Raw genomic sequence first — 60,948 nt, 5'->3', positions numbered from 1 at the left:
CAAAATCTAAAGTTCGGTTTGAGCCTTAGTTTCTGCGCCGGCTGTCCAGGCTGCGGCGTCACGCCCGCGCGCTCCGAGCAGACCCCCGCCTCCGGCACTCGCGTACGCGGCCCCTTTAAGGACTTGCCGCGCCCTCCCGCCTCCTTTTTCTCGCGCGTCTCCCTCACAGGCTGCCCCGCCCCCTCCTTTGCCGGGAGCGCGCTCACGTCGCTGCGCGGAACTCGGCCCTCGTTTCGCGCCTGCGCTGCCCGGGCCAGGGTGAGCCATTGGCTGCTGAGCTCTGGAAACGTGACTGGAGGGGCGGTGCCCTTCGCCGGAAAAGGCGGGGCCGTGGCACGAGCGTCGCGTCGCGCTGACCTTCGCTTCCGCGCCGTCTCGGCCAAAGTCAGCCAATGGCTATAGAGTTCTCGGGAACGAAGTGGAAGGCCGTGGCCTCTGCCGGAAGAGGAGGGGCGAGGAGAGCGGCCTAGTGGTGCGGAGGGGGGCTGCGGCCTGACTGGGGCGGGCCTGGGTGGTGCCGCCGAGCTTCGGCCTTGAAGTCAGGCCGCGGACCTCTGCGGCCTCTGGGGGCTCCTTCTTCCAAGGAACTCTGGGCCAGTGGCCTCTCCCGCCCGCTCGGCACTGGGGCCGCCCCTGGGAGGCATTCTTGGCCCCGGGCGGGCTCCGGCGCACCTGTCACTGCTTCCCCGACGGCCCGGCCCTGCCGTTGCAGCCTCCCGCAGCTGCCCTGTGGCATGTGAGCGTGTGGGGACCGCGGACAGGGTGATACCCTCCCGTGCACCACCCCGGCCACAGGACCGTAGGGGCCCAGAGTGAAAGTTGCGTTCGTAAACCTGCGCACTCGCCACCAGAGGGCTTGTCTGACTGTCCGCACGTCACTCGAGCTGTTCCCCGTCCCGCCGGAGGCTGGGCTGCGCCGCGCCCGTGCGGGCTGTGAGGGGAGCACCTCCGGAGCGCGCCGCGGACATGGAGCAGAAGCTGTCCCAGCTGGTCGAAGAGCTCACGACTTCAGGGGAGCCCCAGCTGAACCCCGAGAAAGTGAAGGAACTAAAGAAAATTTGCAAGTATGTTTCAAGGGGTTGTAGTTCGAGTGGTCCTGTAAACCGGGGACACACCGGGAGGTTGGGGAGCTCCTGGGTGTGGTCTAGGCATCCCCGGAGGACACTGATCCAGGGCTTTGCATGCGGTCAGGTCCTGGGACATGGTACTAGGGTAGAGTGTGGCATTTCTGGTTATCGTATTTCCACCCCAACTGGAAATGAAGTGTTTACTTTTGGATGAAAAATCCCAGGTCAGGCCAGGTGTCGCAGTTCTCCCTGAAGACCCCTAACCAGCCTGGTTTGCACCAGACAGTAACTGTGAGGAAGAGCCCTGGGTCTCCCCTTCCTCCCTGCAGTGAGCCAGGGGCACAGACTTTCTGGACCAACTGCTGGTGACCTTCAGGCTTCACCATGGTCAGCTCTGGGAAAGTGGCTAGAGGCGCTGGAATGTCTACAGGCTGTTCCAGCTAAGCCTATTGACAGGCACTGACATTTGACTTTTCTACAGTCTTCACACTTTGTAAAGTATCCTTTCATTTGTTTCAACTATTTAAAAATGTAGAAAACACTCTGGGCCTGTTGAACTTTATAAAAACAGAGGCTGAAGGGGCCAGGTTTGGCCGTAGGCAGTGATTTGCAGACCTTGCTCTAGGAAAAGTGGAGAGTGAAGCTTGGGAGGCAGCTGTGGTCTTGGCCACACTGCACAAAGAGCCCTTGTTAACTGTCCTGCAAGTGTGGACTCTTGGGTCGGGCTGGCTTGTGTTCCTAGGTCTTCAGAGGAACAGCTGGGTCGTACCTACCACCTGCTGATGGCCCAGCTAAGCAGGGAGCATGCGCAGGTCCGCCTCTCCGCCTTCCAGGCTGTGGATGAGCTGTTCACCAGGTCTCACTACTTCAGGGCGCTGCTCATTTCCAACTTCCAGGAGTTCCTGGAGCTCACTCTGGGCACAGACCATGAGCAGCCCCTGCCGCCGCCCAGGGAGGTGGCCCAGAGGCTGAGGCAGGCAGCTCTGCGGGCAGTGGAAGCATGGAATGAGAAGTTCGGGGAGGCCTATAAGAAGCTTGCCTTGGGCTACCACTTCTTAAAGCACAACAAAAAGGTAGGTGGCTTTGCCCACTACTGGAGATTCCAAGTGTCTTCCATGCGAAGGGTGGGCCAGAGGAAGCCTGGATGCATGTCAACCTGGTATGCAGCCTGCCTGGTCTTTCCAGGGCATCTGGGCTGCTGGACCAGTTGTTGGGGTGTGGGGGTGATTGAGAGTGACCAGCAGCTGGGGTCAGGATGGCTCAGTGCTGAGAGGAAGAGCATGAGTTCGCCCATATGTGGACGTGGCAGAGCCTGCAGACCTGTGTGTGTAAGAGAAAGCAGAAGCAAGACCCACCTCTCAGGCACAGCCCTTCCCCATGACAGTGCTGGCCTGGGCCAGGTCTGCCCTAGCTGGAATGTCATTCTCCACCTGGATGCTGCTGTGGGCTCTGACTGGTGCTGGTCATGACAGAACCCGCTAGGAACTCAGACCCCCACCTGCCATGAGGCCCAGCCATCCTTCACTGTGGGGTCTGGGAACTACACCCTCCCCACGGGGGTTATGCTCAGGGGTCCCTAGGCCCAGCTACTCGGTAGCCCCTTATATCTGCACATCGAGTGAGCTCACTTTTTCTTGCTGAGATCATACTTAGGAGAGATTTTTTTTTTTTTTTTTTGTAGAGACAGAGTCTCACTTTATGGCCCTCGGTAGAGTGCCGTGGCCTCACACAGCTCACAGCAACCTCCAACTCCTGGGCTTAAGCAATTCTCTTGCCTCAGCCTCCCGAGTAGCTGGGACTACAGGCGTGCACCACAACGCCCGGCTATTTTTTTGGTTGCAGTTTGGCCGGGGCCGGGCCTGAACCTGCCACCCTCGGCATATGGGGCCGGCACCCCACTGACTGAGCCACAGGCGCCGCCCAGGAGAGATTTTTTTTTTACCTCTTTTAAGTTAGCACATGTACTGACTTTCTAGGAATTAGGCAGCAGAATTGGGGTATGGTTTCCTTTTATTTTAATACACTGTGAACTTAGAAACGTGTAGAGATCCTGGTTACGTACTGATGTTGGTATCTTTTCTTAGAGCTTCTTTTGATTTACTGTTTCTTTGCATTCCTTATAGATAGTCTTTATCTTCAACTTTTCAGGTGGATTTTCAAGATGTGAATGCTAGGACCTTAGCAGAAAGAAAGAGGGAAGAGGAGAAACAGAAGCATTTGGACAAAATCTACAGAGAAAGAGCCCAGCAGGCCGAGAGGGAGATGGAAGGCAAGTTCCCAGGACTGGGGGGCTGCCTTAGGCCTCTGTGCTAGGCAGTGCCCTTGGTGCAGCCTGTCCATCCTTCTGGTCTCAGGGTCCTAGGTTGCTGGGGACTTTGATATTCAAATAGGCTGGGCAGAGATGCTTCAGTTTGAGGGCTGGTGGGGGTGAGGCCTTCCCAGCCACAGACCCCACCTTATTCCCAATGGTCCTGGCTTGGAGGTCTTTGCGGCATCTGCTCCTCTCCTGAGCCCCTGCAGCCACATTCCACTGAGGTGTTTGCTGGGTAGATTCTCAGGCAGCCTTGGGGGCTCAGCGTGGGTCAGCAGTGGTCTGGTCTTTCCAGCATGGCTAAAGGCCCTCTTGGTATTCATCTTATGATCTCTATTTGCTCTTGCCAGTCTCCTCCCCAGAAAACCCCACCGTTTACTTCCCAGCAGCAGGTCCTTCTCATGAGGGGTGCAGTCCAGGTGTGAGGAGGAAGCCAGGCCCAGGGCTGCTGTTGCCTACAACAGGTGTCTCCTCTGAGGGACTGAGGTGGCCATTCTGCGTTCTCAGACCATGGATCTTAAGGGCTCCTCCTGTGCCCAGAGCTCCCTGTAGACCTCATTCCTAGGTGCAGGCCCTGTTAGAGGCCACTTCTGGGAAGCCAGGCCTTGGGAAGCCTATAAGGCAGGCAGCTGGGAGGGAGAGCTAGCCCGCCCAGGAAGGTGGGAGATGTCTACAGCATTTCTTTGCCCCGAGAGGAGGGGTAGCTTTGTACATGCTGTTGCCTGGAGGCATCTGAGAGTTGATCTGCAGCTCCAGCTGCCAAGCTGGGTGGTTCATCCAGCAGTTGAAGAGTTCCTGTGATGCCATCTGCTCCTGGGGCACTGGCTTTGGTCTTGGGAGAAGAGGCCCCTGGGCATGGTGTTGGGCAAGGTGGTGCACTTTCTCCCAGTGTGACTCAGGAAGCAGATGTCTTGGTCTTTTGGCAGAAATGTCTGCAGAAATTGAGTCCTGCCTGACGGAAGTGGAGAGCTGTTTCCAGCTGCTGGTGCCCCTTGACATAGGCCCGAGCCCAGAGGTGGGATTCCTTGGCGTGGCTTCCGGTGTGTCTGAGGAGGGTGCTTCTTGTCCTTCATGTCCAGGCCAGGCCCCCCACTGCCGGTCTGGCCCTCCTGACCCTCGGGATGGGGAGCGGCCCTGCTGCAGCAGGGACCTGCCTGCTTCTGTGCACTTCCCCGGGTTTGGCAGCGGAGTACTCTCAGAAGACAAGGATGAGGACAGTGACCAGGAGCAGTTTGTGCGCAACCATGGGCTTGGCTCGCACAAGTACACACTGAAGGTGGAGCTCTCCACAGGTGACTGGCACTTGGGCTCTGCTTGGCTCCTTCCTCTTCCTGCTCTGGGCTGGCTGGTCAGCAGGTTTGTCATGGGTGCCTGCCCGCGGTGTCTTGGGCCACAGAGCCTTGTTCCTGCGGTGGCTTCTCAGTGGGGCCTGGGTCCGTGGGCACTGCCGGTTCTTTCTCCCCTGTAACCCCTGCAATGGGCTGCCCTCCCTCCTGCCATGCCAGGCCTTTGTGGCTATAGGCCACCCTCAGGGGTCACTTCTAAGAGCTCACAGACTTCTCTGCCATCCCATCAGCCCCCACCTAGCAAGGCTACGAGTAGAGCAGGGATCCCCTAAAGCTGGGGTGGGGGATCCATGATGTGGTCCTTACAGCATGTGGTCTGAGTGCCCGGGGAGCCTGGGCAGGTTATACGCCTGTCACATATGGTCAAGCTAAGGGAGATGCCATGGTCCCTAGTGCTTCTTGGTCCCAGCTTCCTCACGAGTGGTTCTCACTGTGTACACGGGGGTGTGCTGGATCCACTCTTCAGATAGTGCATCCAGAATCATGACTGTGCGTCTCCTCTCATGGCATTGGGTGTGAGACCCTGATCACATGTGGCCGAGACAGAGCAGGCACCTGGAAGGTTCTTTGCAGGCAACAGTGGCTGTTGCTGCGTGGTCTGCTTCGCCAGGGCCTATGGGGATCTGAGCTTCAGGCACACTGGTGACTTCGTGTGTTTCACTGCAGATGGCCTGAAGGTGCAGGAGAACGAGGACAACCTTGCCATTGTCCATGCTGCCCGTGATGTGCTCAAACTCGTGCAGAACAAGTTCCTGCCAGCTGTGTGTTCCTGGGTGCAGGTGAGGCCAGGTGCCTGGTCAGAGCGAGGGTGTGAAGGTGGAGCCCATGGACGTAGGACACGTGGAAAGTACCTGGCGTGGAGGTGTCTCTTTGGGGCCTACCGGGGCTCTGTACCTTGCCTGCAGCCTCTATTCTCTGAGATACCCCACAGACCAGCCAGGTGACTCCCAGCAGGGTCGGGCTCCCTGGGGCCTGCCCGGGGGACCTTTGCAATTCAGCTTGTGTTTTTCAGCGGTTTACCCGTGCAGGGGTCCACGGGGAACACTTAAAGCGTGCCATTGACCTGAAGACGGATTTAGATCTCGTGCTGAAAAAATACCAAGAGCTGGACATCATACCCGAGGGGGAGCTGAGGCTCAGCGTGAGTTGGGGCAGCGGGTGCTCGTGCTGAGAAAATACCAAGAGCTGGACCTTGTGCCTGAGGGGGAGCCGAGGCTCAGCATGAGTGGGGGCAGTGGGTGCTGAGCATAGTTCTGAGCAAGCATGAGCTGCCGGGGCCTCAGGGTACTGCTTTCTTCCCCGCCGAGAGTCACACAGGGCCCCTTGTCCAAGGGGCAGTGAAGGTCTGGGGTGGCAAGTAGGGCTGTGGCTCTCTGTGGGGAGAAGGGGAACCTCTGGGGGTCCAGCTGCACCTGCCTCCTTGGCCAGGCTCGCTGCATGGCACGGTGGCATCTGGGCTGTCCACATGTTCTGGTCCTGTGTTCCAGCTGAGGGCCCCTCCAGGAAGCTTTAAGAGCCAGGAAGCTCGAGGGACTCGCCAACAGATCATACTTGTTGTTCAGGGGGCACCAAGGTCAGCCCAGGAAGAGACCCTGGGAAAGCTCTGGGTGGCTAAGAACAAAAGGCTAGTGGAAGGAGGAGCTGGGCCCCTGAGGCTCCAAGGTTGCAGGGAGATGCTGCTCCCCCTGAGCTGGGAGAAGAGTGGAAAGGGCCACAGGCCACCTGGCAGAGCTGGAGGGAAGTGTGGTGTCCATCCCTTGGGCCCCTGCTGAACGGGCAGGGCAAAGCTGTGCAATGACCCTGAAACCACAGAGACTGCTGCCCTGGGCAGGGGTGACCGGCTGCCACACGAGGATGGGGGCAGACGCACTCACAGGGCAGAGGTCGCGCACATGTGTCCTCAGAGACTGTGGGGCAGGGGCTGCCCTTAAGTGTAGCCGGCTGTGCCCAGTCATCCCGTCTCCTGGCTAGGCGGTCTCTCCTCTGTTCAGAACCAAGAAAACAGCGGGTACCATCCCTCACAGAACTCAAGCCCTGGACCGTAAACCCAGACCCCAGACCTAGGTGAGGGTGTTGCCAACCCTGGCCTGGGAGATGGTCAGATTTTATGCTCTCCCTGTTTCTAAACCTCGCCCTGACCCCAGCCTAGAACCATGAGCGGGCGGTCACCTGCCCTGGGGCCTTTGGAGAGGAGCATGCTGGTCCCTTCCCTGCTGGTCCTTGTCCCGGCTGTGCTTTGCCTAAGAGGCACAGCCATGGGGCCAGCAGAGGGCGCTTGCTGTGCCACTGAGCAGGCCACCAGGACTGCTGTGCGGTTGCTATTTGTGGGTGATTGTTAATACTGTGTGAGAGTTTAGTTAACTAAGAAATCACTTAGTTTTGTAAATTTTCACAAAGTGTATCTTTCACTATGAGGAAAATATTTTTCATTCTCATTTTTGTGGGAGGAAGGTGATCAACTCTGTCAGCGTATCAGCAGTCAGAAGTTCGTCACTGTGACTGTGCAGGGCCACAGTGTTGTCAGGGCAGGTGTGGGTGGCCAAGTGGCCTGCATGGGCAGGTCTGGGGCCATAGGGAACCCTGCCCATGATCCTGCTGAGCCCTTGGGGTTGCCGTGATGTGGCTGCCATGTGCTGCTGTGGCCCTATCTCATCAGAACATCCAGATCCTGCCTGGTCACACTAGGTCCCTCCTGTGGTCAACAGCCCTGGCTCCTGCAGTGGGTGGACAGTTAGGTTTGTTGATGGGATGATGCCTCTGGGGCAGTTTGGTGCTTGGGGGCCATCCAGTGAGCTAAGAAAGGCTGCTAGGCAGCGTGGTCTGGTCTCACCAGACCTAGGCACTGCTGGCCCTTACAGTCCTTTCAGGGAACATCATTGGCAGGGCTGGCAGGACCCTGAGCTTGGGTAACGGGGGCTGTGTAGCTTTCTGGGTCAGGGCTCTACACTAGGCATCTGAGACTCCTGCGGGTTGGTTGAGGAGACAGAGCAGCTTCTTTGGGGAGCCTCGGTCACTGTCTGCTTGGGCTCCTGCCACCACATCTCCCAGAAGCTGCTGGTCTGCTCTGGGTGCTGTGTCCAGGAACCCCAAGGCATGTGGGCTAGGCCATCCAAAGGGCACTGGGTGTGTGTGGCCGCCTGTTGGGCTCTGGTGTGTGCTCCTGTCCTATGAGGCCCTGCAAGCCCGTCTGTGTCTCCAGCTGTGTGCAAGCTTCCAGGACGCAGACACATGTGTCTGGGCATCTCTGGGTGTGTGACCCCTGCCTCCAGGTCAGCAGGACCACCGTCCTGGGGCTACAGCAGTCACCATTGTCCTGTGTGGCCCTGGCCTGGCTCCTCATGTCCTCCTGTGTCAGAGTGCTGGGCCTTCACAGCTTTGGCCTAGAAGCAGCTGCGAACGGTCCAGGGCCCTAGTCCCCATGGGACACACAGCAGGCACACTTGGTGGGTGGCTAGGGGTGGCTAGGCAGCAAGGCTGAGCTGGGCCCAGTAGATTGGGCGGAGTGGTCATAGCTCCAGTGGGAGGGGAGAAGCTGCTCTGCTGGTTTGTCAATTCAGTGGACATTTTCTTGATCCTTCTTTACAAACTGATTTTTTTTTAAAGGCACTATTCCAAAATCCTTGGAGATTTGCTCAGAGAGCGAGAGCTGGCAGATGTGGTGATTGGCGGGCATCTGGCTGTGACCCGCAGCGCCGGCTCAACTGAGCTCGCTTCCCAGAATAGACATGGTGCCCGTATCTGCCCATCGCCCCATGGCTTGCACTGCGCATGTGTAGGGCAGCTGGAGCTGGCTGATGAATGTCGCTGTTAATTAGTGCCCTTTTAATTAAAAATTATGAATGAGGTGCTCTGAGATAATTTTCAAATAAAATTTACAGAGGGCTGAAATATTTCCCCTCATGTTTCCCCGTTTAGCACAGAATCGGCATTAGCTCCACGTGTAGAGCAGCAGAGCTAAGAATGTTAATCCAGTAACACGTGGTTTAAATATTTTAGAAAATCTAACAAACACGCATGCCACCAAAACACGGCTGGTGCAGCTGGCTGGGGCGACAAACCACAGCTCAGACTCAGGAGGGGCGCTGAGTGGCTGCTCTGCACGCCTGTCGCAGTTGTTTCTACATAATATCGTTTTCCTTTGACGTAGATGTGCTGTCTTCAGAAAATACTTACTCCATTTTAAATAGGTTTAACTCTGTGTTTTATGGAGTGTCTCTGTGTCAGTTCTGTTTGGGAGCAGGCCAGGGATAAATTCCAGCCAGATCAATGCGGAAAGGCACTGGGCAGATTTACTTCCCAGCCTCACTGTAGCAGAGGTGTGATAACCCCTGGGTGCTTCATTCACTAAGCTGGTGAAAATCCTTCGAAAACTTAAAAATTGCTATTTAATTGCATAGCTAAGTCTGCCAATTATTTTGTATTATGTAATTAACAATACTAATTTCCCACCACAACTAGTAAGTCAGAAAATAGTTGTTGGCATCACTCTTTTCAGCACTATCAGCAGTGTTTTTTTTTTCTTTTTGTAAATTATTGGGTTATTTTTACACATAGTTGAAATACTGGCATGAATGTTTCATTTTTGCCTCTTATGAGTCTGATGGTGCAGACACATGGTTCTCACTGGGACACACTGCCACTGTCTGCGGACTTCAGAGTCCTCTGCCTGGCCGTGCTCTGGTTCTCTATCTGGGTATCTCTACCCACCTTCTAGACCAGCCTGGGGCTCCAGGGTGCAGCTGATAGGCCCCCTGGGACACTGTGGTCTGTTCGGGAAAGTTTTCTGTGATGCTGCCAGAGCTGCTTGGCTTCTTGGAGGTGAAAAGGACAGAAAGCAAAACCCAGGAAATGAAATGTTGACCCGTCAGGCGCAGCAGGGAGGGCAGGGGACTAAATCAGCTGCTGGGAAACCTTGTGTGGCAGCAGGGCCAGAAAACAACCTTCCTGGTGACGCAGCTCCCTCCATCATGCTTGAAGGCCAAGTGCTAATCTGCGGCAGGCTGAGAGTTGGGAGGGTGTAGATAGGACGACTCTCACTGGTCAACCTGGCCAGGCCAAGGCACGAGCCTCTCCCTCCAACCACCCCCTTCACCCCCAGTCCCCCACGTGTTGTCTGCTTTGTAGACAACACTTAGCAGATGAGCCTAGCTCCCTCTATACCCCCTCAGTGTTCTCTCTTTAATTCCAAAAGAGCTCTGTTGGGTAGACCATTACCCCCATCTTATAGATGAGAAAACTGAGTCTGGGAGAAGTTTTGTGAGCCCTGGCCACCTGGCAGGAAGAGCTGTGTATTGAATGTGCTATCAACTCCGTGGCCAGTCAGCGTGGCCTGCTTCTCTGCAGTGTCTGGTGGCCTGGAGCACTAGCCATGCACTCGCAGTTGAGGCCAGGCAGAATCACTTGGCCTACCTCAGTTCCTCCCAGGGTCTCTGGTGCCTGGACTGGCCTGAACAGACATTTCTGGTACCCACAGTGGCTTTGCCTTGTGGAACTTGTGGGTTAAGAGTGGTGGGAGCTGGACATGCCAGTTGTTTTTTTTTGTTTTGGGGGGTTTTTTGAGACAGAGTCTTATTTTGCTGCCCTCAGTAGAGTGCTGATGTCATTGTAGCTCACAGCAGCCTCAAACTCTTGAGCTCAAGAGATTCTCTTGTCTCAGCTTCCCGAGTAGGTGAGACTAGAGCCAGCCCAGCACCTGGCTATTTTTTTTTTTTTTTGAGGTGGGGGGAGGGGGGTTCTCTGGCTCAGGTTGGTCTTGAACCTGTGAGCTTAGGCAATCCACCCACCTTGGCCTCCCAGAGTGCTGGGATTACAGGTATGAGCCACTGCGCCCGGCCACCAGCTGGTTTCTGATGCGGTTTCACCTTCCCCTGGCTTTGATGCTGGTGTATGTGCTGCACGACCTGGCATGAGCCTAAGCCCCTGGGCTGTCCTGTTGTATGGGAACCCAGGCTGGCAGCCTTCTTTGAGAACATGTCCAGTTAGGCAGCCCCGGAGAATAGGCTTTTGAGGCTGGTCCATCTGAACAGAACAGACCCTCATTGGGTTGAAACATGGGGTACCAGCCTGGCTCCGCAGGTCTACCTCCTCTCATGCCTCCTGGCAGGCTGGACACCACTGTGGGGTCCTCAGATCAGGCCTCCTGTGGTGGGCAGCTTCTGCTGGGTTTGTCCACAGCCCTAGGCCTCTTACTGATGGGGGTCAGGTGAGAAGGGGAGAATGCTTACCACGCTGCTTTGTGATCTTACTGAAAAACCTGATGAGCGTGGATTTTATAAATAGGCAGTTATAGAACGTTGCCATTTGCTTCAGCACAGCTTCCGGTGCTCACCCAGGAATTGAGAGTGTGCTGTGCGGCGCTGGCCCTGCGTCCAAGTGCTCCCTGTGGCCAGCCCGGCCCACGGCCACCCTCTGTCCTCTAAAGGTGCATTCCGGCAGCCAGAGATGCACATGAGATATTGGCCTGGCTGGGCAATTTGCACGGCCTTCCAGGGAGGGCATTAGCATATAAATAGCAGATGCAATGACGACCATCACAGCTGAGCACGTTTAATTTTTAGTTTATAAGATAGAATGGGTTTTTAAATGCATAGCCATCAAGCCGCGGAAAGACAAATGCAGTTTGGAACTCACTTGTCTGACGAGGCCTTACATCATTTTTTTAAAAAAAGGAAACAGACACACATAAAACTGAACAAAAGTGATTTCTTGGGTGAAAAGTAATTGAGATCGCGTACCAAGTTAATTAGATGGTACAAAATTTATTTAATGGTCCCAGCTGTATCTGCTGGCCGTGCTTGGTGGGCAGGACTGCCCCTTCCCGCGGGCTCCACTTCCCCTTCTCAATAATTAGTAACCTCACTACCTACTCCTGTAAACTGATTGCATTGTATATTTTAGCCATTTTATTGCTTGTTTAATTATGATTATAGAGGCTCATTTTTCTAAATCCTTTTAAGTGTGAGTGAGAGTCACTTTGTATAAAACCAGCACAGCCAGAGAGTGCTCTCCATGCCTCCTGGTGGCGGCCGTGGGGTGGGGGGTGCTTTTCAGAGCTGGCTCTGCCATGGTGAAGGTCTGCAGCCCCTACAGTGGGGACCACCCAGGCCCACACCGGTTAGGGAAGGTGTGTGCAGGTGCCCAGTGCCCTGATTACAGCTCCCTTGGGAGGGGCCTGCGGGTTTCTTGGGTGTCTTCTGTCTTAAACCATTTTATCACAGTTGGAAAACTCAGCTCCAAGGTGAGCCAAAAGCAAATTGCTCTTTGAGAAGGTTTAACAAGTTTAACTGTGTTTGGAAGATGCCTCCAACTCTGCCTAGGAGTGTGATTTCCCTTCTAGGACCCTCAAGTGTTCAGATACCCTGTGATGTTGTTGCCTGGTGCTGGCCCTGAGCCCTGTCTGACCTCTAACGGGGGGGGGGGCAGATCCTCGTGCCTCAGGCCAATTGGTTATTTGATTTCTTGGCAATGAACTAGACACTTCCAAGTGCTCCGAGAGTCTCTTCCACTTGGGCCTTAATTCCTCTTTGGGCCTCCCTGCATTTATGAGGCCTTGGACTGTCCCTGGGGCTATAGTGTCTCTCCTCTGAGCAGGCCTCCGATGTGAGGCCCTGGCAGGTCACACAGAAACATCACTACCTGTCCCCAATGTGCAGCAGGCCTGGTGTTTGATGTTCAAGGTGACATCCAAGTTTCTTCTGTGTGAATTAAAACCTAAAAATGAGAAAATTTCAGCTTAATTTTTGTATGAGCAGTGAAGTCCCTAATTCTGAGTTGCCATGGTTTCAGTTACAAACTAAAGTGTGGAAACGTGTGCTGTGGTGGGCTCAGAGGCAGAGGTCGGTCTGCTGGCTTGGCCCAGCCTTCACAGGGGGGACACATGGGCCCCATGGCCTGTCGGCGCTAATGTAGAACAAAGAGGAACCAGGCTCCAAATTTAGTCATAGAAATAAATGATTTTATTTGGGGAGAAAGAAGATATAATTTCTAGTAGTTAGCTAAGCAGTTAAATATTTTTTTTAGGAAATGAAAATTTGATAAAAATCCCCGTTGAAATTCAAGGGTGTGGGCAATAAGCATAATATTTTCTGAAAATGACCCCCATATTTAACATCTGGCGTGTGTGTTATGCATTGTAGCACCCGGTCCACATCTACCTTTAGAAAATTAAAACACATAAATTCTGTTTAGTGTTTGATGCGCACTGCACTAGCTGAGAACCGTAATGCCCGAAAACCTTGGGCTGCTCTCCACCTTTCATAAATTCCTGGGCAGATTCTATACAAAAATAATTTTCAGGTCCGTGGCTCATTGTTATTCAAACGTGATGGATGGTCGTCATTTGCTCTGCGCGGGAGTTAAGTGCCCCTGTCATTTCCAAAGAGTATAATTGGGACGTTTCACAGGTCAGCGGTGGAGACAGGCTTCCCTTTTGATCAGTGTTAGACTGATAACAAAAATTGCAGTTTCCTGTGATGAATGTCTCCTGCACTTCGCAGAGGCACAGCCGAGGCTGCACCTAGACACTGCCTACCTGCCTCTGGGCCTGTGCCGGGAGCTCCTGTTCTGCAGGGGGTCAAGGCCTGGCAGGTGTGGCCAGATGTGGCTGCCCATGTCCCTGGCTCTGGGCCGCGAGCAGCCCAACTCTGCCTGATGCTTGCAGCTGACCCTGGGGCAACATCCATAGCCACCTGGAACCTCCCTTGGGCCCCTTCCTGGGGCATTAGCACCTGCCCCTGCTGTTTGTCCTCCCTTCCAGAAAAGGCCAGGCTGAAGCGTGACTCAGGTGTTGCTGTTGAGAATTGCACGTGTTGGAGTGATTGAGTTTTTCAAAGTTTTGCTCTTGTGACCATCTGAGGGTCTCATGGACTGGTGTTCATCAACAGGCTCTCTTTCCAGGGGCCCTACCTCGCCTGCTAGCCTGGCATGGCTGTGATGGGCCACTCTACAGGCTCCCTTGTTCAGGGTGCTCTAGCCAGGCCCTGTCTTGGAGCACAGGGGTGGCTCTGCAAAGGATTCTGGCTGGTGGGGAGTGAGGCAGGAAAGAGCCATCCACGGGTTGTTTCTGCATCAGGCTGTGGGCAGGTGCGGCCCCACTGTGTGTGGCACTGTTATGAGTGCAGCCCTGGCTATGGAGCACAGCTGTGCCTCCCCCCTTCACGCAGGAAGTGGGGAGAGCCAGTGTTTGTGCAGTTCTGCAGGTCCTGTGGTGTGGGTGGGGCACCTGGGCTCCCCTAGAACTTAGCAGGCAGCCCCAGGACACTGGACTTATCAGAAGGAAACACGATGTGGGTTTTAACAGGTCTTTAAGGATAGACTATTCCAGAAACTCTTGTCCCTTCTCAATTTGTGATTGCTGTGGTCACACCCACAACCTAGGAGAGGCCTCGAGTGGGGAGCTGGCCCTGCTGGCTGGGAACCAGTGCACCTGCTCCTCCTGGTGGGGTTTCCACAGTCACTGGGAGCTCTGTCTGCCACCTGGCCAGTGCTCTGTGCAGTGCAGCAAAGTCAGCACCTTCCAAAAGGCCTGGGTGGTTGACAGTTTGTTGTAACATCGACTCTAAATGGCCCAGTGTGGGGTGGTGTGGTTTAGGGAATAGGAACAGCTGCGTAGGCAACCTTAAGTGAAAGCCACCTGGAGAAAAAGCAGCAGAAACGAGCCTCTTAAGCTCTGTCCACTGAGAGTGGTTCTGGGAGTTTACCTGGGCTTGGGGTATTTTCACAGACAGATGCCCCAGAGGACGAGGACGAGGACGAGGACGAGGACTTTGTGGAGGTCCCAGAGAAGGAGGGGTTTGAGACCTGTGTTCCTGACCACCTGCTGGGTGAGTATAGGGGGCGGGGCTGCTGCTGTAGCACTGGCAGTGGGGCCTGGGGGCCACTCAGGATGCTGCCCTCGGCCCCATGCTCTGAGGTGTGGCCACCTCCAAGGGGCAGGAGGTTAGGCTTCAGCGGGACCTCCAGGCTGCCATGCAGGGTTTTGCTGACAGTAATTGCTGCTTTAATTTAAAAATCTTTCTCCGGTGCCCAGGCCTGGGCAGAGGGTGCCCCATGGTCCGTTCCTGTGTGTGGACCCACTGTGGGGGCAGCTCCTGGCCCCCATGCCTGGCAGCTTGCTTGGGGCCTGGAAGGTCTCCTTTCTGTGGCACATGCAAGGGTGAGGAAGGCGCCTCCTGGAGCAGACGGCTTCTCTGGTGAGAGGGTGATGAGGTGTGTGTGACCCGCCTTTTCTCAGGGCTGTCCCCAGGGAGGTGAACCCTTTCTTGCCATGGACACAGCTGTGGATGCAGGATAGGGCCCAGGATGATTTGCCCACCTCGCAGTTTGGAGCAACTTCTGACCACATGGGGGGCAGAGCTTAGCTACTGCAGCCCCTGCTGTTTAGAATTTCCCTCTCTTCCAACGATCCCCTAGAAGCCAAGTCTGCTCCCCAGGGCTGTAGCCCTCCACAGGTAAGGTACGGGTCAGCCTCTCCGGTACACAGGCATTGGGAGAAGCCCCAACCCCAGGTTCTGTGGTGGGACAGTGAAGTTGGTTTGAATTGGGGGTCTGAGAGAGGAAACACAGATGTGTTAAGAAAACTCAGATGACTGGACGGCCCATGAACGCAGGACCTATTGAGTGCTCCACGTGGCAGCTTCTGGGCCTTGCAGTGTGGACCAGTTCACGGGGTGGCTGAGCTCCTGGGGTCAGTGTGTGCTTGAGAGTCTGAAAGGGACCGGACACTGGGAGCCGGCTTGGGACTTTCTGTGGGCCATCGTGTGGCGCTCTTAGATCTGCCACTTCTACAGGGACCTGGCAGAGACCAGCCGAGCGGTCACTGTCTCCTCTCCTCCGGCCCTCAGCCATACCTCTCCCTAAACGGGCCTCCTCCTGTGTTCTCAGCTTTGAGCACCTAACATTGTGACTTCCCTTTTAAGGGCCAGGGAGGACCAGAACACAGGGCCCACCATGCCTGGACTATTGGGATGGGGGCGGTGGTAAGTTCTGCCTGGCTTTGCTTGGTGGGCAGGGACTCAGGGACTTTTATTGCCACTAATTCACCACTTTCATTTGAAAGGCTCAGGACGTTGTCTTCAGCCTTGAAGAGGACAATGGCTGGTGTGGGTCTGGTGCCTTCAAGTTGAATACAAGTGGATGGGGAACAGGGTGGGAGGCAAGGTGTGGCATCTGCCCCTCCAGTGGCCTGTCCCCCCCACCCCTACCTGGCCAGCGGGGCACAGAGAGAGCAGGGCTCCCAGGTCAGCCCCAGGTGGTGACCTCCTAGAGCTGTTGTGGGGTGCAGGACCACCTGTCGGGATGGGGCTCTTGTGTTCCCACTTGGTCTCTGTGGTGCTGGTGTGGAGGGAGTATAGTTCATAACACTAGTTTATATTCTGTTGCTGTGTTTTCAATTAAACCCAGGTGAATCTGAAGTATTTAGATTTAGTCCAAATCCACACAGCTGAGGAAATCGGTGCTCTTTCTCTTTCTCATTTCTCTCTGAATTTTCACTGAGGGGCTTTTATCTTCCCCTTAATCCTACCATTTCTGTCAGGACATAATCTCTTTCTCAAATTTACATTTTAATTACAAGGCCAGCTGAACTAGGTGAAATCAATAATGTCAGCCCAAGTTTGCGCTGAAGCCCCAGCCTCTCCATTTCCTGCTATCGATCTCTCCCTCCGCAGTGTCTGCTTTAGTGCTGCAGGCAAATAGGTGCCACTTGGGCAATTTAAACAAAAAAGGGGATTTGGACATTTTTATGATTTTTTTTTTTTTTTTTTTTTTTTTTTTTGTAAAAGCAACTGTGGGAGTGAATTTGAGCTGAGATACTGTGCTCGAGTTGGACGCCTTACGGGCAGAGCTTGCGGGGCACAGGTGCCCCTTCTTTTTCCCTGCAAACATGTACTCAGCGCCTGAGGAGTGCCGCCTGCTTTTGGGTTTTCACTTTGAAAGTATGTCAGTGAGATTGATTTTCTACAACAATGTGAAAATGGTAGTGTGTTTTTAGTGCCCTGAGTTTTTACCCTGCTTTAACATGGTTACCCATCATTTTAATGGTTTAAAACAACAAATCAATGAAAAGTATATTTCATTCTTGTAACTCTTAGGAATCCTCATATTGATCTTTGGCTGTGGCTGTATCTGGATGTCACAGTGCTCACGTGTCAGTCTGCCTCCCTCACCAGGCGCATGTGCTGGCATCAGTGATGACGAGTTGCCAAAATATAGACGCCCAGACAACCTCTCAGCTGAGCATGAGAAAGTGAGACTCTTAAAAAAACTAAAAAGGCTGGGCGCCCCCTAGCTTAGCGGTTAGGGCGCCGGCAACATACACTGGGGGAGGCGGGTTCGTACCCTGCCCTGGTCTGGTAAACAACAATGACAACTAAACAGCCAGGCGTTGTGGCGGGCTCCTGTAGTCCCAGCTACTTGGGAGGCTGAGGCAAGAGAATCGTTTAAGTCCAAGAGTTTTGAGGTTGCTGTGAGCTGTGACGCCACAGCACTCTACCAAGGGCAACATAGAGAGACTCTCTCAAAAACAAATAAATAAATGAATAAAAAAACAAACAGATGCCCAAGAGCTAAACCGAAATCGCTGTGTGGACAGCAGAGCTGAACAAGGGCTGCCCAGCGTCCCCAAGTGTGCATTGCAGTGAGCTTGGGGCCTCTGTGCACATGATGGCTTCCAGGGTTGGAAGGTCTGACCGTGACCCCCTGAGTGGCTGGCCATGTGTCCTCCACTCTCAGTCCATGGTGTGGGAGCACATACACAAGGCTTTGCTTCTGTGAACAGGCAGCACCCTCCGGGCAAAGGTGCATGGAGATTGCTCAGTGAACTAAAAGCAGACCCACCACTGCGTATTTACCCGAAGGAAAAAAGTCATTTTATCCAAAGACACCTGCACTGGGATGCTTATTGCAGCCCAGGTCACAATTGCAAAGATGTGGAGTCAACCCATCGACATGTGAGTGGATTAAGAGACTGTGGTGTGTGTCCACTGGGGAGTACTACTCAGACTTGAACAAAATGGTGAACTAATGCCTTTTGCACCAACCTGATTGGAGCTGGAGACCAAAGTTCTAAGTGAAGTTTGGCAAGAGTGGAGAGACAAACACGTGCTCACCGTTAAAAGGGAGCTGGTCAGCTGGGGAGTGCAACTCAACAGAAAGCACGCAGAGAGGGGAGGGCAAACTCACACCTGTCAGGCACAGGGCACACTAGCTGGGTAGGAGGTACAAAAAGGATCTGTGGAACCAAAGTGTTGGCATCCCATATCCCATGACACTGGAGCACACATAGGTGGACATGTCTCATGGCCGTGGCTGCCCAGCACATTGGGCAGTAGTACCTCTGTAAATGTGTGTTCAGTGTGTATGTAAGTACACGTACGTATGTGTGCACGTGACTTTCCAGATGTTAGCATTCTCTCTGGTTGCCCTGTGTCCTAGGGACAATTCAGCAGGGACTGAGGTCCTTTCATGATGTTGACATAGAGTTTGGTTTTCTCTCATCAGTTCTGTGTGTGTGACTTCGTGGGTGTGAAGCCACCACATCTCCTGGTCTGGTCTTGGTGCTGTACATGCCTTTGCGGTTTGGCCCCTTCCTTGTCTGATGGCTGCTTTCTGAGATGGTTCCCTGTGCTACCAGCACAGCTGTGGTGCCCAGTTCTTTTCATGTCCTCCCAGCATCGATTGTGTGTTTTGGAGTAACATTTGTAGGTTCTATGCACACGTTTGTTCATGTTTATTACACCTTCAAATATTTCTTCTTTCTTCCTTTTTTGACTTAAATCCAGTCTTTCTAATACAAACACGTTATCTCAGCTGTCTTTTGTTTCTTGTTTTCATAGTGAATATTTTTTCTTTTTTTTTTTTTTTTTGTGGTTTTTGGCTGGGGCTGAGTTTGAACCCACCACCTCTGGCATATGGGACTGGCGCCCTACTCCTTGAGCCACAGGTGCCACCCAATAGTGAATATTTTTTCATTGCTTTATTTTCAACTTCCATTAGCCATTTTTTTTGTTGTTGTGAGACAGAGTCTCACTTTGTCACCCTTGGTAGTGTGCCATGGCGTCACAGCTCATAGCAACCTCAAACTTTTGTGCTTAGGTGATTCTTTTGCTTCCCGAGTAGCTGGGACTACAGGTGCCTGCCACAACGCCTGGTTATTTTTAGCGGCAGTGTCTTGTTTTGGTCAGGCTGGTCTGAAACCCGTGAGCTCAGGCGGTCCACATGCCTTGGCTTACTGGAGTGCTAGGATTATAGGCGTGAGCCACCAGGCCCAGCCTAGCCATTTGTTTTAACAGGGTCTCATTTAGACAACATATTGCTAAATATATTTAAACCAATCAGTCTGTCATCAGTGCTAATTCATTTAATTGGCACCTGTCTTTCCAGACGTGTTTGGCCAGTTTATCACGTGTTCCTATGTGCTGTCTCCTGATTTGCTGCTGTCTCTTTTTTTTTCTTCTTCTTTTTTCTTTTTTTGTAGTATTTTTGGCTGGGGCTGGGTTTGAACCCGCCACCTCCAGCATATGGAGCCGGTGCCCTACTCTTTTGAGCTACAGGCGCCACCTGTTTTCTCATTTTTTTCTCACCTTTTGCCACCCTACCTTTTATTCTGCTGGTTTTAAAGATACTCTTCTGAGAATTGCCCCTATTTTTTAGATAATTCATTTACTCTTTATTCATATAGTATCTCCGTTTCTATACTGCTGCTTGCGCATGATAAGGAACCTCTCAGCCTCTCCCCTCTGAGGCCACCCCTTTAGTCACGTCAGTGTATCTAGACCCACTTAACTTGGGACCATGGTGTGCACGTAGGCCGTGGCCATCAGGAAATGCAGTGGTGCTTCCCATACCTTGCCCGCCCTCCTGAGCTAGCTCCTTTTCCTGCTGGATTTCGTGCTCTAGGGGTGTTCTCAGAGCAGACCTTCCTGTGCACACAGGGCCCCGTCTGCACCTGGCACTCGGGGATAATGGGCTGGCTGGGTATAAAATCCTGGGCTTGAGTGTCTTTTCCTCCAACACTTCTAAAACAATCTTCCATGGTCTTTTTTTTTTTTTTTTTTTTTTTTTTTTTTGGCCAGGGCTGGGTTTGAACCCGCCACCTCCGGCATATGGGACCGGCGCCCTACCCGCTGAGCCACAGGCGCCGCCCCCTTCCATGGTCTTGCATTCAGTGTTGCAAACTACTGGTATTGGTACTCACTTTCTTCTCTTGTTTTTTATTTAAGTTTCTGCCCTTTGTGACCAAAAGGGTTTTTATTTCTTTGAAAGTATCAAATCCTTTCTCTTTCTCTTTAATTTTTAAGTATAGCTATGTCATCCCGTGTCCTCTCTCTCCTTGGGTTCAGGGAGGCCTCTGATTCCAGGAAAATCCACTCATTTTCTCAACTCTTTCCCACACTCTTATTATCTTCTCTCTTCTTGAATTCCAACAATGAGTACTTGGCTGGTTGTCTTCTGCCCTGCACACCTGTGAAGGTTTCTCTGCTCCTTGTCTCTGAGTTCCCTGCAGCTCATAGGGGCTGCTGCCTCAGCTATCAGCGTCACACTGCTGTTCCTCTGCCCGGTCAGTGGAAAGCATCATCAGCACCCCCTCATTTAACTTCTTGCTGTCTCCACTGTACTCTTTGGGGTTAAGGATGCAGACTGCATGTTTCCTGTCCTGTCTGTCTCTTCTGTGGATTCTGAATGTCTGGATGCATCACTCTGTTTCCCTCTTTTGAGGCCATGTGTTCTCAGAATCTGGCTCCCTGCCAATCTGTGTCCCTCCAGGATCCTGAGCTGCCTATCAGCTGGCATACTGGGAGGAAGGGCTCCTGTCCAGGCTTGGCTCAAGCTGGCAGTGAGTTTGGGTGGCAGGTGGCACCTGGTGTCCTGGCCCACACCCTGCTCCAGGACCCCATCTTAGACCCAACTGGCGAAGGCAGGCATCTGCCTGGCTGTGAGAGCACCACAGGGGCAGCCTGAGAGCCAGGCTCTTGTCCTTGTCCTGTGCCAGGGCCAAGGAGATGGGCAGTTGGCTGCAGCGGCAAGGGGCCTGGTGGTTCATCCCTGTTGTCCCATGCAGGGGGTGGTGAAATGCAGCACCCTGGCCCGTAGAGCTGGGGGCAGGGTGAACATACTGGCAGTGTTAGCATTGCCTCTCACGGCTTTCAGATAAGTCACCAAAGCTTGGTGAGAAGGCTTTGGCCTGGGTGGGGAGTGCACTGTCTGGAGTTCTGGCTCTTCCTCTTCCCCTCTTCATGTCCTGGGGGATCCTTTCACATGGCTGTCCTTTCTGGACCATGCGTGCCAAGTTGTGGACACACGGGGCCCGGTCCTCTCTGCCCTAGGCCTGGGGGTTTGGGGAGGGGGCTGCAGGTTGCCCAGTCCTCTGTGGTCCCTCCGTGTCAGGGCAAGCTCTCCTGAGGTAGCCTGCTGGAGCTGCCTAATCCAACTGGTCTTTCATGGGTCTGGGCAGTGCAGTGAGTCAGCAGTCCTCCACATCAGGGCCCCCACAGTCCCTGACCACCTTTGTCACGTCCTGCCGAGCGCAGCAGGCTGCCGCCTTGTCCATGAGGTGGTGGTAACAGGACCCATTCATTAGCGATGGGCATGTCCTGCCTGCTCAGTCATGTGGGATGGTACGTGGTACCCCGCACGTATGTCCTGTGATGGGGGGACGTGATCAAAGTAGATATGTATCTATCTCAGGGCTGGGGCCAGAGGCCCCACTGCGGACCCCGGAGAAGGACCTGGCTGCACAGGGCTTGCAGACGAGGACGAGAATGAGAAGGGATGAGGAGGCGTCAGACCCCACCTCTGCAGCTGCCCAGCTACGGTTGTTCCAGAACCTCTTGCCCCCGCCGCCACCTTCATCCGAGAGGTGACCCCAGTATGCTGTCCCTGAGGCCTCTGCCTGGAGCCCTGGCCAGCTCCATGGACTGCTGAGGCATTCATGACTCCTTGGAAAGAAGCCTGGTCCTGTACCCCTGGCTGGGGGGTGGCTACTGACGTCCCCAACACAGTTGGGGACTGAGAGGCATGTTGGCCAGAGCCCCAGTGGGGGTGGGCAGCTGCCCTGAGGTTTGAGAGCGGATGTCAGGACCCCCAGAGGCAGAGTGAAGGACCACAGACCACAGGCCAGCTGTTGGTGGGGTTGGGCTTCTTACAGGACTTCAGCAGTGGCCTTGCTGCATAGGCCCAGCCTTATGCTCACCCAGGGCCCTGGCTCCCCTGCAGGAGGAAGGCAGGTGACTATGACTGGCTCCAAGTCGTGTGTGTGTATGGTCAGCATGTCCTGTTCTGTTATGATCCCTGCAGGGCACTGCTGGGGCTGGAGGAGGCCCACAATTTGGCAGCAGAGCGGGCCCGGGCGCCCATTGTGCCCTATGGGGTGGACCTGTGCTACTGGGGCCAGGAGCTGCCGGTGGCTGGGAAGATTGTCAGGTGAGGCCTGCGTGTCTGGCTCGCAAGAGTGTGTAGCCCAGCCCAAGGAGGGAGCGGCAGGCTCATGGGGCCTCCCTGGGTCTGGGACAGCTCTACCTACTTCTCCATGCCGAGCGGAGCGCAGGGGTGGGTGGCCTATAGAAGGGCTTAGGCAGTGCAAACAGTCACCTCAGCCAGTGGGTCTCATCTCTCTCAACTATCCTGTTTCTGCTCCTGTCTGTGAGGATCAGGGGTAAACCAGGTGGGAAGGAGTGGCCAGAACACAGGCCCTGCAGTCTTTCCTGAGCCCACTCAGAGCCTGGGCTGTTCCCAGCATGCTGCCTGCCCGAGGGACCACCCCTCAGTGTCCTAGCGGGCCGGGCCTGGGCCCTGGGGGACCTGCTGAGAAGCTCCCCCCCCTACCCCTCAGTGGCTTCTCCTTTCTCTGTGGAGCTGTACGGGGTTGGGGGGTGTTTAGACAGGGCTTGTCCTTTCTTAAACGCAGACCCTTGGACCCTGAGGGGCCACATTCCTTGTGCTGTGCTGGGAGCAAAGCTGGGACATTGCTTATGCAGCTAGGGAGGTCCAAGAAGACAGTAACAGGTCTCTGTCCTGGGGTAGAAGGTCCTGCCAGGAGAGTGTGTTCCTGCCCCCTGACCCCCTTGGGCCCTCCCCACTCCCACCCCCTGGGTCTCAGTCCCCCAGTGTCACCTGCATGTGCCTGGCAGCCAGCTCTGCACATGGCTGTGTTTGGATTCCCAGGGCAAGGCTACTCCTGCCTGGGCCCTCACCGAGTAGATGGGGTCATGCTGCCAGCCCACAGCCAGCATTTGGGGGCCTTAGGGAGCACAGCTCTCCCCTTCCATCCAGTGGGTTGAGATGATGAGGCTGGTAGGGGGCCCATCCAATCCCAGGCCTTGTGATCTGGGTGGGGCCCCTGGCTTGGAGACCAGCTCTGTCCACCGCAGCCTCTTTGGAAAAGACCCCCCCTGAGGCAGGTGCTTGGCAGCCTGGCAGGGTGCCAGGCCAGAGGGAAGGGGAAGGTGCCAAGGAGGGCAGCCTATGCTGTTGTCATGTGGGCTGCCCTCCCTTCCCCCCTCCCTCCCCCATCTCTCATGTGGGAGGCCAGTAGTGTGGGGCTGTCAGGCTCTGACTCCTGGGCCTCCCAACTGATCTCTGACCTGAGGCTTATTCTCATCTAGTTAGAGGCATCTGGCTGGGCAGCTGGGTGCCATCTGGGGAGCCCTTACCCCAGGCTGCAGGGCATGTGACTGGGTGCTCCTCAATCCCCTGCCCAGGCTCTGCCCAAGCTAACTCTCCCTGTGGTGGCTCTGGTGGGATGAGGCATGGGGGGCCCTGGTAGGGGCAGAACAGACATTGGGAGCAGACTCAATGGCAAGGCCTTCTCTGCACTCCTCTCTGGGGTGGACCAGACCTTGGTGCCCATGTGCCTGTCTGTAGGCCAGGGGTCAAGGCATGGGTGTCAGGGCCCTGCTCCTCTTGGGCCCTCTGGAGTAGGGGAGCTGTCAGCTTTGGGGCCCCAATGTCCCCCAAGATCACTGTGAGCTGCAGAATAGGGGCAAGGCTCACAAGAGCCTGGCCAGGGACACCAGGGGCCACTCTCCCCAACTAGGGCAGTGCAGGTAGCAGGGTCCTCGTCTTCTGGCACTGGTGCTCTTGGCCCTGTCCCTTCTCTGGCTAGCAGAAAAGGGTCATTAACAAGGGCTGGTGACAGTCATGACGTATTACAGGAAACTTGGGAAATGGGAGCAGATCTGCCGTTCCCACCCCTCAGCACTATGCATGGCTGGGTGGCGTTTTTCATGTGCTCCTTCATTGGGGTGCAGACACCACCTGTGTTTGCACTGCTGCAGTGGTAATGGTGACCCTCATGTGGACTGTTCTATTACCTTTGAGGTCATGCTCTGAGGGTGCAGTGGCCAGTATCCCCACTCTACTGGGAGAATCTGATCCTGGGTTGGGGTCAATCCCCAGTCTTGTGGCTGGTTCACATGGCCCCAGGCTGCAGTCCAGGCTGGAGCACTGTGGTCTTTGCCCACAGAGGTGCGAGGGGTCAGCTTGGGGTCTGTGCTCTCTCCACACTCCTGCTGGGCCCCGTGCAGCCTTAAGGGTTTGGTTCTCAGTGCAGACCTGACTCTCAGCACCGCTTCTGGAAGCCCAGCGAGGCAGTGGAGGAAGTGGAGAGTGCTGCCATCTCCGAGATGCTCTGCAGCCGCCATATCACCTTTGCTGGGAGGTTCGAGCCTGTGCAGCACCGGTGCCGCGCCCCAAGGCCTGATGGCCGGCTCTGTGAACGCCAAGATCGTCTAAAGGTATGGCCTTAACCTGTGCCAATGGGCGCTTAGGACCGCAGGCCTCGGGTCAGGCTTAGGGTTAAGTGGAGCCAGGACAGGGCAGCCTGAGGGGAGTGCTGAGACCCCACCTGGTCCTGGGTTGGGGAGAAGCTTTCATGGAAGCTTGTATGTGGTTGGCAGATGCTGGCCACTGGGTGTCAAAAAATTGTTTGGGGTCTCTTGTCCTGGGCCTATGACTTGGGAAATTCTGCAGGGGCCAGTGTGCTCAGCATCCTTCTAGGGTGCCTTTGGTCCACTCTGTGCTGGGTGTGGACTCAGCACCCCTGCCCTGGGTCCAGGAGTGGGAGGCTGTGGGAAGAGGCTGGGGGGCTGGTCAGCAGCTGGGCGTGGTATAGAGAGAAGGCGTCTCTCCTGGGTGAGGCCTAGACCCCCTGCTGCTGCCTGTGCTTGAGTCCAGAGTGAGGATGGAGCTGCCTCACCTTTCCTGTGGCTCCCGAGAACCCCCGGCCTTGAGTGTGTGATGAAAGGCGGTGCACTTTGGCTTTGCGATGCCACCCTCCCTGTTTGTGACCAATGAGTTGTGGGCAGCCATGACAGGGTGGCAGCACCCTCCCATATCAGTGCCCTCCGGTGTCAGCACCCTGTCTCTCTGCAGTGCCCTTTCCACGGGAAGATTATCCCAAGAGATGAGGAAGGATGGCCTCTTGACCCAGAAGATAGGGCACGGGAACAGAGGCAGCAGGTGCAGGGGCGCCCAGGTAAGTCTGGGTGGGTGCCGTGGGGAGGCACAGCCATGGGATCCGCTGTCACCAGGCTGTCTCTTTTACAGTCAGGGGCCACCCACGCCACCAGCTCGGTCGGGGGAACCACACACTTGCAGAGGCAGGTTGGCAGAGAAGTTACCCCTGGGGGTCTCAAGTGGGGGAGCTCCATAGGTGCTCAAGGCCATTGTCATAGGTGCCCAGCAGGGACATGGGTTCCTCATGCCTGGAAGTCACCAGGGCATCATTGCATAGCTGAGTCTTAGGTTCTTGGTTGCGCTTTCTAAGGAAGGAATCAAGGCAGAGACAGACAGACAGCCTCAGTTGTTGCCTCTCCTGTTGCGTCTGCTCTCTGCAGGGTATCACAGCTGGCAATGGTTTTGCCCATCCTGGGACGTGTGTGGCTGCTGTGCTAAGGGCATCTGCTGTGGCCTGCCTGCCCCATGCTGGCTGCATGGTTCCCTGCAGGCCCCGGGGCCCACATGGCTACCCCTCCTCAGGCCGGGTTCATGTCTTATGGCCAGGCTCAGGTGCCCTCCCTTTGGGAGAGAGTCTGCGTGCAGCCATGGGGCAGTGCTTCTGTGCGCCAGGCTCCCACCCCAGCGTCTGGCCTTTCACGGGCTTTTTGCTCTCTGGTCATGAGAGACGATGTTGGGTCTCAGCCTGGTGCCAGGGCCCTGAGTGTTGTGGGTGGGGGCCTGACCTGCTAATCTCCAAGCGAGGCCTTCCCTGGTGGCCCATGCTCAGGAGCAAATGAAGTGCCTATTTTTTGTGTCAACTCTGAAGAGTATCTGGTTTTCCAGCCCTGGGTGACTTGTTAACAAACAGGTATCAGGCTGCGGCTACAGGCCTTGCTGGCCAGTCAGATGTGAAATAGCATCTCTTTACTAACTACAGTATTGATCCCGCCTCTCTCGCTCTCGGGGCAATTTTCTTTTCCCTGGTGCTAACCTCGGTGACAATGTGAGCAGCGCTGTAGGCCCATCCGGGCCCAGGAAGGCCGTGAGGCCTGGAGTCTATTGATTTTCTTCAAAGGCTTTTAAATTGCCCCTTCATTTTCCTGAGGCGCTCATTCCATCTCTACTGGATGCCAGCATTTTTTCCTTGTGTTTAAACAATTGCTCCATTCACTGAGTTCCTAAACTGTGACGCCTTCTTATTACAGGGAGATAAACCGTTTAGACAGTTTTCCTTAATCTTGGATTAATCGTTTCTGTATCTGAGTCCTGTGGCCCGTATTCCTTCACTTCAAAAAATCAGCCTGGAGAGGCCTCAGCATCTGTCCATCTGGGGCGCTTGGCTGCCTCCCTCTGTGGATGCGCCTCCGCAGCCCAGCACAAGTTGGGGCCCTGCAGTGTGGTGTTCATCCCCCTCTGGGCCTTACATCCCTATCTGGGTGGGGATGGCATCTTGCCCAAGAGACCCTGTGGCACTGTGGAGGGACCAGCAGGGACTGAGATGGGGCAGCTACCTGGGGCCTGTGCAAGGTGGGTGCTCTCTGCTCCATGGGCTGTGTGCTAGCCTTGCTGTGGCATGGCCTGGGGCTGGTTAGGCCAGGTTGCAGCTGACGTCTGGCTTGTTCAGAAAGAGCCGCTTTGTCTAGGTGGCCACCCCCCTGCATTTCTGAGTTCTAAGACCAGATCCCTTAGATCAGTAAAGAGAAAGTCCTTTCCTGGCAATGGTACTTGGCCCTCCTTCCCCCTTATTCCTGGCCGGCCCCCCGTAGAAGGCGCCTGTTGCACCAACTCCCCAACCACTGCCCTTGGTCACCTTCCTGCCTGTGGGGTCCATGGATGCATGTGGAGTCCATGGAGTGACTTCGGGCCCAGCCCTACCTCCTCCCTGCCCTGTGGGGGGAGGGGAGGGGATCAGGGGCACCCTGTGAGGGGCAGTGCCTGGGGACACCTGGCCTCACCTGCCCCCAGGGTGGCCTGTGTTACCTCACACCCCACTCTACTGCTCAGGCTGCTGGTGCCAGGGACAAGGTCCTCTCCCGGGGTCTTGGTGGGAGGTGTTCTGCTGCTGCCAGATGCCTCCTGAAGTCTGCAAGTTCTGTGACAGGCTGGCAGGACCCTGAGTTCATGAAAGACGTGGAAGCAGGCACTGGGGTAGATCTGGGCTCGTCCAGGTGCCGTGGGAAAGGCAAGAGGAAGAAGAAGTACCCCAATCTCACCGACCTGAGGGCACAGGCCAACACTGCCCGGGCACGCATCGGGAAAAAGGTCTTCGCCAAGTAAGAGTGGTCGGCTCAGGCACCCGGTTTCCAGGGCTCCTGAGGGCCTGTCCCTGGGGCTCCTTTCCGCCTGAGTGACCACCCAGCCCCCTCCTCTGGACAGGGGTCTCAGCTCACAGGGCTACATTAGGTGTTTCCTGGGTTATTTGCTTGCATGGTTCCTCCACGTAGTCTGTGGGCAGGCCCTGCCATATCCTGGGGTACACATCAGTCTCCAAGATTGGGGGTCCCAGAAACCACCTTTAGGGCTGGGGAGGCCACTGGGAAAATGTCAGGGCAGGGTTGAGGCCACCCTCAAGCTGGGCCACCCACAAAGGCCCAGCTCCAGGACTGGTGACTTTTGGTTCTTTTTGAGCCTGGCCTCCTGTCTCTCTGAAGGAGGCTGTCATGGGAAGTCTGCAGCTGGTCTGGGTGCCACACTGCCCCAGGACCAGGGCTCAATCCCAGTATGGCCATAGTCAGACCAGAGCCTGGCTGGAGCCTCTCTGATAGTATCTTTTTTTTTTTTTTTTTGAAACAGAGTCTCACTCTGTCTGTCACCCTGGCTGGAGTGCCTTGGTGTCATGGTTCATAGCAACCTCAAACTCCTGGGTTCAGGCGATTATCTGCCTGAGCCTCCCAAGTAACCAGGACTATAGGCACCTGCCATAACACCCTCCCCTAATTTTTATATTTTTAGTAGAGATGGGGTCTTGCTCTTGCTGAAGCTGGTCTCAAACTCCTGAGCTCAAGATATCCACCCACCTCCACCTCCCAGTTGCTGGGACTACAGGTGTGAGCCATAGCGCCAAGCCAAGAACGTCTTGCTTTGCTTTCCTCACAGGGCGGCTGTGCGGAGGGTGATCACAGCCATGAACAAGGTGGACCAGAAGAAGCATGAGAAGTTCGCAAACCAGTTTAACTATGCGCTGACTTAGAATCCAGGCTAGGGGTGCTGCCGTTCCCGCTGGTCTGCAGCTCCTCTCTTCCCTCTGCCTGCTCACTAGGACTGGAGAGTGGGCACGGGTCTGGGCAGTGACTGTGCACTTACTGTGAGGAAATGGCAAGTTAAAGTGCCCAAGAGGTGTGATCTCTCTGCTGCTGTGGGGACCCTGCCTCCCAGTTATGACTCTGGCCTTGCAAAAGAGACCCTTTGTGTTCCTAAGGGCATCTTATGAGTCCCTGTGCATTTCTAACACGTGGTTCATAATTGGTGGGACGCTCACGCGTCAGTGTTGAGGGTGTGTTCCCAGCTGCCTCCCCTGAAGAGGAGAATGCAACGGGGCTCGGGGGACCTGCACATGGATGCAGATGCTGTTTCCAACACAGACATGAAGGGTGGCAGCTGAGCTCCCTTACATTTCCAACTTCACAGATCATCTGGGTGATAGTTCCACATGGAATGCAGAGAACTGCCTGTTCTGTAGGTTTAACAACAGCGGTGTTGAAACACAGCTCACGCACAGGAAGGGCCCCCTACACGGGCAGTGCCACACAGGTCTCCACAGCCTAGGCAGGCACCACCTCCTGACTCCTCACCTGCCCGGAAACCCTCATGCCCCTCTCCCAGCCCCTGGCAACAGCCCGTCTACTCTGTTTTTGGATTTGCCTTTTCCGGATATTTTACGTGAATGAAATTAAACAACATGGGATCTTTTGTCTCTATTTTCTTTCACTTAGCATCAGGACTTCAAGGCTTGTAGACATTGACATAGGTCAATAATTGGTTCTTTTTCATTGGCCAGTAACATCATTGGTTTGTAGAGGTAACACATTTTGTTCATCTGTTCATTGCTGGTATTTGGGCTGGTCCTGTTCTTTGGTTGTTTCGAACATTCGTGTATGAGTTCCTGTTTGCATGTGTGTTTTCTTCTGGGTGTACACATATACCTGGAGTGGAACTGCTAGTTTATATAGCAACTCAGTTGTTTAACTTTTTGAGAGACCGTTAAGCTATTTTTGTAAGTGGCTGGACCATTTTGCATTTCTACCAGCAATTTGTGAGCATTCCAGTTTCTCCACATTCCTGACACTACTTATTACTGTCTTTTTATTTTAGTCATCTTAGTAGGTATGAGTGGTATCTCACAGTAGTTGGGTTTGTTTTGTTTTGTTTTGTTTTGAGACTGAACCTCAAGCTGTCGCCCTGGGTAGAGTGCTGTGGCATCACAGCTCACAGCAAGCTCCAACTCCTGGGCTCAAGCGGTTTGCCTGCCTCCGCCTCCCAAGTTGCTGGGACTACAGGTTCCCACCACAACGCCCGGCTATGTTTTTTCTTTTTTTTTTTTTTTTTTTGGTTGCAGCGTTATTGTTGTTTGGCGAGCCCACAGTAATTTTGATTTGCATTTTTCTAATGACTAAGGATATTGGCATCTTTTCTTGTGTTTATTGGCCATTTGTGTATTTTTTCATTTTCTTTCTTTTTTTTTCTGAGACAGAGCCTCAAGCTGTCGCCCTGGGTAGAGTGCTGTGACATCACAGCTCACAGCAAGCTCAAACTCCTGGGCTCAAGTGATTCTCCTGCCTCCGCCTCCCAAGTAGCTGGGACTATGGGCGCCTGCCACAATGCCCGGCTAATTTTTTTTTTTTTTTTTTGCAGTTTTTGGCCGGGACTAAGTTTGAACCCACCACCTCCGGCATATGGGGCCGATGCCCTACTCCTTTGAGCCACAGGCACCGCCCAGTGCCCGGCTATTTTTTTTTTTTTTTTTTTTTTGGTTGCAGCCATGGTTGTTTGGTGGGCCCAGGCTGGATTCGACCTGCCAGCTCAGGTGTATGTGGCCTGGCACCTTAGCCGCTTGAGTCACAGGTGCTGAGCCCCATTTGTGTATTTTCTTTGGAGATACTCAAATCTTTCTCCATTTTTAATTGGATCATTTGTCTTAAGTTATAAGGGTTGGAGTACTAGACCCTTAGATGATTTGCAAATATTTTCTCATACTTTTTTTTTTTTTTTTTGAAAGAGTCTCAGCCTGTCACCTTGGGTAGAGTGCTATGGCATCATAGCTCACAGCAACCTCAGACTCCTGGGCTCAAGCAATCATATTGCCTCAGTTTTTTCTATTTTTAGTAGAGACAGGGTCTTGCTTTTTCTCAGGCTGGTCTTGAACTCGTGAGCTCAAGCCATCCACCCGCCTTGGCCTCCCAGGGTGCTGGGATTACACCGTACTGTCTTCTCACTTTCTTGACAGTGTCTTTTGGAACATGAATGGGACTTCATCCAAATTGACTTTTATCTATTTTATTTTTTTCTGTTGCTTGTGCTTTTGGTAACACATCTAAGAAACCATTGCCTGCTCCATGGCATGAATATTTACACATGTAGTTTTCTTCTATTTGTTTTCTGTATGTCTTTTATCTTTCTTCCTTTGTTCCTCCATTTAATGCACTTTTTTTTATATGTTAAATGAATTTTTAATTCCTTTGTAACATTTTAATTTCTTTGTCTTTGTCTTTTTTTTTTTTTTTTTTTTTGTAGTTTTTGGCCGGGGCTGGGTTTGAACCTGCCACCGCTGGGCCGGCGCCCTATTCCTTTGAGCCACAGGCACCTCCCTTCTTTGTCTCTTTTACTGTTAGTTATTTTCCTTAAAACAGTGGTGGTTGCTCTGAGTAGTACAGTTAACAACTTAAAACAATTTGGTTTAGTTTGGTTTAACACCAACTTAGTTTTAATATGCCTAAAAACTTTGCTCCCATATAGCTCTGTTTCTTCTAGCTTCTGTGTGCTGCTTTTGCAATACACCTTACATCTTTGTAGATTGCAAGCCCATTAGTGTGATTGTGTAAATATTGCTTCATGTAGTTGTCTATTAAATCAAATAGAAGAAGAAAAGACTTAGGAATGGAAATTCATCTGTACTCTCTCAGTAGTTGGCTCTATGTCGCCTTGTCCAGTGCTCTTTATTTTTGTGTGTAGATTTGAGTCCAGTATCTTTTGCTTTAACCTGAAGGACTCCTTTAGTATTTTTTGTAGGGCAGGTCTGCTAGCAATTTCTCCTTCACTTTTGAAGAATAATTTTACTAGATAATCTGCATCGTGGTTGATAGTCGTCTTCTTTCGTCCCTTTGAAAATTTCATCTCACTGCCTTCTGGCCTCTGTAGTTTGGTTAGAGGCCAGCAGCTGAGCTCGTAGGAGATGCCTTATGCACAGTGAGTTGATTTTTTTTCTTGCTGCTCTCAAGACTCTTTGGCTTTTGACAGTTTGACTATGATGTATCTAGTTATGGGTCTCTTTTAGTGTTTCCTATTTACAATTAATTGAGCTTATTACATGTAAAGATTAATGTTTTTCATCAAATTTGGAAGTGTTTTGGTCATTATTTCTCCAAATGTTCTTTCTGCTTCCTCTCCTTGGACTCCTATTATGTGTATGTCTATATAGTTGGTGGTGTCTGTGGGTCTCTGAGTCTTTGTTCACTTTTTTTTTTTTTTGCAGTTTTTGGCCGGGGCTGGGTTTGAACCTGCCATCTCCGGCATATGGGGCTGGCGCCCTACTCCTTTGAGCCACAGGTGCTGCCCAATTTGTTCACTTTTTTAAAAATACTTTTTTCTGTTTCTCAGACTGTATAATCTGAACTGACCTATCTTTAATGTCAAAGATTCTTTCCTTAGCCAAATAAAATCTAGCCTCAAGATGCTCTGGTGAACTTTTCATTTTAGTTATTGTACTTTCCTACTGCAGAATTTGTTTCTCTTCTGTAATTGCTGTATTTTCAGTGATATTCTCTAATTAGTGAAAAATCATTCTCATACTTCAAGTCTTTAGACATGATTTCTTTTAGTTCTTTGAATATATTTATAGTAGCTGATTTAAACTATTTGTCTAGTAAGTTCAATGCCAGGGCTTAATCAGGGACACTTTCTATTGAATGCTTTTGCTCCTGCATATAGGCCAAGGAAACACATCATTTCCTTGTGCACCTTTTTTCTTCGGTACCTGTGGCTCAGTGGGTAGGGTGCCGGCCCCATATACTGAGGGTGGTGGGTTTAACCCAGCCCCGGCCAAACTGCAACAAAAAAATACCCAGGCGTTGTGGCGGGCGCCTGTAGTCCCAGCTAATTGGGAGGCTGAGGCAAGAGAATTGCCTAAGCCCAGGAGTTGGAGGTTGCTGCGAGCTGTGTGATGCCACGGCACTCTACCGAGGGTGATAAAGTGAGACTCTGCCTCTACAAAAAAAAAAAAAAGAAAAACTGTACATTTTTTTTTTTTTGTAGAGACAGAGTCTCGCTGTACTGCCCTCGGTAGAGTGCCGTGGCGTCACACGGCTCACAGCAACCTCTAACTCCTGGGCTTATGCAATTCTCTTGCCTCAGCCTCCTGAGCAGCTGGGACTACAGGCGCCCGCCACAATGCCCGGCTATTTTTTTTGTTGTTGTTGCAGTTTGGCCGGGGCTGGGCTTGAACCTGCCACCCTCGGCGTATGGGGCCAGCGTCCTACTCACTGAGCCACAGGTGCAACTCTGGAAATCACACACCTTCCACAGGATTTGTAGTTGTCACTCCTACTTTAGTGTCTTTCCTGACTTTGCAGATTTTAAATCTGTCAAGTTTGTACTGTTGCGTGCAGCTGCTGAACTATCTGCTGGTCAACTTCTTGCCTAGCTAAGGACTGGACAGAGATTTCCTTAAGTGCTTTGAAATAAAAGTCACATTTTTGACAACAAGCAAAACTGTGTGCTCTGAGCTCGCCTTCACTTCCTGCTTGGTGCCCCATAGGCTCGCGCAGCAGTCCTGCACTCAAAATGCAGGCCTCCCTGTCTCCAGGGCTGGGTCAGAGAATACTGTGGACACCTCATTCCTCAGCTCTTCCATTTGAGATCTTTGGCCAACCCCTTGTTTGCTCCAGCAGCTGTAATGTTTTTGACAAACCCCCACTGAGCCCGCTAAGTCAGGCCAGATAAAGACAAGTCCTGCAGCCAGAGAAGCCCAACAGTGAGAGTTTTCTAGGATGGTGCATTTGAGGGAGGCCCAGCCCCAGTCCTTCCTGTTGAGTGGTTGCTGGACTGTCAGTCCCAGCTTCTGTGGACGTGTGGCTAGAGTGCAGTAGCAGCATCATGGCTCAGTGTAGCCTCGAACTCTTAGGCTGCCAGGTGTTTTTTTGAATTTTAAACCAGATTCCCAGAAAAGTACATGGTAGCTAGTTTTAAAGGTACTACAGAGCTAGGCTGAGGCAAATGGGGCCAGTGCAAGTTAAAACACCACCAAACTCACTGTTCAGCCATTTTTCTTCTTCTTTTTTTTTTTTTTTTGAGACAGTCTCGCTTTGTTGTCCTCAGTAGAGTGCTATAGTGTCATAGCTCACAGCAACCTCAAACTCTTGGGTTTAAGTGATTCTCTTGCCTCAGCCTCCCAATTAGCTGGGACTACAGGCACCCACCACAAGGCCTACCTATTTTTTTTTTTTTGTAGAGACAGAGTCTCACTTTATGGCCCTCAGTAGAGTGCCGTGGCCTCACACAGCTCACAGCAACCTCTATCTCCTGGGCTTAAGGCGATTCTCTTGCCTCAGCCTCCCAAGCAGCTGGGACTACAGGCACCTGTCACAACACCCGGCTATTTTTTGGTTGCAGTTTGGCAGGGCCGGGTTTGAACCCGCCACCCTCGGTATATGGGGCCAGCGCCTTACCGACTGAGCCACAGGCGCCGCCCCTGCTTACCTATTTTTTAGAGACAGGGTTTTGCTCTGGCTCAGGCTGGTGTCGAACTCATGAGCTCAGGCAATCCACCCACCTCAGCCTCCCAAGTGCTGGGTTAAAGGTGTGAGCCACCGCTCCCGGACTTCAGCCATTTTTCTTGAACAAACACTTCCTGGATTGTTACAAGCCTTTTATTTCCAGAGTTTTGAAAAAGTTGGTGTTACAGCTGTCCTCTGTTCTTTGGAGGTACAGAGGATCTCAGTGTCTCAGAATAGCTCTGCTATTCTGTCTCATGGCTCAGGACATCCTGCCATGGGGTAGGTGCACTGGCCTTCACGTGCATGACCCTGACTGCTGACCTGCAGGCCATTCCTAGTATGTCCCATGCCTAGCAGTCTGGCAACAGATGCCCCTGTGTATGTATCTCCACACACAGACGTTTATCAGTTGGTTAAATTCCTAGAAGAGGAATTTCTGAGTCAGGTGGTTGTGTGATTATGATTTTGATGGATAGTGCGAAGTTGCCCTTCTTGGAAGTGGTATCATTTAACTTTTCCACTAGCAGTAAAGGAGCTTATTACCCACCCTCACCCACCCAGGTGTTGGTGAGCAGTTTGCTTTGTGCTATGTCTTAGACCAAGTTTCAGTTAGCATTTCTCTTAGAAGTTAGAGATTGAACATTCTAACATGTTTAAGAATTTGTTTTTCTCTTTTTTGTGAATTGTATGTCCATATTCTTTGCCCATTTTTCTGTTGGCTTATTCTCATAAAGTTGTGGGGACTCTTTATTAAGAAAATTATAATTCTATGTGATGCTTGCAAACATTTTCTGTTTATCTTCTGATTTCACTTAAGCTGCTTTTTTTTGTTTTTTGTTTTTTTGTTTTCATGTAGATTTTTCTCTTTTTTTGGACAGTCTCACTTTGTCACCCTCAGTAGAGTGCAGTGGCATCATAGCTCACAGCAACGTCAGGCTCCTGGGTTCAAGAGATCTTCCTGCGTCAGCCTCCTGAGTAGGTGGGACTATAGGTGCCCCCTACAGTGCCTGGCTAGTTTTTCTGTTTTTAGTGGAGACAGGGTCTTGCTCTTAAGCTGGTCTTGAACTCCTCACCTCAAGTGATCCTCCTTCCTCAGCCTCCCAGTGTGCTGGGATTACAGACGTGAGCCACTGTGCCTTGCCTACCATGTAGATTTTTTTTATGTGTTAATAGTTGAATTATCAATCTTCTGAGTTTTATGTTATAGTTAGAATGCTCTTCCTCACTCAGAAAGTATATTAAGATTTTTATGTTTTCTTCTGGTGCGTTTATGGATTTCATTTGCATAGTTATATCATTGACCTACCTGTATTATTTCAATATAAACTGTGAGCCAAAATATCCAATTTTAAAATTTCAGATATTTTGCAATTGTCCTTCGCCATTTATTAATGAATTTGCGGTTTGTGGATTTGAACACCATCTTTGTCATGTACTAAAGTCCCTAGTGGTTCTGTTTCTGGACGTTCTGTCCTGCCTGATCATGTATTATCATCATACTGTTCTGGTTACTGTTGCAAGAAATCTTTATGTCAAAGACCCCTTTTATATTTCTGTCCAACTTGAAATAAAGTTGGGATGTTAGGGATGAGATGAAAGAGGAGAGGGTGTTATTTTAAAATTTTATTTCAAGATTGTGTTACCCTGATGGTTTTTGTATCAGATCTTTTGATGAATCTCTTCATGCTTATTAAAAGACAAAACTTTACTGTTTCTGACCTGCAGAAGTGAGAGCTCTGTGAGGCCGGGCCAGCCCTCTGCCCAGTGGGAGGATGACTGGGGTGGGGGATGGGGGCCTACACCCTTGGGAGCGGCCCCACCCCTCTAAGCCCAGGCCCCATTGGGAGACTTGGTGCTAAGGGGGTGCTGGGGCTCCGCTTCCTCAGAGGGCAAGGTGGAGGATGTTATATCCTATCTTTTGATGCCCTCAACATCCCTCTTTCTTCCCCCATACTTGCACATGTGGTTTGGGTCCCCATGAGCCAAGCGGATAGTGGGCAGGGTAGCTTGGGGTGGCCTGACCTGTAGATGAGATGGCCATGCCTTGGTTCCTTCGGAGCCAGCTGCAGAGGACCACTACCCCCCTTGAGGGGAAGGGCTGGGGCCCTGAGTTTTCAGGGGACAATTCCTACAGACTCACTGGCCCAGTGCCTTCTGGGAATCCCTATTACTCACCTGTGCCTGGCCCTGCACACCTGGGAGTCAGCCTGTCCTAAAGCCGAACCTGATGGCCAAGGGACAGCACAGACCCAAGGAAGTCAGTGGCTCGCCAGCCCCCCAGCCCCCACATATCCCTTGGCTGAAGGAGGCTGATATCTCTGGGTGGCCAGGCTCCTGGCCCAGAGGAGATGGTGGGAACCATGGCCACCTCAAGTTGTGGGCAGGTCCCAGTGCAGTTGCAGGCAGCTAGCTATGAAGACCTGGAAGGAGCCATTCATTCACAAGGTGTCTACCAGAATGGTGGTGCTAGAGCAGGCTCAGGATGTATGGGGGAGCAGAGGGCATGCAGGGAGCAGGACTCCAGGAGGAGTGCTGCCTGGGTACTGGAGCTCAGAGACTGCTGAGCAGAGGTTCTCAGGCCCTCAAAAGGTAGTGCCAGGATGGCAGGAGCAGCAAGCAGAGAGGTCCCAGGGGCTGGGCAGGCAACAGGAGGCCCTCAGTGCCAGGCCCAGGGCTTGGTTTCAACCCTAGGGCCACAGGGGCTGCTAGTGGGGCATAGGAGGGCAGGGCATGGGTCACAGCCTCAGTGCTAGAGATGGGAAGGGTCAGCAATACAGACTGAGAACCCCAGGTTGGAGTGGCTTGTGTGTGTAGACAAAGGGTTTGTGTCTCCTGACTCAATAGTCCAAAGGTAGGTACCCCAACACACGTGAGGTGCCATCAGAGCCTGGTCTTTCCGGTTTCTGGATCAGTGCCTGAGCATGTGGCCTCCACTGCTGAGGCGACCTCAGGTCCCAAAGTGGCTACTGAGCCAGGTGCCAAGAGCAGCTTCCCTCCACACATGGCCACCCAGTCACAGGTGGCATCCAGCTGCCCACTGCCCAGGGAGAATGGGCTCCTGCCTCCTGGGAAGAGAGAGGACAGGTGAATGCCCTGCAGGACTACTCCAGAGGGACAATAATAAACTAGGGTATGAACACCCCAGCGCTGTCTCTCTGGGCAGCAAAACCTGGCAGTGACGGAGGCCTCCTACGCAGGGGCCTGAGGCCAGATGTCAACCCTGGGGGTGGGGTGGGGCAAAGGTTGGCCAGAGGCTAGAGGCCAGCAATGGCCACGGGGACAGACAGGTCTCAACCCTGCCACTCAAAACAGTCCTGCTTGCCGAGGGTCACTTGTTTGGGCACTGCCCTGCCCTTTCCTCCCTACTGTCACTCCTACTTGGGCTGTCGAGCGCATCCCCACAATGGCACTACCAGGAAGCCCTCTTTTCCCATGTGGGCTGGGACAGGTCCCTCTAGGCTCCCAAGGTGGAGACCTGGGGGAATCCATACTGGGCCTTGGCGCAGTGGCTGGAAAATATCCTGGGGAGTGAGGGACACGTGGAGCACATGGTCACCAGGGGACGGGGGTGGGGGGAACCAGGCAGCCAGGACATTTCTGGACAGCCCAGGTGGACACAGGCCAGACCAAGCATGTGGAGGGGAACTGGGAGGCCCTGGGGAGGGCTGTGGGCATGAGTTCCTGGATTTTCCTGGGCATTTGCATGTGGGGTGAGGTGGGCGAGGGTGTTCAGAGTGTGGGGGCTGCAGATAGCACCCTGAGGCAGGGTGGGGGCAAAGGAGCTGGGGTCTAGCCCCATTGAGTCTGGAAGGCCCCAGCCCTCAGGTCTCTGTGGTAGAGACTGGATGAGAGGTCTTCTGAGCCCAGGGTGCCCCAGGCCTTTGAGAGAGAACAACTGGGCGCCAGGATGCAGGCCATATGGCCAACTTCTGTTCACCAGGGTTTTCTCTCCTGTGTAGCCTCACTGGATCCTAACCCACAGCAGCAAGGGAGCAAGAAGAGCCTTGGGGCCCCTGGGCAGGACACTGGGGGCTGCGTGGGGGAGAAGAGCCTTGGGGCCCCTGGGCAGGACACTGGGGGCTGCGTGGGGGAGAAGTCTGCACTCCTGCGTGAGATCAACTTGGGAACACAGTGTGAGCTGCCCGGGCAACTCGGACCAACTCCCAGCAGTGGAGGCTGTGGCAGAGCAGTCAGATCCTAGGCTACAGACAGCCCCTCATGGCACTGATGCCAAGGCCCAGGGAGGGGGCACCAAGGCAGCGGCAGGAGACCCATGCTGAGAACTAAACAAGCAGGGGAGGCCCTAGCATGGGCTGGGCAGGAGTGGGGGGCCAACTTGAGGGCTCCCAGGAAGCAGCCCCAGACTCACCACGTGTGTGGTGGTGCAGCCTAGGCACCCCATGGAGAGTGCAGAGGAGCTGGGGCTGGGCCTCCTCGGCAGGTGCCACAGGAGTGCTGTGAGGCAGGGTGAGGGGGGAGCAGGCACACAGTCCTGTTCAGTAAGCACCTGGCACAGAGTAGGCATGCACCGACCAAGGGTGGGGCCCAGACTCTACTTCTGTGACACGCAGTGATGGCACCAGCTCACAGCAGTCAGGAGGTGGGGATCAGTGAGGGGGAATGCTTGGTCAGGGGAATATTGCCTCCCAGGCCCCATGCCCCCTGACCAACATGCCAACCCTGTCTGCAGCCCAGGGTTGATATTGTAGGGTCCCCAAGTATGGCTGAGCCTGAGAAGGCTGAGCAGGGCTGGGTCCAGCTCCGGGTATACCTGTACCTGGTCCTCCTAGTGACAGCACCTATTGTCCATGGCGGAGCCCTGGAATGATCCAGCAGGTCCTAGCTGAGCTCACCTGGGTCGGCATGTAGGACACAGAGAATCCTCAGGGGACGACCCAGGCCCCTTCTAGGCCAGAGCATTGGCAGTCCTGGGTAGGCTCCATGGACGAGTCCTTCCCTGGCCTCCTGCCCAGCACAGACCAAGCTCACTATACTGATGATTCCATTTGAGCCTAACAGCCTTCTGGAACCTGCTAGAAGCTTCCAGGGCTGCCTGATCAGCTGCCCATGCCCTGTAGGCCCAGGTCTTAGTTAATACACCGAGAGTGTTCACCCACCTGCACCCTCCTGCTGCATTCAGTCAAGCTCTGGCCACCTATAGGAAGGGTTTGACTCTCTGACTGGCACAAGAATGTACCAGCCCTGAGCTCTGACAGCTCGAAAGAGCTGAGCAGCCCCAGGGCTGGTTAGCTTCAGGCAGCACCATGCAGACCAGGAAAATAGGTCTGGGGGTCTTAGGTGGTAAAGGCTTGAGGCAGGGTGGGTGCAGCAGATGCCAGGAAGCAGGGCCCCAACTCCTGTGGCACATCCCTCCATCCATCCCACCTGCCCCAAAGCAGGACATGGAGGGCACGGCTGCTTGCCCACCATTTGCGCCTTGTGGGGGTCCAGCATGGAGCATTCCCTTCCACTCCTGCCCCTGGCACCAGGGGTCACTGCCACCCAGCCCCAGGCCAGCCCTGCCCCTGATGGTGCTGACAAGCTGACTAGGGCAGAGATAAGTCCCCTGCAAGAGCTCAGCAGCTCATTGTTAAGGGAAGAGGAGTCCCAGAGCGCACACAGGGACCAGCTAACTGAGGGAGAGGCAGAGATGCCTGGCCCTATCAGCATGTCCTGAGCGCCTCAGTATTGCTGAGAGGAACTGTCCCGTCCCTGTCCCTGCAGCATTGGTTTGCATCAGTGCAGTCACCAGGCAGTGGCACAAGGCCACTACTCCCAGCTCAAGGTAAAGCCTGCACTCCCAGATCCTAGAAGCCCACATGGAGGCTGAAGGAGGGGCAGGGTGGGAGCAGGGCTGCAGGGTGGGGGAAGAGGTGACTTCGGGAGAGCACGCTGTCCCCAGCCCTGTGGCTACAAGGAGAGGGGAAGGGGATCTAGGAATCACAGATCCAGAAGGGCAATTCTTGCTCTGGGGAACAGGGGAAGGGGAACCCTGGGACCTCAGCCTCATTCTGAAGGGCGCTCCAGCCTCTGTGCTCAGCCTCCAGGGAAGAGATACGCCGGCGCCAGCAGCCAGGCCGGCAGGGACCTGGGGCCCCGTCTGCACACCCAGAGGCCCACGGAAGAGAACTGCGGAGGCTGAGAGACGCGGGCGCGGCCTCCTGCGGTTTATTGACTAGTGAAGTTCCACGAAGAGCTTCCCAGTCGCCGAGCCGGTGGGAGCTTCCCGCTCGCCCAATGCCTACAGTCATTTATAAATTTAAAACTCTTCTGTAGTAACCGGTTATGTACACAGCCAACGGCTGGAACTTTAGAAAAGACCCTGGCCCGGCGGACGCGGCCTGAGCCGCGTGGGAAGTCCCCGCCCAGCGTCTCCCCTCAGAGCTCTCAGAGGTGCGGCGCGTAGAAGGCGGGCGCGCCATAGGTCTGCGAGCCCAGCACGAAGGGCGAGAGCACGGCCGGGCTCGACAGGAAGGGCAGCTGCGCCGCGCACACCAGGCCGCCGGGGCCGTGCGCCGGGTACCCGGCCGGACCGTGCATGGCGAGTGGCGCGCCCATGGGCGGCGAAGGGCTGAGCGGGCTGAGGCCGCCAGGCAACCCCGAGCCCGGCCCCGCGCCCTGCCCGGGTCCTGCGCCGCCGCCCGTCGGCGCACTGGTGTCGGCGCCCGGGTTCTGCTTCTTCCACTTGGTTCGGCGGTTCTGGAACCAGATCTTCACCTGCGTCTCCGTGAGGCTCAGAGACAGCGCCAGGTTGAGGCGCTCGCACACCGAGAGGTAGCGAGTCGCCTTGAACTTGTTCTCCAGCGCCACGAGCTGCTCGTAGGTGAATGCGGTGCGCGCGCGCCGCGGCTTCCCGGACTTGGAGTCGGAGCCCGTGCGCTTCCGCTTGGGCTTCGCCGCAACCGCCGTGCCCTGCGGTGTCGTCCCGGCCGCGCCCGTCGCCGAGGCTTCCGTAGGACCCGGGGCTCCGGGCGAGTTTCCGCAGGGTCTGGGAACGGCGGCGTCGTCCACGGCGCCGGGGAGCGCTTCGGCCTCGGCCGCTCCGGAGCAGCCCGACCCGCGGGCCCCGAGGCCGCCGCCGCCTCCCCGCGCCTCCTGCGCGCCGCTCGCCGCCTCTGTCTCTGGCGCCTCGTCCTCGTCCTCGTCGTCGGGTGCCTCGTCCCCGCTGTCCGCGCCGCTACCGCTGCTGTAACCATTGCCCTCGGCCTCGTCCGCCTTGTAGGGGTCGCCGGCACCTGTGCGCGGGGACAGAAGACAGAGCGGTCAGCACCTGCTCCCGCACCGCTCCTCCCGGCGTCCCGCCAGCCCGTCCCGTCTCCCTCCCCGCGCGGGTTCCTCTTGCTCGTTCGTTTTCTCTCATCCTTATTCGACTCCTTTTCTTGTTCCTTTAGTTCGTTCGTTTCTCTTTCCTTTTGCCTTCGTTCCTTCTCTCCGGGCCGCGTTCCCGCGCAGTCCCTTCCTCATTTCTTTTCATCGAAAGGATCCCCGTCTCCCGCCTGAGCCGCGTCCCCGCCGCCCTAGGACGCCCCGCGCGCCGCGCCCGGGCCTTGCCGAGAGGTCCGACAGTGCCGCGGGCTGAGAGTTTACAGCGGAGAGAAAGCTCGGATCGATCCGTGGGGCAGATACAAACTTAATTAAACTCATTTTGCGTAATGTACAAACTAGTTAAAGTCCACTTAATTTATTTCAACGTATATTAATAACCCTCCAATTAAGGCTAGCACGGGGCCAGCCAATTACTGGGCATTTAATAACCAGCGGGGACAGCGGCCTGAGATAGGTCCAGCCCTCCAAGAATGGGGTTTCTGGGGACCAAAATCGAATTCCCTGACCCTGTCCCTGTCTCAAGCCTCTGGCCCTGGAACTGGGCCGCTGGCGTTAGTCCCTGCTCCGCTGTGCGCGCCTCGGGCCGCTCCCGAGTGCCTGGCTCGGCTGTCCTGGGAAGGTTGGTGCTCGGTTCCGTCAGGAGGGCGAGGGTGGCGGATCAGGAGCGGCGCCGAGACCAGTCAAGCCACCGGAGGCCTGCACAGGCCCAGAGTGAGCAGCAGTCCCGCATCTCCCGAGCACAGTCCCTGCGGTGGCTACGTTTGGAGTCTCACATTTGGGAAAAAGCGTCTTTCCTGGGCAGGGTCGCCCCCCCACCACAGGTGGTCTTAAGAGAGGAATCAGGACAGATGTTCTCCATGGCGGTACCTGAATGGGTGCGGAGGCCCTGCTCTCGGGTAAGGTTGGCACAGAAATCTCGGGTAATAAACGACAAATTCACTCCTGGCAAATTCCTCCAGGGCAACTGGTCCACCTCACATAGAGGCCGGCCCCAACTGCACCACTCACTCAATGGGAGCAGGGGCTGTCCCCCCAAAGACCCGCGCCCAGCTCGCGCCCCAGCTGTGCGGTACCCGCACCAGCCGCCCTTCCTCCCGCGGTTCCCTGTGCCCAGGGCAGAGGGGTGGGGAGGGTTCCCTCCAGCCAGCCGGGGTATCCGCTGGCTCCACCTCAGACCACAGAGAAGCAGCCTGCCCAGCGCAAGGTGCGGCCAGAAGCCTCCTTGGCCATGGCAGCCCGACACAGAACAGTCCGCCCTCGTTTGGGCCCTGTGCGGCGGAGGGGCCGGGAAGTTGGAGAGAGGAAGGACCGAGGGGGAGGAGGCACAGAAAGCAATCAGGAGCGGGTCGAATGCAATTCGCGATCAATAGCGGCCCCTAATAAGTGTAATAGGTTTTAATCGAGTAATTATCCGAATTTTGACCCTATAATTTAGATGTTTGGGGGGAGTTTGCAAGGTGCTTGAAAGAGATATGCACGCTCCGTAATGGGATATCGACCCGGCCGGGGGCGTGGGCCGCCCCATTACCAGCCGCTTTCCGCCGCTAAGCACATTTCCCCTTAACTGTAATCGAAGGGATTTAATTGTTTTTCCAGAGATAACCGGCGTTTTGTCACAATTAGTCTGATTTGTCACCAAAAAAAAAAAAAAAGAGAGAGAGGGGGAGGGAGGCCCGGGCGGCCACAGAGGGGGCAGGGAGGTCACAGGCCAGCCGCGGCTCACGTCCCCTCTGCCTCCAGCACCAAATGTCCCCCAGGCCGGAGACGCTTGGAGGTGAAGCCTGGACAGGCCCCGCGACCCCGCAGCCCCTGGGCCTGACCCGGCTGAAGCTTCCTAGCAGCGAGCCGGCAGTGCGGGGCTCTGGAGTCCGGATGGAGGCCACGGATGGGGGGACCGCGGACCCCGCGCTCTGCGAACTTTCCACCGAGGCAGGATTAGCTCGCCATGGGGTTCCAGGATCGGAAACGCGTGGAAGCTGCCTGTCCCCGTACCCCAACGACCAGGCGCTGCCCGGATCCTACTCACTTGGCGGCTCAGCTCCGGTGGAGGTTCCGACTCCCCCAGCCGGGCCGGCGAGGGTGCGGCGCTCCAGCTCTTCGGCGCGCGGTGGACGACCTGAGGCGGCGGGGACAGGAGCGCACGGGGCCGGGGCGCACGGGACACACGCAGTGGTTGCCACGGGACCCAGAAGCACGCAGCGACGCCTCCTACTATTGAACTTGTTGGGGTCCAGGATGTCCAGCACCGAGAAGGAGGTGGGGCGCGGGGGCGCGGCGGGCCGGGCCGCTCCAGCTCCCTCAGGCGCCGGGGGCACAGTGTCGCTGACCGCGAGCGGCGGGGCTCCAGCCCGGGGGAAGGCAGGCAGCTCCGCGCGCCCGTCCATAGCGTCCCGGGCAGCGGCGACCGGAGCGGACGGTACAGGCCCGGGCCCAGGAGGCGGCGGCAGCGCGGGGCCGTCCCCAGGAGCCGCGGGTCCGCTAGCACTCATGTCGGCCTCTGGCCGCTCCAGCGGCTCGGGCCCCGCAGCCTATTGGGCTCCCATTCTTGGCGGTCCCGGCGCCGCCGCACTACCCAGCGCAGGCGGCCACAGCTGGGCTGGCTCTCAGAGCAGCGTCCAGCGCGCTCGGCCAGTGCTGCCTGGCGCTGCCTCCGCCGCCGCCTCAGGCGCCCGCCGCGGCGGGTCAGAGCATTTATGGCAGCCCCGCCGGAGGCGCCCACGCACCCACACGCCGCACACACGTGCGCCTGCAGGCGGCCAAGGGACTCCGCAGCCCTCGTTAGCGCGGGCGCCTAATTGGCTGCGAATGGTCCCGGGCGGAGGAGGCGGGACCCACCCGGGACATACAGACTGAGCTGCCAGACCCGACAGACAGACGTACAGCCTGGAATCAGAGCACAGTCCGCTAGCCGCTGTTGTGGTCAGCGGAGTGTCGCTGCTCCTCAGCTCATCTGGAAACGGCGCGTCAGCCTCCTGGACGAAGGGGGAGGAGACAGCCCCGACTTTTAAATAATTGCGGGATCCATCAGCGGAGAGGCCGCAGAGGCCCCAGAGCCCGCCGGCTCTCCAGCGCTGACACTTGGCTGGGACATTCAGCTCGAAGTGTGGCGCCTGCCTGTCGCGCCCTCGGGGCTCCTGGTGCGTGGGGCCCTGCGCTCGGGTGGCTCCCGCAGCTCTGGCGCCCCTTGGCAGCTGGGGTCGGGTGAGAGAAGCGTCTCTCGCGGGCGAATTCTCCGCCTGGTCTTCAGCCCCCTCCCGCGCGTTCTGTGGGTCTTGGTCTCGCCTCTCCGCCTCCCTCGCTGAGGTCTTTGCCCCACCATCCCTTCCCACGCCCGCCCCCTTCCTGTCGTCAAATTAGGGCCCAGCGCGGAGACCCTGCAGGGGGGCGGGGCCCGCACCCTCGGGACTGCTCGTTAGCCGTGGAATCAAAAATGAGGAGGGCTGGGCGACCTCCTGCCCCGCCCCCCAAAAATGGGGACGGAAAATCGTCCCAATTGCAAGCGGCCTACGTAGAAACCGATACCCTTCAAGTCAGGGGAAAATGCCCACTTCCCCACACTCGGGTGAAGAGGAAGCCCCGAGGTCTGAGTCTTTATTCGGGTACGTTTTATCTACAGTGGCGGGGTCTGCAAGACCGGGCCCTCGGGCTTCGAGAGTCCGACCTGGCGTCCAGCGTCCCGGCGCGGGATCCCGGTAGCTCCTAGAGGGTCCCCGGTCTCTCCCCTCCTCCCGCACACGCCAACAAGCCGGCCGGCAGCTAGGGGACCCCAGTGGGCGCCAGCGGCGGGGGCGCGCGTGTCCACCAGGTGTGAACGCGCGGGCGCGTGCTCAGCGGTCCCCGGAGCCGGCTCCGCGCGAGGACCGGTCCTTTGCAATTACCGCGGGCAATGATCCTTTGGAAGCAGAAATTAAAAGTTGAGAGAAATAATGGGGGACCGACCGGCTGTAATCTGGGCCACGCTCGGACGTGCTGAGCCTTGGGAGGCTGGGGGCCGGGCGGAGGGGGGTTCAGGCCTCCTTTCTCTTTTCCCCTCCCCCCTCGCCCTCCCCGCATGCTGGTGCATCCCGAGATTCTAATCACACCCACAACACTGTGTCCTTCCTTGCCAGGACTTGATTATTCTTTATCTTTAAATTATAAATCACCTCTGGGGGAAGGAGGGTGGGTAATCTCTCATCGCAGGGAGGTAATTATCTTCTTCCCGCCCCCACCTTGGTCTTTGCCCTCTCCACCTCTCCCCCAGCTAAGTTTGGATATAGATGTGCCCGCCCCACTCTCTCTCTCTCTCTCACACACACACACTCACACCCATTCACAAGTGCGTAGCACACACAAGCACAACTGATTCATGAGCACCCAGACACACAATCCCGGGCAGACGCGCTCTCTCTCCCTGCAAGCTTTAAGTCCCTCTGCGACGCAGCCCCCACCGCCTGTGGCTGAGCGCCCCTCCCCCATCGCTGGGTGGAGGAGGGAGGCTTTGGGGGCCAGGGCAGGTCCCCAGTGCAGATGTACGCTCGCTCTGGGTGGTCCCAGTGTGACAGCTTCATGCCCCAAAGCTTCACTGGGCTGGGCCTGGGCCACAGGCACACAAAACACACAAGGCAATGTGGGAGGAGGCCAATGGTGATATGTTCAGCCCTTTTGGAATAACTCATTCAAAACGAACAGTTGCATGTAAAATGATTTTTATATAACATAACTTTAACGTCATTTTAACACACTATATTGTATGTGCATAATATATGGTTATCACTAAAACATAGTAAATATGTATCATACAACATAAGTATGATATGTAACAGCTGGATGGAATGATGTTAGGACATAATGTGACTACACTGTGTTTTCCCTTAACACCACAGAATGCTCTCCCCTCTGAGAGTGCTACCCTGAAGTTTCCAAGTCTGCGGATCTTTCTCTCCTCTCTTTTCCCTGCCCCTCTCTATTCTAATGTGAGCAGAATGCACATAAGACTCAGGGAGCAAGGGCCAGGCAAAGAGTCCTGCGGGGGGTGGGGCCTCCAAAGTTAGATAGGAAAGGGGGGATGCTGAGTGTGGCCAGGTTCAGGAGGGGATCGCTACATCTAAGGAACAATGCAAGCCACAGATTTGCACAGCAAACCCCTTCCTCTCCCAGATCCCAGAAACAGCCCTCTCCTCCTCCAACCTCTACCTAGAATGTCTGGGCTATAAAGACATCCTTTCGATCCTAATCACAATTGATTGTCAATTACACCCTCATTTGTGCAATTTCTGTCCATCTGCCATCTCTGGGCTATCTCCAAGACACCAGCTTTTCTTGTGGGGCCCCAGGTGGGCACTGACAGGTGAAATCACTTCCTGGGATGGGTTTGCCTTTGCCTGCTCACTTGACAAGAAGCAGCCCCTTTACTGCTGAGCTCCCACCCACTGCAGGTCAGCCAGGACCAGGTGAGGTCACTGGTGAGCTTGGGGAGGGGTGTCAGGGCATGAACAGACATACGACAGTAGTAGAAATCTGGAGAGAGGGACTGGTGGTAAATGCCTCAGAAGTGAGCCTGGGAAAAGGAATGGGTGGGAGCTGAGACCTCCGACACCCCCATATTAACATTTTTAGAAGTCTTGGGGGCCAAGAGCAGAAGGGGAGCCCACTGCCTCTGCCACTAACTCTTCATGGGTTTATGAAACCCCCTCCTCAGATTCTTTATCCATCACTGTGGTGGTTAGATTACACGTGAGCACTAAGGTCCCAATACCTGGAAATGGTGGAGTCTCCCATCCACTGTGGTGCTGGAGAACTTTGTTGGATAGGCTGGAAGGGCACCAGTGTCCAGGAGACCTTGAGGGGGGCACATGCACAAATAACCTCCACTTTGTATAGTGTTTGCCTCAAGCAAAGTGCACCCCACCCCAGACCACCCAAGGTCCCACACCTCGCTACAAAATGTGCAAAGCAGAAACTGTCAACCACATGTACTAATGAGTGTCCGAGTCCTTGGTCCTGACTGAGCCCAGCTGGTGACACCATGCTGTCTCACCTGCCTGTGAAGATGGCCCTCCAGCCTCTCTGTGGAGAGAATGGGGGGAAAGGCTCCTATGTTCCCTCCCCTCATCCCTCCACCCCTCTGCTCCTCAGTGAACCTGTTGGTCACCAGAGTTTGGAGGATGAGGGGACGTTATGCTTATTCCTTCACCATTCATCTTTTCTTTTCTTTTTTTTTATAGAGACAGAGTCTCACTGTACCGCCCTCGGGTAGACTGCCGTGGCGTTACACGGCTCACAGCAACCTCTAACTCTTGGGCTTACGCGATTCTCTTGCCTCAGCCTCCCGAGTAGCTGGGACTACAGGCGCCCGCCACAACGCCCGGCTATTTTTTCTTTTTGTTGCAGTTTTTGGCCGGGGCCGGGTTTGAACCCGCCACCTTCGGCATATGGGGCCGGCGCCCTACTCACTGAGCCACAGGCGCCGCCCACCATTCATCTTTTCTATGACACACGCCCCTCGGGTCTTCTGACGCCTCAAGAAAGAGTACACCACATTGTGAACACCAGAGAAGAAAGGGAACCTGGGCTGCTGACCCGCCTACGTCTGGAGGCCCCAGCCCCGGGGCACCTTCGGCACCGTGGACAGCGCTCTCTCCCAGCCTGGCGCAGGCAGACCTACCGAGTGTCGTTCAGCACCGGGGACAGAGCCAGCAGCCTCCAGCAACACTCCGGTCTCTGGATGCCCCAGGGGAGGAACAGGGTGACAGACTGTGTGGGTGGAGCAGCGTGGTGAGTGGAGTCCCGGCCAGTGTATGCCACACGCCCAGATCAGAAGCTGGCCAGTTCCTCTTCATTAAACCAGGACCACGGAAGGGCGGGGAGTTTTAGGAGGATGTTGGCTCCCTGGGCTTGCACTCTTCTGTTTGCAAGCTGCCTCAGTTAACGACATGAAGTGTGTAGCAAAGGGCTTGGCTCAAGGTGAGGGGTCAGAAATGCAAAGGTGAGGTTTAAACTTAAAAATTAAAAAATTACCAACTACTGGAGGAACAAGCCAGAGAATCAAGGGTTCCATGTGCAGAAGGCAGGGCACCTGCCCCATCAGGGCTGCAGAGGCAGTGGCCAGCTGGCTCCCCCTCTGATGCTGCTGGACCTGGACAGCACCTCAGCTGCTCAGGGTTGGAAAAAGGAGGGGATTACCACCTTCAGATGGGTAAACTGAGGCCAGAGAGGATGCAGGACATGCTCAAGGTCATCTAGCCAGCAAGTGATGGAGTCTTCACATGAGCACCGGCTTCTTCTGACCCAGCATTTTGAATGTGCAAAGTCACAGATAATCAGCTATGGGCCCCAGAGGAAAAGCAGGCCAGGTCCAGAGAGGCCCCTGCTCCTCAGACTCCTGTACTGCCCCTGCCCTCTCTTTGCCTGCCAGGAGCTTACACTGGAGGGGCAGCAGGGCACCCACGTTTGAGCCTGTCCAGGATGGCTCCCTACCTTCCCATTGCAACTCCTGCTCATATCCATGGCTCCAAGAGGACAAATTCTCACTGCCAGTGGTTGCCAGAGTCACTCGGGGTGTCAACAGACCTTCCACCCAGGGCAATGGCCAGGGCCACACTGTCTGGAGGTCTGTGGTCAGGAGGGCCTGGAGATGCCTTGACACTAGGTGTCCCCAGAGATGAACCTCACCTCCTGCTGCCCCTTCCCAGCCTGTCCCTCTTCAATCTATTTTCCATTTTGCCAAAATGTAGACTAAATCGTGCCCCTTCTCTTCCAGAAACTCTGGGGGCCATGTCTGAGCTCTGCAGCTCTGACTGGATCCTTCCAGCTCCCCTGCACACCCCCTAGACCTGCACCCTGGACCCAGAGCTCCTGTCTGCACCCAGATGGCCAAGGTGCTGTGTGCTCTCTGTGGGTCCTGGCCCTGGGCCACTTGTGCACATGCACCCTCCCTGCCCCCTCGTGGCAGCACCACCTGGAAGCCACCCCAATTTCCTTGAGGTCAGGTAGGTACACCCACTCAAAACCTGAGCTTCCCTCTGTCACACTTCAACACATCACACAGTCTGTATCTGTTCACCTGTGGCTTCCACCCTAAACTGTGGGCTCCTGAACATTGTATGTGTCTCATTTAGCCCTGTGTCCCTCATCAAGGCAGAGGCAGGATGCAAAAGGTTTAAATCTTTTAAACTTAAAAAAAGATATAGCAGGGCGGCGCCTGTGGCTCAGTCGGTAGGGCGCCGGCCCCATATACCGAGGGTGACGGGTTCAGACCCAGCCCCGGCCAAACTGCAACCAAAAAAAAAAATAGCTGGGTGTTGTGGCGGGCGCCTGTAGTCCCAGCTACTCAGGAGGCTGAGGCAAGAGAATCGCTTAAGCCCAGGAGTTGGAGGTTGCTGTGAGCTGTGTGAGGCCACAGCACTCTACCGAGGGCCATAAAGTGAAACTCTGTCTCTACAAAAAAAAAAAGATATAGCAATTACTGGAGTGGCACTCAGGCCATGGGAAACCCCCTGTGTGTGTTTGGGGGGGGTCATGCAGAGCAGTTAGAGTAAGTTTACAGGGGAGAGTGGGAGGGCTTATGCTGAAAGGTGGAGCAGTATCTTATCCCAAGCACCCTTTCCCCCATCTTAGTGGTCCAGTTTCCTGTTCCATCTGCATAACCTCTGTGGGCAAAGAAATATCCGAGGTCACTTTTCTCCCTGGCATGCAGGATGCAGGGAGTGCCCTGTCCCCCACCCTGTATGGCCAGCACACCCCTGTCCCAGCTGCTGTCAGAACATACTGGGCTGACATAACTACAGCCCCTAGAGGCACCTGGGGACACCCCACCCCTCTTCCAGGGGTGGGGCAGCTCATGAGATTTACACTGTTGTGCTGCCCTTGGGTCAGCTTATGAGGTCCTTGGCAGTAGCATTTTTGTTTGGTCTTGTCTCTGCTATTTCTGCACATTTCCTATACTCCCTGCCTTTGGAAAACCCCAGGCAGTGAATCCCTGCCTCTGGTCCTCTGGCCTCCCCAGGAGCTCTCCAAGAGTGGGGTGGAGACAGAGACCAGGAGTCCCCTGCACTCCTGTAGGTCCAGGCTCACAGCTCAATCTTCAAGTTCAGATTTGTTGTGTACATCCCTGACGATGTTCCTGTTTCTCCTCCCTGGCCTCATCCAATGACGAGGAAAGTGCCAATAGAATCAGACTGTGACTGTGTGGGTGATAATTCACCCACAATTCTCCCTTCCTTTCCCCCACTCCCTCCCTGCCATGGCCTCCTGATGGGGAACAGGGCGTGTGTGTATACTTACAGCCACACCAATGCTGTCTTTTCCTGTGACGTGCAATGGGCAGGAGTGATGAGTGGTAGTTCTGCCCTCAACCGGTAAAAGGTCTTCTACCCCTTGGGTCTTCCCCTCCTGCACAAGGACATCACAACCTAAGGGAGCAGCTGTTCCCCCAGCCTGGGACTTGGAATGGAGCCAGCCTGACCCCTGTGATCCTAGCTGAGGGCAGCCAGATTGGAGCTGATCACTATCTGTGAGCAGGTCCCGAGCAGCTGTTGTCACCATCACTGAGATCTTGGGGGTCGTTTGTTACATGCAGCATTGTGGCAGAAGCCAGTCTTTGGGGAGCACATCCCTTGACCACGGGAGCCCATGCATCTTGGGTTTGACAAGATGAAGCTTTTCTCAGCACCCACCCATTAGCTCCATGCCTGTTCTCTTACCCAGTCCCAGCTCATCTGGCTCTTCTGCCTCAGTTTCCCCACTGTGACCAGGGTTCTGAGTGCCCACCTTTCTCGATCCCAGCAGTCACCCAGACTAGGGCCCTTGTGTTTCCTCCACACCCCACAAAGGCTCATTTTCCCATTTGCACTTCAGGTACCCCCCCACTGCCCACTCCCTGACAGGCAAAGTGTGAGGCCGGGCACTCACAGCTGGTAGGAGCAGGCTGTCCCCCCTCCACCAGGGTCTTGAATTTCCTACCAGGGGCTTGAGGGCAGAGGGAGGAGATCATGGAGGACCACGGGGGGCTTCCCTCTCTGGAGAAGGGTGGGGGCGAGGAGGGGCGGGTGGAGAGGTGTGGAGCCACATATGGGGGTCCCAGGCAGGGAGCACAGCAGGTTCTCAGCAATTGAGTTCAGCGGAGCCACCCTGGCACCTGCAGGTCACCCGGGTTCAGGGTGTGTGGGGAGGAGGCTGGTCAGGCCACATAATGAGCTTAATTGAGGTTAATGCCTCTTGCAAATAATAACCTCTTGGTTATTAAATTATTATTATCATACTTATGAATCATAATTAGAAGTTTGAGTAACGCTCCAAGGTAAGCCTCAGAGGAGTGATTCTGGGGCCATTGCCGCCTGGGCCACCCACTGGGACCCCAGCCCCTGGGGAGGGGATGGGATAGGTGTGTGTCCAGGGAGGGCAGGGCACCCGATGTGGGTGGGAGGGGCCTAGGATCCTCCTGGCCTCTTTACAGGTGTGGGGAGCCACAGCCTCTCCCTTGCCTTGCACGGTGCCCCGCACCCCTCGCTGTCCTCACCTGAATCTGCAGCTTCGTGGTGACCAGTGCTTAGCTTCCTATTCTAGGGCTCGCCACCACAGAGCACCCAGCAGGCCCTCTGTGAGTGTCCACCTGAGGAGGGTGTGTCAAAGATGGCTGTGGCCTTCCATCGTAGGGGTCTGTGTGTCTGAGTATGGCTGTGCACGGTGTGTGTTCCTCAGCACCCACGTGTCTGTGAGCCTGAGTGTCCATGTGTCCTGTAATCCATGTGTGGGTCTTACTGGCCATTTCTGTAGCTGGTGAGTGCCTGTGTGGGATTGTTGGGGCAAAGCTGGGTGGAGCTCACTTTGAGGGGACCTTGGGGTTGGTTGTGGTCTCCAGGATGTAGGGCACATGTGTCCTGTCTGGTGCTGCTAGCCCCAGTCCCCTAGGAGAAGCCCCCAAAAACACTGGGGTGTAGAGGCCAGGTCCCCAAAGCACAGACAGCAGCTACCCTCTCCCCAGCAGCTCCCACTCCCCCCTGCTTCTCTCTGTCTCCCCTTCTCTCCTGTCTCTCTGTTCCCCCATTCCCTTTCTCTCTCCCCCACCACTTCTCTATTTATTTTCCTCTCTGTTGCCAAAACATATTGAAGGGGAGAAAAAGGAAACATTAAGATCCGCTGTGAGCTGCATGGTGGGTTAACGATTTCAAATGAGCCCCGGCTCGGGTGAGGACCTGACAATTCCCCGTCAGGATGGCAGATGATGGCTAAAATTACCCGGAATCAATATTCTCACCGGGTGTCCCAGGCTGATAAGCTCTGCCAAGACAATGTTGACTATTAAAGTCGACAGCTTGAGATATTACACTATTAGTTATGCTATTTTTAATAATCTATAATATTTGGGCTATAATTAATTAATTATACGGGTCAGATAATATCTAGGGCTGGAATGAGGTCTGAAGGACCCATTACAGTGGTAATGAGAAAGGAGAAATCTAATCTGGGGACAGGTGCTGTGAGGGTCTGGCATGGACCTGGGAGTACACTGTCTGCCTAGCTGGTCTCGCACCCATCAGCCAGCCCAGCACAGCCTGGCTCTCTGGGCAGCTGGGTCGGTAGAACGTAGTGGAGCTGCTTGCCCTACTCTGGGCTCCTGCGGACTCCCAGTAGGACTGAGGCCAGAAAGAGAGTGAGGGCTGTCCAGAGATAGGTGCCCGGACCCCCCTGCCCACACCTGCTCACCAAGGGCCTAGACCAGGCTGTTCTCAGGGTGCACACATCCCAGTCCTCGCCTCATGCTCCTTATGTCACCCCGACACGGATACTGAAGTCCTCACCCTTAACCTTGGTCCACAGGGCCTGCTCTGACTTCCCACCCTCCTTTCCCTGGCTTGCCAGGCCCCCACTTTGAGGCCTTCTGGCTGATGAGCATGGGTCAAGCTCATTCCCACCTCAGGACTTTTGCACTGGATACTCCCTTGTTACAGCCCCCCCTGCCCCCATCTTCTCTTCACATTAATTTTTTTGCTCCAATGTCACCTCTTCAAAGCGGCCAGCCCTGAATGCCTTGCCTCAACCTTATCCCTGCCGAGACTGCCCTGAACATGTGACTTGTTCATGCATTCATGGGTGGAATGGAGGACTGAGGCTGGTTCTGCTGCTCCAGACTATGTGCCCTTCAGAAGCTCAGCTGCTGTGGGAAATCAGGATGCAGATGGTCACTCTGCTGCAGGGAGCCTCATGCTTGGCGCTTTCTCTGCAGCCCTTCCCTCGCTGGGCTCTCTGGGGGGGGGGGTAAGCTGAAGGGGGCCTCCTATCTGTGGCCAATACCCAGTGGCCTGGGGTCTCAGAGGTGCCACCTTCTGGGAACTTCCTGGCAGGGCGAAGGGAATTTCTGGGGTTGTCCCTGCCTCCCTGTCAGGCCAGCCTCCTGGCTTTTGTCCAGGCTGGTCCTCTACGCAGGTGGCCCAGGTCCCACCCTCTTTATACCCTGGTGGATGCTATGATGGGCAGGCAGACGCCCACTGTAGGGAATTTAAAAACAGAAGTAAAACCAGTGACCAGGCTTTCTCTCCCACAGTAACAGTCAGTGTGACTCTAAACAATTTCAATTTTTTCCTACCTGGGACAAAAATATTCTCTCAGGCTAACTTCTAAATAGTGGCTATGGTTACTGTAGACTGTGTGTGTGTGTATACACACAGGTCACATGTAAATACATATAACCTTTAAATTGCCAGGCTTTGATTACTTACCCTTTGAAATGTATGGATTCTACATAGAAGCTTATTCTGAGAATCTGGGTTCTGAAGTTGCCTTGGAATGGCAAATGTGGTCACATATGTCCATTTTGAGAGGAAGTCATGAGATTTGGGGGCACTATGTGTTTGTTTGTTTTGAGACAGTCTCAAGCTGTCACCCTGGGTAGAGTGCTGCAGTGTCACAGCTCACAGCAACCTGCAACTCTTGGGCTCAAGTGATCCTCTTACCTCAGTTTTTCTATTTTTTTTTTTTTTTTTGTAGAGACAGAGTCTCACTTTATGGCCCTCGGTAGAGTGCCGTGGCCTCACACAGCTCACAGCAACCTCCAACTCCTGGGCTTAAGCAATTCTCTTGCCTCAGCCTCTCGAGTAGCTGGGACTACAGGCACCTGCCACAACGCCCGGCTATTTTTTGGTTGCAGTTTGGCCGGGGCCGGGTTTGAACCCGCCACCCTCGGTATATGGGGCAGGCGCCTTACCGACTGAGCCACAGGCACCACCCAGTTTTTCTATTTTTAATAGAGATGGGGTCTTGCTTTTGCTCAGACTAGTCTTGAACTCGAGAGCTCAAGCAATCCTCCTGCCTCAGCCTGTCAGAGTGCTCGGATTACAAGAGTGGGTCACTGTGTCTGGCCATGGGAGCCTTGTAGTCAATCAAATTTGATTGACTACAAGGTCAGCTCCTATGTCCCTGCTGCCTGCCCTCACGTCCCACCTGTTCCTTTGTGTGAATAGTAGGTTTAAAATAGACACCTGGCACAGCAACTGTAGGACAGACCCAGATTCCAGAGGCTCCCACCTGTCCTTGCAGGTGCACATGGCTTCCTAAACCTCCTGGAATTCTCTCCTTTGAAAATGTTTCTTCATGTGCCTTTTCCCACTAAAGAACATGTGAGGCCCAGGGCAGTGTGGTGTCTTGGGAGAAGGATAGGACATTGGTGGGAAAGAAAACTGGTGCAATCTGAAAAGAGTCTGAATTGTGATCGATGGTGCACGCCTGTGCTCTCTCCAGACAGACGTGCAGCATGGAGTGAGAGCTGGCACGGGGCAGTGGTTGGGCACATGTGGGGACTCTGCCCAACCTTTGCAAATTCTCTGTAAAAGTACAAAATGATTCTCAAGTAAAACATTTATTTAGATATGTTAATTTAATTAAAAAGCATCCACTCGTTTCCTTTTTCCTATTTTGTATTATAGTACATAATTAATTTGTTTACTAATAATGGAAAAATTCAATGAAAGATTTTTTTACCATTGGCATTTATTTTATGTTGGTGCTTCATGGCAATGACTGACATGATTTTGTTGATATGCTCCTGGGGTCAAATACTCAAGGTAGGTCTGGAGGCCGCCCACCAGTGTAGACCCTTAGCTACATCCCCCAGAGCCCTCCCAGGTGCCTTTCTGTCATCACCTTGAGGATGAGTGGGGTGAGGGTCCCTGTGTGAATCTGGGGGGCAGCCAGGGCTGGGCACAGACAAAGGGACTGTGAGCACTGAGGCCCAGGGCCACACACCCGAGATGCTGACCACAGAGGCCAGTGAGGGCAGAGAGGTTCCCCACTGACCTGGCCAAGCCCTTATGGGGAAGAGGGACATCTGCTGTCACAATGATCATGAACCCAACCTTTTCAAGTGACCAAAGTAACCTGTGTTCCCGAAAAAGTTTAAAGGAGAAACAGCATCTCCTATAAACCACAGTGTGGCAACAGCCTCACATAGTGCCTGTCCCCTCTGATCTTGTATCTTTCCAAAGAACAAATGCTGGTGCCAACATGCATGGATGCCACTGGCTATCATAAAACTTCCTGTTGCTACAGAAATCTTTGCAACACAGTTTTAGTGGCCCCACACAATTCCATTGTGTGGTCAGGTTAATTGTCACCCAGTTACCAGCCATCACTGATAGTCTGGCTTTCCCATTGCCTTGAACACATTTTTGCATAGACTTGTTAAATTTTGATCCCATCTTTTGGAGAAAAGAGAAGAGATTTGCTGGATTAAAAGGAGGGAGTTTTTTGGCTCAGTGCCTGTAGTACAGTGGTTATAGCGCCAGCCACATATACCGAGGCTGGTGGGTTCAAACCCGACTCGGGCCAGCTAAACAACAATGACAACTCCAACAAAAAATAGCATTGTGGCAGGCGCCCGTACTCCCAGCTACTTGGGAGGCTGAGGCAAGAGAATCGCTTAAGCCCAAGAGTTTAAGGTTGTTGTGAGCTGTGATGCCACAGTACTCTACTGAGGGTGACATAGTAAGACTCTGTCTCAAAAAAAAAAAAGGAAGGGGTTTTTGAAGTCTGGGTCAGTGTCTCTGGTGTCCTCCACACCGAGGTGGGCACCCTGCTGGTCTTTGTTGTGATTGGCATTTCCATGAGTACCAGTGAATATTTCATTTAAGGAACATTAGTCATGTGTTTTTGTCTTTTGTGAGCTGCTTTTGCCCTTTCTTATTTGTTCAGCTATTGGGTTTGTAATAGGTTAAAAAAACCCTCTATTACAAAATACTCCAAAGCTTCAACATGAGCAGCATTTGCTGTCAGCATGGCTTTGTCTATCCACAGCTATACCTTTTTTTCTGAAATACACATCTCCAAACATTAAATTGCTAAATGTGTAAATATTTCAGGCAAGAAAAAGAAATAAAAGGTAAAAAGATCGGAAGCAGGAAGAAAATCTCTACATATAGATGACATGATTGTCTACATAGAAAATGCAGAGGGCCAACATAAAAAGCACTTACAGCTCACAAGTTAGCAAAGTCAGAGAAAACAACCTAGAAAAGGTCAAACCGTTAGGCAACTAACCAGACATGAGCAGGGGGATGACAGGCAGGGTAGGCTATTTTGGATTGGTCTGGCTCAGGCTGACCTGTGCTCTCATGGGAATGAGGCTTATTAAGACCCTGCAGGTGGGTTGTTTTAAGTAAGATCCTTGGAGTCTTCTAAGAAACAGCTGATACTCCTCAAAGTTGTGTATAAAACCCCAAACTGTGCTTTGATTGGCACCAGCAGTTAGTAGGACGAGGCCTGGCTTGCTGTGCGTCATTAATAAACTTTCTTTTTCTTAAATTTTTTTTTTTATTTTTTGGCCGGGGCTAGGTTTGAACCTGCCACCTCCGGCATGTGGGACCAACGCCCTACTCCTTGAGCCACAGGCGCTGCCCAATAAACTTTCTTTTTCTTGATAAAAACTTTACTTGGTCTTTTCAATTATTCTGGTCACTACCTTGAGCCATGAAGCTGCTGTAACAAAACCAATTTCTATATACCTAAGCAATCATCAATTAGAAACTGAAAATAAAAAGTAAAATTTATAACGGCTCCAGGTTAATAAAGTTCCTTTCTTTTTTTTTTTTTGGTTTTTGGCCGGGGCTGGGTTTGAACCCGCCACCTCTGGCATATGGGACCGGCGCCCTACTCCTTGAGCCACAGGCATGGCCCATAATACTTCTTTTTTTTTTTTTACTTTTTTTTTTTTTTGTAGAGACAGAGTCTCACTTTATGGCCCTTGGTAGAGTGCCCTGGCATCACACAGCTCACAGCAACCTCCAAATGCTGGGCTTAAGCGATTCTCTTGCCTCAGCCTCCCGAGTAGCTGAGACTACAGGTGCCCACCACAACACCCAGCTATTTTTTGGTTGCAGTTCAGCCGGGGCCGGGTTTGAACCCGCCACCCTCGGTATATGGGGCCAGCGCCTTACCGACTGAGCCACAGGCGCTGCCCATGAAGTTCCTTTCTATTCCTAGTTTTCTTAGACCTTTTTTTATTATGAAAAGATGTTAGGTTTTATCACTTTTCCCCACTTATTGAGACCATGGTGTCATTTTCTTCTTTTGTCTGTTAACACAGTGGATAATGATGATGGGTGTTCTGATGTTGAAACATACTTACATTCTTAGGATGTACCCCAGGTGGTTGCGATGTGTTATCCTTTTATAGATTGTTGTGATCGCTAGTTAATGTTTTGTGGATGACTTCTGCACATATATTCATGAGAGGTTTTGTTTTGTAGTTTCTTTTTCGGTGGGGTCTTTGGTTGTCGTATTAGGGTAACGATGGCCTCAAAAAATGAATTTAGAAATGTCATTTCTTCTTCTATTGGTTCAAATAGATTGTATAGAATTGGAGTTATTTTTAATCTTTAAATGATTTGTAGAATTCAGCATTGAAACTCTCTGGTCCTGCCACTTTCTTTTTTTTTTTTTTTTTTTAATTTTTTTATTAAATCATAACTGTATACAATGATATGATTATGGGGCATCATACCTGCCACTTTCTTTTTTTTGGAAAGTTATTACTATGAGTTTAACTGCTTTGGTCGACAGGGGTTATTCAGGCTCTCAGCTCTTTCATGAGTCCTGCTAGTTTGTGGATTTCAAGCATTTGGCCTGTTCATCAAGTTGTTGTCAAGGCCTGTTGATAGGTGAGTGCACATTTTGGTTTTTATGTCTTCTTGGTGAATCCACCATGTTATCATTACGTAACATCTATTTATCCCTCATAATTTTCTTTATTCTGAAGTTTTCTTCATCTGACATTATCGTACCCATTCCAGCTTTCTTTTGATGAGTGTTTCCCTGGTATACATTTTTCTATTCTTTAACTTTTAATTTACTCACTTAAATATAAAGTGGGTTTTGTGTAGCCAGCATGTAGTAAGATTTTAAAAACATTGAATGTGACAATCTCTGCATTTTGATTGGTGTGTTTAGACCACTGACATTTACTATAACTATTTAAACATTTGGATTCAGGTCTAACATTTTATTATTAGGATCCGTTCATGCCTTCTTATTTTAGCTCCTTTACTTGTCCTTTCCTGACTTCTTTTTGACTATTTCTATATTTTTAATCTTGCTTTAATTTATCTTTTTCTTTTACTATGTCCTTGGATAGTCACTTTTTTTTTTGAGACAGAGTCTCAAGTTGTCACCCTGCCTAGAATGCTGTGATGTCATAGCTCACAGCAACCTCCAACTAGGGCTCACATGATCCTCTTGCCTCAGTTTTTCTATTTTTTAGTAGAGACAGGATCTTGCTTTTGCTCAGGCTGGTCTCAAACACGTGAGCTCAAGCAATCCATTCACCTCGGCCTCCCAGAGTGCTAGGATTACAGGCATGAGTTACTTTTTAAGCAATTGTTCTGAAGATTACAGTATAGATATTGAATTTGTCACAGTCTGTTTAGAATAGATGTTTTGTCACTTCATTTGTAATATAAGAAACATAGCACCAAAACCACCTCTATTTTCTCCTTTTATAGATACAGTCGTCTCATTATTATGTCTACATACATTCATAATTTCCCTCATGTTATAATTTTTTGCATTGAAAAATCATATATATTTTGGGAGGTGCCTGTGGCTCAAAGGAGTAGGGTGCCAGCCCCATATGCTGGAGGTGGTGGGTTCAAACCCAGCCCTGGCCAAAAACTGAAAAAAAAAAAAAAAGAAAAGAAAAGAAAAACCCTATATATTTTTTAAAAGTAAGAAGTAAAAATAGTATTTCACATTCACCCATACGTTTGTGCTTTCTGCTGCTTTGTTCCTAAAGCACTGTTTCCTTCTGGTATCATTTCCATTCTGCCCGAAGAACCTCCTTTCAAATTTCTTTCTTTCTTTTTTTTTTTTTTTGTAGAGACAGAGCCTCACTTTATGGCCCTTGGTAAAGTGCCATGGCATCACACAGCTCACGGCAACCTCCAACTCCTGGGCTTAAGTGATTCTCTTGCCTCAGCCTCCCTAGTAGCTGGGACTACAGGCGCCCACCACAACGTCCAGCTATTTTTTGGTTTGCAGTTCAGCCGGGGCCGGGTTTGAACCCACCACCCTCGGTATATGGGGCCAGCGCCTTACCGACTGAGCCACAGGCGCTGCCCCTCCTTTCACATTTCTTTTAGAGCAGGTCTGCTTGCGACAAAAATCTCTTTATCTGAGAATGTCTTTATTTTATCTAATCTCTGAAGGACATTTTTGCTGGATATAGATTTCTTGGTTGACAGCTAGTTTCTTTTTCTTGGTTGACAGCTAGTTTCTTTTACACTTAAAAGTATTTACTGCTTGGCCAGGCGTGGCCGCTCACACCTATAATCCCAGAATTCTGGGAAGCTGAGGTGAGTGGATTGCCTGAGCTCAGGAGTTCAAGACCAGCCTGAGCAAGACCGAGACCCCATCTCTACTAAAAATAGAAAAACTAGCCAGGCATTGTGGCAGGCACCTATAATCCCAAAGTTATTTGGGAGGTTGAGGCCAGAGAATCACTTTAGCCCAAGAGTTTAAGGTTGCTGTGAGCTGTGACGCCACAGCACTCTAGCCAGGGTGACAGAGGGAGACTCTATCTCAAAAAAAAAAAACAAATTTACTGCCTTATGCTTTCATGATCTCTGATGAGAAACCCATAATTTTCAAATCATCATTTCTCCTGTAACACACCGTTTCCTCCAACTGCTTACAAGGTGTTTATCTTTGTTTTTTAGTAGCTTAATTTTGATGTTTCTGAGCATAGATTTCTCTGATTTATATTCTTTGATGAAGTTCACTGAACTTCTTGAATCTGTAAATTTATGTCTTTTAGCAGATTTTGGAATTTTTGGTCCCTACTTCCTCATTTTCTCCACTTAATTGTGGGACTCCTGTAATACAAACATTAGACCTTTTGTTAGCATCACCTGGGTCTCTGAGGCTCGGTGTGTTATTTATTTATTTTAAAAATTTTTTTGAGACAAGTTTTGCTCTGTCACTTGGGCTAGAGTGCAGTGGTGTGACCATAGTTCACAGCAACCTCACACTCCTGGGATCAAGAGATCTTTCTGCCTCCACCTCCCGTGTAGCTG

General features: G+C 53.5%; 2 protein-coding genes across 4 annotated transcripts; one reads left to right on the top strand and one right to left on the bottom strand.

The window, feature by feature from the left end:
- The first annotated feature begins 467 nt into the window (after positions 1–467).
- On the top strand, positions 468–29,066 carry UVSSA (UV stimulated scaffold protein A). 3 transcript variants are annotated; one of them, XM_053577798.1, is made up of 14 exons: positions 468–1,064; positions 1,810–2,140; positions 3,216–3,336; positions 4,458–4,670; positions 5,391–5,503; positions 5,737–5,865; positions 14,446–14,545; positions 15,641–15,700; positions 21,408–21,579; positions 22,017–22,142; positions 24,271–24,454; positions 25,092–25,194; positions 27,259–27,430; positions 28,254–29,066. In XM_053577798.1, the coding sequence occupies exons 1-14, from the start codon at positions 967–969 to the stop codon at positions 28,345–28,347; spliced, it is 2,016 nt and encodes a 671-aa protein (XP_053433773.1). In that variant the 5' UTR covers positions 468–966; the 3' UTR covers positions 28,348–29,066. The 3 variants fall into 3 exon arrangements, with proteins under 3 accessions (XP_053433773.1, XP_053433771.1, XP_053433772.1); XM_053577796.1 differs by having other exon boundaries at positions 4,305–4,670; XM_053577797.1 differs by lacking the exon at positions 15,641–15,700 and having other exon boundaries at positions 4,305–4,670.
- An 11,405-nt stretch (positions 29,067–40,471) lies between these two features.
- On the bottom strand, positions 40,472–43,899 carry NKX1-1 (NK1 homeobox 1). The gene is made up of 2 exons (XM_053577799.1): positions 43,437–43,899; positions 40,472–41,319 (listed from the first exon to the last, which is right to left on the bottom strand). The coding sequence occupies exons 1-2, from the start codon at positions 43,897–43,899 to the stop codon at positions 40,472–40,474; spliced, it is 1,311 nt and encodes a 436-aa protein (XP_053433774.1).
- Positions 43,900–60,948: the final 17,049 nt, after the last annotated feature.

This window comes from Nycticebus coucang, chromosome 23 (genome assembly GCF_027406575.1).
Source record: "Nycticebus coucang isolate mNycCou1 chromosome 23, mNycCou1.pri, whole genome shotgun sequence".
Classification (NCBI taxonomy): Eukaryota; Metazoa; Chordata; class Mammalia; order Primates; family Lorisidae; genus Nycticebus; species Nycticebus coucang.
The sequence above is the reverse complement of the archived record's forward strand: the minus strand, read 5'-3'. Positions and strand labels throughout refer to the sequence as shown.

Excerpts from the sequence above, each read along its gene's own strand:
- NKX1-1 (XM_053577799.1), bottom strand. The coding sequence starts at position 43,899 with ATGAGTGCTAGCGGACCCGCGGCTCCTGGGGACGGCCCCGCGCTGCCG. Across the intron at positions 41,320-43,436 it reads CACCGGAGCTGAGCCGCCAA|GTGCCGGCGACCCCTACAAG; the intron begins GTGAGTAGGATC and ends CCCCGCGCACAG.
- UVSSA (XM_053577796.1), top strand. The coding sequence starts at position 967 with ATGGAGCAGAAGCTGTCCCAGCTGGTCGAAGAGCTCACGACTTCAGGG. Across the intron at positions 4,671-5,390 it reads GAAGGTGGAGCTCTCCACAG|ATGGCCTGAAGGTGCAGGAG; the intron begins GTGACTGGCACT and ends GTTTCACTGCAG. Across the intron at positions 24,455-25,091 it reads AACGCCAAGATCGTCTAAAG|TGCCCTTTCCACGGGAAGAT; the intron begins GTATGGCCTTAA and ends GTCTCTCTGCAG.